Source organism: Cnephaeus nilssonii (genome assembly GCF_951640355.1).
Source record: "Cnephaeus nilssonii genome assembly, chromosome: 6".
In the NCBI taxonomy this organism is placed as follows: Eukaryota; Metazoa; Chordata; class Mammalia; order Chiroptera; family Vespertilionidae; genus Cnephaeus; species Cnephaeus nilssonii.
The window spans coordinates 83601927-83674015 of NC_137077.1; the positions used below are offsets into that span (position 1 = coordinate 83601927).

General features: G+C 37.1%; 1 protein-coding gene across 1 annotated transcript; it reads right to left on the minus strand.

The window, feature by feature from the left end:
* Positions 1-9465: 9465 nt before the first annotated feature.
* On the minus strand, positions 9466-48915 carry EPYC (epiphycan; the record flags this gene model as incomplete). The annotated part of the gene is made up of 6 exons (XM_079775462.1): positions 9466-9636; positions 14641-14736; positions 16002-16204; positions 17812-17970; positions 24585-24753; positions 48751-48915. 6 exons carry the CDS (start codon positions 48913-48915, stop codon positions 9466-9468), a joined length of 963 nt encoding a protein of 320 aa, XP_079631588.1.
* Between the last annotated feature and the right edge of the window lie 23174 nt (positions 48916-72089).

Below are 72089 nucleotides of genomic sequence, written 5' to 3' on the forward strand. Positions count from 1 at the left end.
TTCCTTATATATTTTGGATATTAACCCTTTATCAGATGTATCACTGCCAAATATGTTCTCCCATACGTGGGCTCCCTTTTCATTTTGTTGATGGTTTCTTTTGCTGTGCAAGAACTTTTTATTTTGAGGTAGTCCCATTTGTTTATTTTCTCCTTAGTTTCCTTTGCCTTAGGAGACATATCTGTAAACATATTGCTACAAGAGATGCCTGAGATTTTGCTGCCTATGGATTCTTCTAGGATTTTTATGGTTTCACAACTTACATTTAAGTCTTTTATCCATTATGAGTTTATTCTTATGTATGGTGTAAGTTGAAGGTCTAGTTTCATTTTTTTGCATGTACCTGTCCAATTTGCCCAACACCATTTATTGAGGAGACTGTATTGACTCCATTGTATGCTCTTGCCTCCTTTGTCAAATATTAATTGAGTGTAATGGCTTGAGTCCATTTCTGGGGTCTCTATTCTGTTTCATTGGTCTACTAGTATATGCCTGTTCGTGTGCCAGTAACAGGCTGTTTTGATTATGATGGCTTTGTAATATAACTTGAAATCTGGAATTGTGATTCCTCCAACTTTATTATTCTTTCTCAAGATTGCTGCAGCTATTTGGGGTCTTTTTTTGATTCCATATAAATTGTTGAAGTATTTGTTCTAGATCTGTGAAATATGTCGTTGGTATTTTAATATGGATTGCATTGGATCTGTAGATTGCCTTGGATAGTATGGACATTTTAATGATGTTGATTCTACTGATCCATGAACACAGTATATTCTTCCACTTGTTACATGTAGTTTTCTGAGTACAGATTGTTTGCCTCCTTGGTTAAGTTTATTCCTAGGTATCTTAATTTTTTTGTTGCAATGGCAAATGGGATTTTTTTGTTCAGTTTCTTTTTCTGAGAATTCATTATTGGTGTATAAAAAAGCAATTGTTTTTTGGGTGTTGATTTTGTATCCCTCTACATTGCCAAATTCATTTATTAAATATAGTAGATTTTTGGTGGAGTCCTTAGGGTTTTCTATGAACAATATCATGTCATCTGCAAATTATGAGTGTTTACTTCCTCCTTTCCAATTTGGATGCCTTTTATTTCTTCTTGTCTAACTGCTGTGGCTAGGACTTCCAGTACTATGTTGAGTAAGAGTGGTGAAAGCAGACATCCTTGTCTTGTGCTTGTTCTTAAGGGAAATGGTTTTAGTTTTTGCCCATTGAGCATCATATTCACTGTAGGTTTGTCATATATGACCTTTGTCATGTTGAGATATGCTCCCTCTATTCCTGCTTTGCTGAGAACTTTTATCAAAAATGGGTGATGGATTTTGTCGAATGTTTTTTCTGCATCTATTGATATGATCATGTGACTTTTGTCTTTGAATTTGTGGATGTGATGTATCATGTTTATTGATTTGTGAATATTGTATCAGCTTTGCATCCTTGGAATAAATTCCACTTGGTTATGGTGTATGATCTTTTTAATATATTGCTGGATTTAATTTGCTAAGATTTTGTTGAGGATTTTAGCATCTATGTTCATCAAGGATATTGGCCTGTAATTCTCTTTCTTTGTAGTGTCTTTATCTGGTTTTGGAATTAGGGTAATGCTGACCTCATAAAAAGAGTTTGGAAGTGTTCCTTTCTCTTGGATTATTTGGAGTAGTTTGAGGAGTTAATTCTTTGAATGTTTGGTAAAACTCCCCTGTGAAGCCTTCCAGAACCAGGCTTTTATTTGCTGGGAGTTTTTTGATTACTGCTCCTAGTTCATCAGTTTTTATTGGCCTATTCAGGTTTTCTGATTCAATTTTGGGAGATTGTATTTTTTTTTTTTAGGAATTTGTCCATTTCCTCCACATTGTCCAGCTTGTTGGCATATAGTTGTTTATAGTATTTTCTTACAATTCTTTAAGTTTTCTGTGGTGTAAGTGGTTACTTTTTCTCTTTCGTTTCTGATTTTATTTATTTGGGTCCTCTCTGTTTCTTGATGAGTCTGGCTAATGGTTAATCAATCTTGTTTATTCTTTCAAAGAACCAGCTCTTGGTTTCATTGATATTTTGTATCATTTTTTTTTTTAGTCTCTTTGTCATTTACTTCTGCTCTAAACTTTATTATTTCCTTCCTTCTACTTAGTCCTGGCTTTTCTTTTTGTTCTCTTTCTAGTTCCTTAAGTTGTAAGGTTAAAGAGTTTATTATTGATTTTTCTTGTTTTTGAGGTAGGCCTGTAGTGCTATGAACTTCCCCCTCAGGACTGCTTTCGCTGTGTCCTATAGATTTTAAGTGTTGTGTGTTCATTTTCATTTGTTTCCAGAAAGTTTTTTATTTTTTATTTTTATCTTGATCTTGTTGGTAACCCATTCATTTTTTAATAACATGCTCTTTAGCCTCCATGGTGTTTGAATGCTTTTGGGTGTTTTTACTGTAGTTGATTTCTAATTTTATTCCACTGTGATCTGAGAAGATGCTTGATATGATTTCAAACTTCTGCAACTTGTAGAGACTTGTTTTGTGTCCTAATATGTGGTCTTTGTGAATGATCCATGTGTACTTGAGAAGATTGTATATTCTTCAGTTTCGTGGTGAAATGTTCTATAAATGTAATTTCTTGTTTTTTGTTTGTTTGTTTTGTCTGGAAGATCTATCCAGTAAAGTCAGCAGGGTATTAAAGTCCCCTACTATGACTGTATTTTTGTAGATTTCTCCCTTAAAGTCCTCTAGAAGTTTTTTTGTTTTGTTTGTTTTTGTTATATTTAAATGCTCCTATATTGGGTGCATGTATATTTACCAGCATTATATGCTCTTGTTGGATTGATCTCTTTAGTATTATATAGTGACCTTGGCTTTCTCTTGTAATGGCTTTCATTTTGAAATCTATTTTGTCAGATATGAGTATTGCTCCTCCAGGTTTTTTTTTCTTTCCATTTGCATCAAAAAAACGTTTTCACCCCTCCACTCTCATCCTGTGTGTCTTTTGTTCTGAGGTGGGTCTCTTGTAGACAGCATATAGTTGGGTGATGTTTTTGTTTCCATTCAGCTACCCTATGTCTTTTGATTGGAACATTTAATCCATTTACATTTAAGGTTAATATTGATAGTTATTTATTGGCATTTTAATTCTCTATGTCTAGGTTTCTGTCTCTATTTCTTCTCATTATAGCAGTCCCTTTAGCATTTATGTAATGCTGGTTTGGTGGTGATGTACTCTTTTAGCATTTTTTTGTCTGGGAATCTTTTTATTTCACCACCTATTTTGAATGATATCCTTGCTGGATATAGTAATCTTGGTTTCAGATCCTTGCTTTCCATTACCTTGAGGACTTCATGCCATTTCCTTCTGGACTGTAGAGTTTATGATGAGTAATCATGTGTCAGTCTTATGGGAGCTCCTTTGTAGGTAACAGTTGGCTTTTTCTTGCTGCCTTTAAGATTCTCTCTTTGTCTTTAATTTTTGGCATCTTAATTATGATGTGTCTGGGTGTGGTCCTGTTTGGGTTCTTCTTGCTTGAGGTTGTCTCTGCTTCCTGGACTTGTATGACTTTCCCTTTACCAAGTTAGAGAAGTTTTCTGCCATTATTTCTTCAAACACGTTCTCTATTCCTTTCTCCCTTTATGCCTCTTCTGGAACACCTGCTATTCAAATATAGTTATATTTCACATTGTCCCACAGATCACTTAATCTGTCCTCCTGTTTTTTAATTGTTTTTTTTTTTTTCTTTTTGGTTCTCTGATTGAGTGATTTTTTTTAACCCTGTCTTCTAATTCACCGATTCAATCCTTAGCTTCCCCTAACCTGCTGTGTATTCCTTCCAATGTGTTCTTTATTTGTGTTATGTCATTCTTTATTTCTGTTTTCATAGTTACTATATCTTTTATCATGCTGTTGAGCATTTTTACCATTATCATTATTCTGAACTCTATATGAGATAAATTTCTTATCTCCATTTCATTTATCTCTTCTTCTGGAGGATTATCTTGTTATTTCATTTAGGGGTTCTTTGTCTCCTCATTTAGGCTGCCTGCTTGGATTTGTGACAATGTATTAGGTCAGTGATGGCGAACCTATGACGCGTGTCAGCACTGACACGCGTAGCCATTTCTGATGACATGCGGCCGCATGCCGAGGATGAAACATTTGCTGCTCCTGAGGATGAAACATTTGCTGCTCCTGAGGATGAAACATTTGCGACTAGAGTCTTGGAGTTAGTTTTTTCCTCAAAGTGACACACTACCCGAGTTCTGCTCAGTTTTTTGGCGAAGTTTGACACACCAAGCTCAAGAGGTTGCCCATCACTGTATTAGGTAGATATGCTACACCTCTCAATCTTTATGCTATTTCTGTCTAATTAGACCTAGCAAAGACTCAAAACTTCCAGAGACTGCCTCTGCCTACCGAATGATAGGATTCCATCTTGAATTGCCTTTAGGCAATCATTCACAGGTGTGGGAGAGTTTTTTTCAAAATGGTGGAGTAATAGCTTTTGCCTGGAGGCTAATTGTTATTCTCAGTGTCTTATTGGGCCTCAGAAACTCCACACCCTGGGGCAAGGTGTTTTCCAATAGGGGTGGGTCAGCTGTCTCCCCTCCCCTCCCCCAGGCAAAGCTGCCTATATAGTAAATGTCTATGTGAGAAAGATGACCTCTGCAGCATGAGGAGATGACTCAGCACAGGAAACCAGAGTGTCTGCCTTATGAGCTCTAACCATTGAACTCCCAATCCTGGCGTCTGCTCACACAACTCTAGTCCATTCTGCCCTCCCTCTGCTGGAGAACAAAGTGAGTGGCTCCTCAGGGAATTTTGTGCATTGGCCCTTTAAGAGGGTGCCTGTATTTGCAGCCCTCTATCCCTCACAGGAGCAACCCCCCTGCTTTTCACAGCCAGATGTTATGTGGGTACCCTTCTTAGTTCTGGCTCTCTGCTGGGGGTACAGCTTGGGGATAGACCCCAGTGCTCCCAGTGGAAACCCCCAACAGCTGAGGTATCCATCTGTAACTTCAGCTGCTATCTGTGGGAGCCCAGCCAGCCCTTTTATGCCTCCGCTCTTCCTACCAGTCTTTATGCAGTCTCCACTTTCCATCCTCAGTCATCAGGGTTCTCTCCAGTGAGTCCTCCATTGATTATTCAGGAAGTTTTTCTGTATTTTAGTTGTAATTCCATTTTGACCCTAGGATCATGTCCATGCAGTGTCCACTTACTCTGCTGCCATTTTTATCCCTCAGGATGTGAATTTTACACTCATAATAGTATTATGTGTAGATTTTACTTACTATTATTCTTTGAAAATATAATTAATCCTACAACAAACTCAGGATTTTCAGAGGATGCACACAACATATTGTAGTCATGTCACCTGAAAAATATGTTCACAGTAATAATTACTTAGGGATTTTAGCATGGAAATGTTTGCTTATAAACAGTTTTAAAGTACACAACATTTTGTAGTAAGAATGAAGTGTCCTCTTCCTTGGAAATATAATATTTAGAGAAAATAAATGTTTGTAACAAATAAATAGGGAAAAAAAGCTATGTTATTAAAAAACACACAACTGCATTTAATCAGGGGTCAGTTTTAGAATTACAGATTTCAGTTAAGAATGTGAGGCATTTGAAATGGTCCATTAAGTAAGATACATTTAGAAGGAATGCTAAATTGTTTTCATCACATTTTCCGGGTTTTAATAGCCACTTTGTCCTTATAGAATTCATGGTGAATTACATCTGCAAAGTAGACTAGTTAGTAGGCAGTCATAATGCCTGTGAGAATGTCAATTGGACCTATACATTTCCATAATAATGCTCCCAGTATTTTCATAATTTCTTATTTTTTTTGCTATAACTTTCTGACCCCCATAATTTTATAATAATGGGGTACTGAGAAAGCTGTGAGAACAAAGAGGTATTCTTTGTTATTTTCTGGGAAAACCTGAGAAAATCAATAATGTTCCTGTGGGCAGGGCATTCTGACTTTCATAGGCCCTTTCCTCCATCTATCAATCAATCAATCAATCAATCAATCAAAATTATAGTATATGTCTTGTTGCTATAAAGATTAATATATTCCAACCTACATTCTTTATTGCATGTACATTATTATTGTCATGTGTCCTTTTCATCTAAAAAAGAGAATATATTTGCATAGGTCCCTAAAATTATTATGGGCCCCAAACACTGTGCTAACTGTGCCTAATGAGTAAGGCATCCTTCCTGCTGGGATTCTCCCTTTACCCTTATGGTCCTAAGCATCTCATTTCATCCTCTAATCTTCCAAAGGCCCGGTATCTGCAGGACTACTCTTAACGGCAGAGACATTTCCATTTAGAAGGCCCTGTGATATGCAAAAAGACTATATATAGATATATACTAGAGGCCCGGTGCACAAAATTCATGCACGGTGGGGGGGGTGTCCCTCAGCCTAGCCTGCACCCTCTCCAATCTGGGACCCCTTGGGGGATGTCTGACTGCCGGTTTAAGCCCGATTCCACAGGCAGTCAGGTAGTCAGGCGTCCCTCTCACAATTCAGGACTGCTGGCTCCTAACCACTCACCTGCCTGCCTGCCTGATTGCCCCTAACCACTCCCCTGCCAGCATGATTGACGCTTAACTGCTCCCCTGCCAGCATGATCGTCCCCAACTGCCCTCCCCCACTGGCCCAATCGCCTCCAACTGCCCTCCCCTGCTGGCCCGATTGCTCCCAACTGCCTTCCCCTGCAGGGTTGAGTGGGCTGAGGGACTCTAGCTGGATGAGGCTGTATGCTGTGGGGACTGGGTGAGGTGGGGCTGAGGGGACTGGGGGACTCTGGCTGGATGAGGCAGGGCTGAAGGGACTGGGTGCCGCCATCTTGTGAGGGCATGACAGTCAATTAGCATATTCTCTCTTTATTGGCTACGAGTGCTGCCATCTTTGTGAGGGTGTGATGGTCAATTAGCATATTCCCTCTTTATTAAATAGGATATATATATATATATATATATATATATATATATATATATATGACTATTTGAGCTGCCATAACAAAATATCATAGACTGGTGGCTTAAACAATAGCATTTTATTTCTCAGAGTTCTATTTTGTTTCTCAGAGATCAAGGTCATAGCTGATTTAATTCCTGGTAGGAGCTCTCTTCCCAGCTGGCAGATGCTGACTTCTCATTATTACCTCATATGACCTTTCTTTAGTATACACATGTGTGTGTGCATGTACATACACACATACAACTGATTTTTCTTTCTCTTCTTCTGAGTCCACTAATCTCATCATGAAAACCCATCCTTATCTCCTCATCTAACCGTAATTGAACTCCCAAAGGCTTCATCTCGAATTACCATCACTTTGGGGTATAGGGTTTCAAAATATGAACTTTGGGGAGACACAAACAACTTCTCTGTCCAGTCTGTACACCATTTTCTTATGTCATAAAACAGGGAAAATTCGTATCTGTGGTATTTGAGGCAGAGCAGAGGAGTGGAATAAAATAGGATTTTGTCATTAGCCCTTAACGCAGGGCAACTTACTTAAGCTCTCTCTCTGACCTGTGACTTGAAATAGTCATTTGTATCCCCAAATCCTAGGATGTTGTGAATAAATGCATGCAGAACACCTTAATAGATACCAAGTACACAGTTGGAGTCCAAATGTTGGTTGCTATTATAACAATGTGTATATATTTGTGGACTAACTTTAAAACAACATTTAGTATGCTTCAAATTTATACTCTAGGCCTAAAAGTGACTTTTGATACTACTGGCTGAGGTATACTCTCTTGTAGCTCCTTTTATTTTACTGTTTTCTTTTTAGCAATGGTGTTCTGTAGCTCTTAATCCTATATAATAAAATGCTAATATACAAATCAACCAAATGTCAAAACGACAGGTCGCTGTGATGCACATTCAACACCATGGGGCAGATGCTCAATGCAGGAACTAGCCCCTGGTAGTCAGTGCGCTCCCACAGGGGGAGCGCCGCCTAATCAGAAGCCAGGTTCATGGCTGGTGAGCACAGCAGTGGTTCCTGCCTCCAAGGGCAGTTGGACATCCCCTGAAGGCTCTGGGACTGCAAGAGGGCACAGGCTGGGCTGAGGGACCCCCCTGAGTGAATGAATTTCGTGCACCAGGGCTCTAGTCCTACATAATAAAAGGCTAATATGCATATCGACTGAACGGCTGATAAGGAAAGAAATTGCTAAGAAATATTTTTTTAAGTAAAACAAGCAAGGTCAGAATAGTGATTATCTTTCATACTTAAATCCATGCTTACATGGATAGATACATACATAATGGTGATATATACATACATGTAGTACATGAATATGTATATTTGTGTAGAAAAGGGAAAATTATTTACATGCAAGTTTTTATTTCTCATGGAAAACCTATAAAGATATGCGGGAAACTATTGACTAGTTATTTCTAGGAAATGGAACTTGGGGTTTGCAGCTGGAAGTAAACTCACCTTTCATTGTATATTCTTTTTTTTCTTTCTTCTTTTAAACATATGCCCACATTATGGTCATACATTTCAAAAAGATCAACTTTTCTCAGAAGGCATTCCTAACTTCTTCCCTAACATGGTTATTATGTCATCACCTATATTTTCCATTTTTATATTTCATTTTTCCCACAGGCACAGAAATACACTAAATAAGTAGTTAATTTAGCAAAGGCCTAAAATGAGTTGACAGGTCTGAAAGATGATAACTATCATTATTCAAAAACTGAAGCTCTGTGTATTATTATGGTTATTTGCATGTTGTAATTATAATGAATATTTTAAAACAAGACCATTATAATTTTTAAATACTTTTATTATTTTATTCAATAAATTTAGAAATAGAAACATGCACTATTGAAAAAAAGAAATGGAAAAGTTTAATTAAAAACATCTAAATCTTGGTAATAAACCTAAAGTGTTCATATTTTAAAAATATGTTTTTATTATTGATCTCAGAGAAGAAGGAAGAGGTTGAGAGAGATAGAAACATCAGTGATGAGAGAGAATCATGGATCGGCAGCCTCCTGCATGCCTCCACATCTGGGTTTGAGCCAGCAACCCGGGCATGTGCCCCAACAGGGAATCAAACCATGACCTCCTGGTTCATTGGTCAACGCTTAACCACTGAGCCATGCTGTCCAGGCTACAGTGTTCATTTTTAATTTTTATTTCTTATGTGCTTAATTTGAAATTACAGAGACTATGAATACCTAAAACTTGCAAATTACATGTGATTTATATCTATGAACTATTTTCTATCATTTAGTTTTGCACTTTCTGTACATCTTTTGGTTTATTCTTGATTTATGGTGTTTTTTTTAAGATTACCTAACTGCAATCATATCTTAATACTTTAAGTTGTATTTTATATGGTGACACCTTTCAGAACACAATGTAAAAGTATTGTCATGCTGAGTTTTGTGAAGAGAGCAGTAAGAGTTGTTTTGTTATAGTAGGCATCATAATGCTAATCATTGTCTAATTTAGACAAGACTCCCAATAGGCAAACGAGGTAGGCACATGTAAGCTTGAGGAGTTTTGCTGAGATTGATAGGGTTTCCGTCCAATCGGATATCTTCTAGTGCCTTACGAATATAAGTCAAATTTTTAACATCACAGAAGGTATCTTCATGCATCTCCAGAATGTTGTTATTCTAAAAGAGATGAAAATAAATTATATAACAAGATATAACATATTATTAGTACTGATTAAAGTGCATTTTGCTTTACCTTATGTTTATGTTTTTTGTTTCTTCTGTATCCAAAATCCACGTTATGTGATTATTATACATTAAACACTTTCTAGGCAATAGGGATAATCAATTAACACAAAGACATGTGCTTTCTCTTATAGAGACTATACTTCTGGCCACTCAGTGTATATCCTATATAATAAAAGGCTAATATGCAAATTGTCCCCTTGACCAGGAGTTCAACCAGCAGGCAGGCCGGCCAACTGCCCATGTCCCCTCCCCCTGGCCAGGCTGGCCGGACCCCACCCATGCATGAATTCATGCACTGGGCCTCTAATATATATACTGTATATATACACTGAGTGGCCAGATTATTATGTGTTCAGAGATCATAATAATCTGACCACTTAGTGTATATCTCTTTTCGATTTAGTGTTGTGTGTGTTTAAATACCCCAAAATAGAATTGCTGGTCCTTCTTTGTCTTTTGTTATAGCCTTTGTTTTCAAGGCTATTTGGTCTAGTATAAATAGTGCTACTCCAGCTTTTGTGGGTTTGTTTTTCTATCCCTTTACTTTCAGTCTGTGTATGTCTTTCAATATGAAGACAGTCTCATGTAGACAGCATATCTTAGGGTCTTGTTTTGTTATTCATTCAGCCACACTATGCCTTTTGATTGGAGCATTTAATCCATTTGCATTTAAAATAATTGTTCATAGATATGTATTTATTGCCATTTTGTTATTTATATTCTTATCTTTTCCCCTTCTCCTTCTCCTCCTCCTCCTCCTCCCCCTTCCCCTTCCTCTTCCCCTTCCCCTTCCCCTTCCCCTTCCCCTTCCCCTTCCCCTTCTCCTTTCCCTTCTCCTTCTCCTTCTCCTTCTCCTTCTCCTTCTCCTTCTCCTTCTCCTTCTCCTTCTCCTTCTCCTTCTCCTTCTCCTTCTCCTTCTCCTTCTCCTTCTCCTTCTCCTTCTGGAAGACCCTTCAACATTTCATGTAATACTGGTTTGATGGTGATGAACTGCTTTAGCTTTTTCTCATCTGTGAAGACCTTCAATTCTAAATGAAAGCTTTTCTGGGTTGAGTAATCTTGGTTGTAAGGTCCTTGCTTTTCATCACTTTGAATATTTCATGCCAATCCCTTTTGGTCTGCAAAGTTTCTGTTGAGAAATCAGCTGACAGTTTTATGGGAGCTCTTTTGTAGGTAACTAACTGCTTTCTCTAGTTGCTCTCTCTTTGTCTTTCACCTTTGGCAATTTATGATGTGTCTTGGAGTGGGCCTCTTAGGATTTATCTTTTTGGGGACACTCTTCTCAGGCTTGTATGTCTATTTCCTTTGCCAGGGTAGGGAAGTTTTCTGTTATTATTTCTTCAAGTAGGTTTTTAATTCCTTGATCTTCTTCTTACAGTATCCCTATGATAAAAATGCTGGTATGCTTGAAGTTGTTTCAGAGTTCCCGTAAGCTATCCTCATTTTTCTGGATTCTTTTTTCTTTTTGCTGTTATAATTGGGTGTTTTCTGCTACCTTACTTTCCAATTCACTGATTTGATCCTCTGCTTGATCTAATCTACTATTGATTCCCTCTAATGCATTTTTCACTTTAGTTATTATAGTTTTTATTTCTGACTGTTTTTTTTTAATGGATTCTATCTCCATTTTTATGTTTCCTATCTCTTTGTTGAAGTATGCACTGTGATCAGTGAGCATTTTTAAAATCAGTGTTTTGAACTCTGCATCTGGTAGATTGTTTGTCTCCATTTTATTTAGTTCTCTTTCTGGAGTTTTGTTCTTTTTATTATTATTATTATTATTATTATTATTATTATTATTATTATTTGGAACATATATGCTGCCTCCCTGTATTTGTTTTTATATGGTAGGTAGAGCTGCTACACTTTCTGGTCTTATAAAGTAGCCTTATGTAGTAGGTGTTCCCCACTGATTTTTATATCCAGGAGATTCAGAGACTTCCCAGCACTGGACCAGTATCCCCAGTCATGCAAGCTGGGAGCTCCAGCTGTGCCCTCTGTGGGACTGTATGAGTTCTCCTTTTGTATTTGACTTGGTTGCTGCCGACATACAATGGGAGGGATTTATCCCAAGGTCAATTGGCTGTGAGAATTGGCCAGAAACAGTGGAGGACTTATTGTGCAAGAGACAACTCCATGGAGCAGGATACACCCAGGGAGACTCTGGTGCCTGCCCCTTGAGTGTGTTGTTGTGGAGGTGGTTGGGTTGTGCTTCAGCTTGGTCTGAAGCTGTCCACCTGGGGTACTGGCTCTGAGGTCTCCTGGGAGGTGCCTCCTGTGCCCTGCGTGGGGCCATCAACATGATCTACAAAGCTGGCAGCAGATGGCTGCTACTTGGAGGTGCCCAGGAGAGGCAAAGTTGCGAATTAAAGCTGGCTGCCACTAGTGCCAGACCTGGAGCCACTTAGCAAGAGGTATGGGAAACACTAGGCCAGATGCTCTTTGAAAGATTTTAAGGAAGTCCGCAATATGAGCCAAGACAGGCTATTTGTATGGAAAAGCCACTGGAAATAGCCTGGGTGGACCTGTAACTTGCATGGGGTGGAATATTGATGAATCACCGAGGTGGAACAAACAGTGTTAGCAAAGTTCATGGAGACTCAGACACGCACCTGCCTGCTGGCTCTGTAGGGGCGGACTCAGCAAAGGAACAACTTCTGTCTGGGAGAAAGCTGCCCCTCCAGCTCTCACCCTGAACCAGACAATTCAGTTGCTCTCCTGTGTCACTGGTACCTTTTTGAGCTGCTGTCCCAGTGCTGGAGCTCAGAGTGAGTGAGTGAGTCAGTGAGCCAGTTGGTGCATAGGCCCTTTAAAAAGAATGCCTGGGACTCCAGCAGCCCTCTGTCTCATAATCCCCACTGATTTTCACCTCCAGGAGATTCAGAGACTTCCCAGCCCTGGAACATTGTCAGGCCTGGTGTGGGGCTGGGACCGCTTCCTCCTCTGGGGGAAAACCTCCACAGCCAAGATACCCCTCCCAATTTTTAACCATCACATGTGGGTGTGATACCAGCTCATTCTGAATCTCTGCCCCTCCTACCAGTCTTGATGTGGCTTCCTTTGTGTAGCCTTAGTTATAGGACTTCTGTTCAGCTAGATTTCAGGTGGTTCTGAATGATGGTGGTTCTATATTTAAGTTGTAATTTTGATGTAGTTATGGGAGAATGAGAGAATTGCATTTATCTACTCAGTCATCTTGGCTGGAAACTCCAAAGGCAATTACTTTTATTTCATTTTTTAAATTAAAAAATGTATTGATTTTGAGATAGAGATAGGAAGGGGGAGAGAGAGGAACATTAACCTGTTGTTCCACTCATTGGTTGATTCTTGTATGTGCCTTGACCAAGGATTGAACCCACAGTCTTGGTATATAGGGACAACACTCCAACCAACATAGCTACACAGCCAGGGCAAGCAATTATTTTGAAAGAAATCTCAGATTGCATACACAAGCACATTGTGTTTAACTATAACATTACAGACCAGGTCATTTTTTAGAGTCACTATCATCACAGACAATAGTAATACATTTAACTCATAATTAGAAAACATATTATAAAATTTCCTTGAGGATGTCCTTGAAAATCCTCCATACAGTCATATATATTAAAAATCACTCTCAGAAAAAGAGATACCAAGACAGAGCCATCCAAACCCAGGATGGGGACTAGAAAGGGAGTAAGGAAGTAAACACTACCAGGAAAATTCTCAAAAGAGACAAGTGTCCAAGCCTCAGAGATAGGTATACATAAAAGGACATCAAAAAGTATGGAAAATGTATATTAATAGAATAAAAGAAACAACACAGGGGTAAATATTTACAGAATCCACAGAGAAAAACATAGAAATCAGAGACCTGCTTTCACATAGCAAAATCATCTTCTCAAAAGATTGCAATTTTACACTATGATATTATGCTATGAACACATAATAGATGCATTATCTACAGATTTATTCCACAAAACATGAAGTTATTACATATAGTTGATTATAGCTGAACACCAAAAGTTATATATGAAATAATAATTTATCTTTTTTGCTTTAGCAACAAAAATGTTTATTTTAATTGAGCATACTTTTGGTATATTTAAGTGAAATATATTTAGAAAATATTAGATCATAACATTTTTGAAAATGTGTTTTCACTCAGTTTAGTGACATTTTAAATAAAGCAGGTTTTCAAATATGTTGGTTTAGGAAAATCTGCATTTTCTTAATCCAGAAAGATGGAAGTCTCTCATTGCTCAGCAGATAGAATGCCCTAGGATTGAATTTAATTCAACACATAAAACCTAAAGCTAAAATGAAAAGACTAGCCCAACCAGTGTGGCTCAGTAGTTGAGTATTGACCTATGAACCAAGAGGTCACAGTTTGATTCCCGGTCAGGGCATATGCCCAATTGCAGGCTCAATCCCCAATGTGGAGTGTACAGGAGGCAGCTGATCAATGATTCTCTCTCATCACTGATGTTCCTACTTCTCTATCCCTCTCCCTTCCTCTGAAATAGATAAAAAATATATTAAAAATAAATAAACAAAATCAAAAGGCTAAAATTGACATTTTCTCCCTGAAAACTAGAAATCAAATTAGACTTTTTTCTTACTGTTCCTCTCTTTTCTAATCCTTACACACTTTTCAGCAGAAAAACAAAACAAAATAAAACTTCCATTCTTTTTTCAAAAGATGCATTATTATTTGGCAAAGAATGAAAATAAAAACTAACATTATTAGAAATAAATCAGTGTTAGGGTCATTAATGTGCAAATACCTTGTAGTCAAACTGAGTGAATGACTGAGAGAAAGGAGGAAAAAAAAGAAAAATTGTCCCAGTGTGTCAACATGCCGTTATAAAGAGCTTCCTGTGTCCCAGCTTCCTCCCTTCTGCTTTTGTTTTCCATGGAGCTATTGGGCATACCTTACTAGTAGAAGCTTACCTGGAGATGAAGTGCTCGTAGGTTTTCTGGGAGAGGCAGAGGGATGTGATCCAAGTTGTTATCTGTGAGGTAGAGGTGATGGAGATCATACATATCCTGGAAACATTCCAAATGTAGGGACTTAATAGAAATTAGTGGTGCCACAGTTACATTTTCCATTCCCTGTCCATGCAATTATTTGTAAAATACCGCATGCCTGACCAGGTCTTGTTTAGTAAAGTTTTGGCAGATTAGTTTTCTAAGTTACATACTAGACAATTCAAATGAATTTTGGAAGAAACGAGGACAAGTAGATATCTCTTGATGAAAATGAAACATGTTTCTGAATCTCTAGGAAGAAACGTGCTTTGTCCACTTTCACTTTGTCAGTTTAAGTAAGGCACTGACTTCTCATTCTCTATTCTGCAATAGAACTTTGGAGATTTTGGTGAGGCATAGCAATAATTTCTTTCATGTAATTGGGATGGAGAAATGAGAATTTTCTCCAACAAAAGACTTCTCTTCCTAGCCTGAGTTTCAGGGAAAAAACAGACTAGCAAGACAGAAAAAGTTTAGACAATAACAGGTCCACTCTAGCCAAATACCACAGGGCAAATTGTGACTCACCACCACCCATGCCAACAAAAGATGAGTGGAGAGACCAGACTTCTACCCTTGCCAGGCTCTACTGAAGTGCCCTAACTCTCTTACCCAACAGAATGGCCGGTAGAGAGAGAGGACTTCCGCTATTGCCCGGTGCTAATGGGTCCACAAGACACCTTCTAGCTACCAAGGAAGTGATGTGATGTCCCTTCAAACAGCATTTTTTGTTTATTTTGTTCAACATATATTTAGAGGAGCAGCTTGAACGGGGTAAAAATTAGTAAGATAGCCAGTGGGTTACTGTTCTCAGACTCTACACTGTTATTCCAAGCAAGTTACTCTAGCCCTGAGCTTGCTTCCTTTACTTAGAAAACAAAATTCATAAGATTAACTGAATCCAGTCTTCTTTAAAGTAATATGGAAGGCTTTTATCCCCAAGGCACCAACCACATCCTGTAAATGTAGTTTACCTTTTTAACCACATTAAATGCTCCCCATCAATGGTGTTTTTGGTAAATACAAATCATCTGCTTAATACTATTTCCAGTTAGCCACCCACTTCTTATTCCATTTCTGGTGTCTGTTCTTGGTGCTAGACCAACCTCAAAATGTACCAGAGCACAGTATTTCCCAAAAGCATGATAAGTAGTGTTGTAAAGTTTACTTTTGGAGTTAAAATCTCATCCAAGTGAATTCCTTTATAGAAATAAAAAGGCTAGTCATTGACCACAAATGGGATGGGAAGATGAAAGTCTTTTATATCCAAACTTAAAACTTACTTTAAATGCTTCTTGCTTTATTCCTTTCCTTCCAAGTCTATTGTTGCTAATATCAATGAATGTCAAAGTGGTTGGCAAATCTGGAAGTTGCCTTATTTTGTTGTCACGTAGGATAAGCTCTCTGAGTTCAGGCAGCTTTCTGAATGCATCTTCATCAATTTCAGATATTAAATTTGATGTCAGATCAATCTTCCTTAAATCATCTAGGAGAAAAAGTGAGGAAGTAGTTAATATTCTTGAAATGTTCTGTTCACATAAAAATATGAATATAAATTTCTTATATACAAAAAAGCATAAGCATGAATTTAAGTGGCAATATCAGTTAATTAAAGAATTATTTCTAAATACTTTAGAAAATGTGTTCCCTGTGAATACTGTTCATGTTTATGAAATTATAAGAAATTATAACTTCAGCAAAGAAAGGGGCACATTATATTTAAAATAACTAGTCTTTCCCCAATAGTCTAAATAAACTATGTCTGGATTTTACTACTTAAAACATTTTCCACAGGGATAACAGATTGTTGTATTTTTCTAGTGGTCAAAGATATATTAGTATAAAATACAAAGATATTACAAATACATTTTTAGTAATTAAAACACTTTATGAAGACAAGTACAAAAATTCTTCTATGTTGGCAACAATTATAATGTCAGAATTTAGGCTTAGATTCTTTGATCATAAAATAATTGAGCTTTAATTGAAATCCCTTCAAACAAAAAAATTCTCATAAATAAATGATCATGACACCTTACTCTTATTGCCATAAAATGATAATAAGTTCTAGGCTATAAAATAGTTACTTATGATTTTTATTTAGTTACAAATAGTTTGTTGAAAATATCAATAGCTATATAGTTTCTTGCTGACCTTTAATTATTCAGCATTTTTTTCTTATAAATAAAACAAATCTTCAAATGGTTACATGAGAAAAAAAATAATTGATTTATGAGACATCTATTCTAATAAAAGGGTAATATGCTAATTAGACTGGATCGACCGGATGTCTTCTAGCGTCCAATGTCCTTTCAGACAAAGCCACAGTAGCGGGGGCTGAGGCAGAGGTCGTTAGGGATGATCAGTCCAGCAGGGGAGCAAGCAGTTAGGGGCAAGATCAGGCCAGCAGGGGAGCAGTTAGGGGAGAGATCAAGCAGGCAGGGAGAGGAAGTTAGGGACATCAGGCCAGCAGGCAGAGTGGTTAGGCGCTACCAGGCAGGCAGGCAGGCAGGCGAGCGGTTAGGAGCCAACGGTCCCGGATTGCGAGAGAAATGTCTGACTGCCAGTTTAGGCCCGACCCCTGCAGGGTCCCAGATTGGAGAGGGTGCATGCTGGGCTGAGGGACCTCCCCCCTCCCCCCATGCACGAATTTTGTACATGGGGCCTCTAGTCTATATATATAAAAGCCTAAGCGACCGGCTGATCAGCTGGTAGCTATGATGTGCACTGTTCACCAGGGGGCAGACACTCAATGCAGGAGCTGTCCCCTGGTGGTCAGTGTGTGTCATAGTTTAGTAGCTATGACACGCACTGACCACCAGGGGACAGATGCTCAACGCAAGAGCTGCTGAGTGACAGCAACTTTGCAGAGTGCCCTCTCGCACTCCAGGACCCCTCGGTGGAGATGTCAGACTGCTGGTTTCTGCCCGATCTCTGCAGGCCAGGCCAAGGGACCCCACTGGTGCACAAATCTGTGCACCAGGCCTCTAGTATTTAATATTCAGCTATCATTTCCAGAACCACTATTTTACAGTGCATAAATTTTAATAAATTCTGTAAAGAAAAGAAGGCCATTAGTGCTATCATCCATACTTAGGCTTGCGAAGTCATTTCTGTTGATCTTTTTAATTCTGTTAAAGCGGGAATAGAAATAAGCAGTGTTCTTGGGCAGTGGAGGAATAGCATCAAGTTCATGGTCATCACAGTATACAGTGGTACTTATACAGGTACACAGAAGGCAGGTTGGAAAATCTAAAAGATAGATGCAAATAATTAAAATTAAGTAACAAAAGCAATTTCTAACAATGTGACTAGTAATGTTTGTTAAACAAGATTACAGTCTCATGCAGACAATTCTGATATATTTCATCTTTTCTTATATAGTTTTCTGTAAATGGAATACTAGTCAAATATACCAAATAAAGCTGACCCAATAATTAGTATATTTTTGTAATGTTAAAAAATTATTATGTGGACACTGCACAGTTGTTGCTTTTATATTTAGAAATTCTATCTTCAAATGTGAACATTAATATTGCCATTTTTATAAATTTAAAGCATCACATACAATGTTTGTATTAGGTCATTGATTCAGTAATTAAACACCCCACTGAAACAAAATCTGCTTCAAGAAAAATATAGGGTAATAATCACTAGTATTCATTCACTCAGTATGTATTTTTTAATCTTTTCTATGTAAATGGCACTATGCTAGCTAGTGAAACAGTGGTGAGCATAGACAGAGATCTATTTTATGATCTGATATGTAAGAAGAATGATAATCACACAAATAAATGAAATGATGACTGTGGTAATATTATGAAATATCATATGAACATAAAATAGAAAAATTTGACCCAATTTGAGAATCGTGGTTCTCTGAGAAGGTAGTAATTGAGTTGAAATCTGCAAGAAGAAAAGGAGTCGATTGTGCTTGTGTGAGGGAAGCATATGCAGACCGAGGAAGCAGCATGTGCCCTGGTCCTTCAGTTTGGAGGAAATGAAAGATGGTCCATGTTGCTGTAGCGTAGAGAGTACTGGAATGTGTAGGACATAATATGTATGTCCTAATACGCTGTGTTACAGATTTTGTTCCTTATCCAAAGTATTATCAGATTTGCATGCTAATATATCACTCTGCTTGAAGGTGTGGTGGAAGTCTGAGGGAGGGCCAGTGGGCAGAGTGGAGATGAGTTGTTGTAGTCTCTAGGGTAATCATGATAGAAAAGACAACAGAGCCAAAAGATATTTGTTAGGCTGGATTATATATCAATTTATTAATCTATTTTTCTCCATCTATCACACACACACATGCTCACACACACACACACTCACACGCACACACACAGACACACCTATCCCTCCTTCATTCCCTGTTTAGTACTCATGTAGAGGACAGCAGTCTTCTAAGGGAGACAGAAGTAATGTTCATAAGGAAAGGAGGGAAGGAAGATAAGGCAATATTATGGAGACCAAGTGGAGAAAGGGTTGGAAAGAAAAGGAAATAGAAAACAATCAAGGCTGCTGAGATGCCAGGCAAATTAAAATATCTCTTGGGTTGAAAATGTCTCTTGGGTTAGTTGTGATGGTTATAGGAGGCTTTAGCAAGAGCTGTGGAGTGATGAGGCTGGAAGCCAGATTACAGTCAACTAAGGAGAAAGTTGGATGTGAGGAAATAGTTACAGCAAATATAGACAATGTTATTGAGATATTTGTAAAAAAGGAAGAAAAACGTTGGTGATTACTTTTAAAAAGTATTATTTGTGTTGTGTTTAATGAGGGATATTGACTAAGCTAGAAGGTTTGCAAGAATCCAAAGGAGCAGAGGTTAAAGATAAAAAGGGTCCCTAGAGGGCAATAAGAAATTAAGTTTAAAGCCCAGTGAGAGAATGCAAAGCCACTTGCTGGAGGACACGTTCCTCTGTGGTAATAGGAGGGGTGTAGTTGTAGGTAATTATATGTCTGAAAACAGAAAGACCAAAGAACTTCTGACCGGAAGATTGCATTTTCTTTGTGACGTATATGACTAAGCTTCCTAAAGAGTTTGAGGAGTAAAGGAAGGAGGAGAGGAAGGTTGAAAGAGGTGAGATGAATGAAGAAAGTGAAATAAGCCATGATAATTACAGAAGAAGAATGTGATGGAAGAACTTCCTTGAGATTGCTCAGTGATCAATTCATCCGATTTAGCTGAACTTTCCTGGTTTTAGCATTGAAAGTCCCCTATCTTGGAAACCCCTCACTCACAGAGACACATTGTTGCCTTAGTTCAAAGATCAAGAACTAGTAAAGCAACTAAGATATTTAATTAATCATCCCCTATAGTTTTTGTACAAATATACTTCCTGCTCAGCCTTTTTTGAATTTTTGTTCAAGCAATGATAAGTTTCCCATATTCTTTATAAATTTTACAATGTCAGCAGAGGTGAAAGAAAAACACTTCGGCTGTTTAATCTCAACACAGTCAATAGGATGAAGGAAATTATACCATAATTTATGTGACTATATGCCTCTGATTCTGAATTTCTAGGAAACACTGGATTGCAGAAGATCTGGGACAACATTCACTCAAAGATCTTACATACTTTATTGATGCCATACTCAGCAGTGAGCTGTTATATGCATTTTTCCCCCATAATTTTCAACCTGTAAACTTTTTAAGACCTTCCTGCATTTCACATGTGTGTGATTTGAGTGGTGTTATCAATGTTTTGGTAAATATTTATTATGTTTTTTCTACTTAGCTTAATTATAACAATTTGTATAAAACATTCTAAGCATTGCAACTCCCCTCACAAAAAAGAACTAGTAAGGCACTTACTAAAGTTGTATTGCTTTCATTAAATATAAAAATCCTATATCCTATCTAATAAAAGAGTAATATGCAAATTGACCATCACTCCAAGACACAAGATGGCCACCCCCATGTGGTCAAAGATGGCTGCTCCCATGTGCACACAAGATGGCTGCCACCAGTTGGCCTGCAGGGGAGGACAGTTGTGGGCAGTTAGGGGGTGACCAGGCCAGCAGAGGAGGGCAGTTGTGGGTGATCAGGCCAGCAGAGGAGGGCAATTGTGGGCGATCAGGCATGCAGGGAGGGCAGTTAGGGGTGACTGGGGCAGCAGAGGAGGGCAGTTGGGGGAGACCAGGTCAGCAGGGGAGGGCAGTTGGGGGGCACAAGGCCAGCAGGGGAGGACAGTTGGGGGGACCAGGCCTGCAGGGGAGGGCAGTTGCGGGGGACCAGGCCTGCAGCAGAGGGCAGTTGGGGGGGGGCAGGCCTGCAGGGGAGGTCAGTTGGGGGGGCAGGCCTTCAGGGGATGGCAGTTAGGGGTGACCAGGCCAGCAGGGGAAGGCAGTTAGGGGTGACCCGACCAGCAGGGGATGGCAGTTGTGTGAGATCAGGACTGCAGGGGAGGACAGTTAGGGGCAATCGGGCCAGCCGGGAGCAGTTAGGCATCAATCAGGATGGCAGGGGAGTGGTTAGGGGGTGATCAGGCTTGCAGGCAGAAGCAGTTAGGGGCAATCAGGCAGAGGCAGGTGAGCGATTGGGAGCCAGCAGTCCTGGATTTTGAGAGGTATGTCCAACTGCCTTTTTAGGGGATCTGGCCTAAACGGGCAGTCGGACATCTCTCAAGGGGTCCCAGATTGGAGAGGGAGCAGGTTGGGCTGAGGGACAGCCCCCCCCCTCCATGCATGAATTTCGTGCACTGGGCCTCTAGTTCTAGTAATAAAAGGGTAATATGCAAATTGACGCTATGGGCGGAAAGACCAGGAATGACTGGTCGCTATGATGCGCACTGACCACCAGGGAACAGATGCTCAATGCAGAAGCTGCCCCCTGGTGGTCAGTGTGCTCCCACAGGGGGAGCTCTGCTCAGCCAAAAGCCAGACTGATGGCTGCGAGCTCAGCATCAGTGGCAATAGCCTCTCCTGCCTCATTGGCAGCACTAAGGATGTTTGACTGATGGCTTAGGCCCGCTCCCCATGGTTTAAGCCACAGTCGGATATCCCCTGAGGGCTCCCGGGCTGCCAGAGGGATGTCTGACTGCCAGCTTAGGCCCGATCCCCTGGGGAGTCAGGGAGTGGGCCTAAGCCATCAGGTGGACATCCTCCGAGGGGGCCCGGACTGTGCGAGGGTGCAGGCTGGGCTGAGGAACCCCTGAGTGCAAGAATTTTCATATAACGGGCCTCTAGTTATTTATAATAACAACTTCAGAAGTAAAAACTATGTTATGAATGGATATCTAGAGAAAACATTTAAGAGGGAGCTGCAAAATATTTAATGCATACTGATTTCTCCAATCAATATAAATTAATATTTGTCAGTTATTATATTTTTTTAAAGTAAGGAATTTTATTCTTCTATATATTCATGGTCATGCTAATCTAGCAATAAATTTTCAGAGTAATTATATATTCACACCAGTTAATAATTTAATTCTACTTTTTCCATTTATAAGTCAACAAACCTACTTTATATGGTTTACGAATATTATTTTAAGAAATTTGTATTAATAGTTAAAATATTATATTTTTATATTTAATGTTATAAATGTTTCCAAATTATTTAACTGATGAATTTATAATATGTAAATTTAATTTTAAATTTAGAATTTTTGGTGATGCTTTTTCTTTTGAAATTAAAATGTGAATTAAAATTTTCACTTTATTACACTCAAACTACTTTAGAGACAACATTTTTTGAAAAGTCATAGATTGTTTTTAATATTTTCTCAAAGCTGACATTATGGAGCCATAATTTTGACTAAAAAATTGGGCATTATGCTTTTGTGCTGTTCCTGGCTCAGCTAAAATACCTAACTATAGCTAATGATGCCAGATCTATCAACTTTTGAAGAATGTGAAATTACTTAAAAGTATGTAACATTCTAGGGCTATTTAAATTCCCTACTCTGAGGGCTTTCTGCTGGGTATTCACATTTCCTGGTAATTGTGTGTGCATTTCCCTGGTTCTGTTTGTAGAGTATTGTGTTCCTTAGAGGGCTAACTATGTGGAAAGAATATGAGGTATTCCTTAAAGACTTATTTTGGTCACCTCTGTTTGCATCCCAGCATCTGTATGTACCACCTGCATACATTGGACAACTTTAATAGCATTTTGGAATGTTAGTTTTCCTACTTATAAATCAGAAATATTAATACCTACTGCATGGCATTGTTGTGTCTCTTCTCTTCAAAGAGTCAATGTACATAGAACACTTTAGTGGCTGGCATCTAGGCAGCATGTCACAAAGACAACTTTTAGTTAAAAACTTAGAGAATCAGAGAGTAGATTGGTGGTTACAGGGGTGGGGAGAAGGGGAATGGATATTTGTTGTTCAACAGGCATAAAGTTTCCTTTATGCAAATGAATAACTTTTAGATATCTGCCTGTAGTTAATGATATTTTATTGTACCCTGAAAAATTTGTTGAAAGTGAAAAAAAAGATAAGCTCTTTTATCAAAAATAAAATAATGAGAATTAACATTTACTATGTTTACTATGGACCAGGTACTAAATTCATTCACTTAATCCTTACAAAACTCTATGAGGTAAGATTTATTATTTATTATCCCACTTTTTAGATGAGGAAATTGAGCCAAAAAAACCACCAAACATTGAATGCCTTGCTCAAGATTATAGTATATCTAGCAGGTTGCAAAGCTGATTTGAATGCTCTCTTCTCTTTGCTTGCTCAGTATATTCTTTACAGACTTTTTTCTCATATCACCAGTAACGCCTTACAGTCTCTAAATTTGTTTCCATGTCTCTCTCCCTGTTCTAGACAGAAGTATCTGTGAAGAAGTATTCATTTCAAGGTAAGTTTTGTATCTTTAGATCTTAGAGTACAAAGATACTCAATAGTAACTAAACCTTTGTAATGGAAATTCTACTCACTTTTCTATACCCCTTCCCTTATGCCATTCTCTCTCTCTCTCTCTCTCTCTCTCTCTCTCTCTCTCTCTCTCTCTCTTTCTCTCTCTCTCTCTCTCTCTCTCTCTCTCTCTCTCTCTCTCTCGTGTGTGTGTGTGTGTGTGTGTGTGTGTGTGTGTGTGTATTTTGGAGTGAGTCCACTCGAATAACCCCAAGGATGACACTGACAAATTCTAACAACAAATATAAAGAAATTATAGAATCACATCTAGCACCTTCTTGTTAACAAAATGCTCTGGTTTAGATCACCTTTAAACCAAACAAGATGGAAGTCAGTGTAATGGACCACTTTCCTCTCTTTTCCTCTCTCTACTCCTTTCTAGGAGAAGAACTATAGAGATAAAAATCAGAACAGACTAGCTTCAAACCCAGCATGTGAAACTAATGGATATGTGATCTCTTTTAAAGCTAGTTACCTCAGTAATAATGAAAAGATTAATGCTGACACCTTCACAGGGAGTTTATAATACACAAATGAGATAAGGTGAAGTGTTGAGCATTATTGCCCACAGATATTTTGTGCTCAATCAATGTAAATATTATTGCTACTACTATCATCATTTCATTTATCATAAAAAAACCTTATCACCTTGAACTGCTGTGGCCTGACCTCTCAGACATAGATTCGGATTTTGCGAAGAGGGTATCCTTTATTCTAGAAATGAATTCCATCTACCACAGAGGTTTTGAGTAATGATGTTAGACAAATATTTTCATTCCAAATCTTTGGTTATTTGAAAATGTTCATCATGCCTGAGCTAAATTATTCAAACTACTTTATATTTGAATACAAAATACATGTGCACCCCCTGGTTCAAACCTAGCCTATAAATTGCAAAACTTTCTCCTTGGGTGATGTGGGTTCCCTGTAGACTTGGCGCTCAGCAATTTAAAGGGATGACCAAATGGACTTAGTTGCATTGATGGACCTGACCTTCACTGGCGTGTGGACCCAGAACCCTGGTGAATTCAGGTTCCTGTGGGGAAAAACCGTCAATCAGCCTGGGGGTGGACTCCTCTTCTTCCTCTTCAGCCTCCTCTGGCTGTGGGGGCGGGGTGAGGAGCTCTCTGTTCCCTGAAGGCATCATTGTTGCTATTTCAATCTGAAAAAGAACAGAATTTGATCACAATCTCAATTACCCTGTGTCAGTAAAACAAATTTCAGATGTATTCATGTTTGCCACAAGAGGGGACTCATGTTCTGGAGTTCAACACTGTGACCGGCCTGCTTGCCTGGGAGAGCACAAGTGGTTCCAGTTACTGCTGTTGTTTTTAATTAGTTTTGCTTCTTAAATCTTAGTAATAGTTTCCAATGTCTTCTTTGGGGGATGGTTCTTGCACTTTTAAACATCTTTACATAGTTTTTTATTCCATAAGTTAAAAAAACACACACCAAATTTATTGTTTTCTAAATACATAGCATTGCAAGAATGCATAATTGTGCAAGATTCAGATTCACCCAGAAGTGTGCAAAGTCCCCTTCACCCTGCCACCCTAATTCTGTTTCCCTTGAGGATAATAACCAATAAAAAATTGCGGCATATATTTCAGTCCTTTCAATCTTCAGTCCCTGGATTCAAATATTCTGTTTCTTTGCAACAACTTATACTTCTTCCAATTGTATTTTACTGAGAAGTATTCTTCCTACTAAACTACAATATATGGAGACTATATGATTTGATGATATGCCATTTCTTATATATTTTCAAGATTACTTTGAATAACAAGTGTTATCAATGATATTTGGGAATGTTAAAATTGACAGTTTTGAGAGTTTTGACAATAAAAGGCATTTAAAAAACACTCTAATTTTTCAGGGATTGTATTTTAGATTAAACTTGCTTTTCTCTTCTTACATGCATATTATAAGTAATGCTATTGTGTCTAAGACCACTGTTTGCATTTAGAATAACCCCTTACTCACAACTCCCTTTCCTTGTCTCAATGTCATTTGTATTAATAAATATCTACCTTCCTGATGACCTTGTGACCTTGGGCAGGAATTTTGTTCAAACAATTTTTTGGCAACATGTCAGATCCACCCACAGGGCCTAGTTTCCCCATGGCATCCCCAGAAAAGAACAGATTTTTTCTTTACCAGGCTGACATGGGCTCTTGATCCTTTCCATCCTTCCTTATTTGCTTTCATTAAATAAGCAAAAACAAACAAAAACAAAAACCCCACACAAATTACTTTCTAATTTATTTAATGTCAAAATGATATGCAAGCTATTACTTCCCATGTAAAATATGTACATAATTAGGGCAGATATTTTATGAATATTTTAGATAACAATTAACATTTTATTTTTATTAATCTTCACCTGAGGATATTTTTTTGCATTGCTTTTTTTTTTTTTTTAAGAGAGAGTGTGGAAGGTAGGCAAGTGCCTTGGCCAGTGCTGGGTATTGAACCAGCAACCCAAGTATGTTCCCTTGTCAAGGAATCAAACCCATGACCCCTCAGTTTGTGGATTAATGCTCCAACCACTCAGAAACACAGGCCAGGGCAACAATAACATTTTAAAGATACACTTATTCAATGTTATTTTTGATAAATTTGAATATATTACTCCACAAAAGAAAATTAATTTTTAAAAACCCATCACCTAAACTTTCTTTTATCAATGCACATTTCTGAAGTGTGTCTCCCTCTGGGCTTCTGCAGAGTCTCTTCCTTTCAGCCCTTCCTAAACTGTGCTACAGTGGCTCCATTCTTCCTCTGCCTCTCCAAGCTTACTAGAATGGTACATTCTCAGTTAGGGCATAGATCGTTATACCTCAAGGCATAATATACAACCAACAAGTACTTATTGAATATAAAAAGTTTGCTTGTCCAGAATATATCTAATCCACAGCTCTGCGCTTAATTCTAGAGATCTTGCTGAGAAGAATCAATGACTGTATTAATGCTTACTTTAATATATTTAGAGCATGAAATCAAACCAAAAGCAAATTCTACTGCATTTGGTGCATTAGGAAGCCATGCATGAAGATATAATGGCCATAAATCTCCACTTGAGAAGACTGGGTACATTTCTTTAAGCAGCGAGACAGACGGGCTGCATCTGCAGGGCCAGAATGAGGCAGACGCAGAAGGAATGGATATGCAGAGAGTCCAACAGGAGGCTCCAAGGAGAGCGGAAATTGAGGCAGATGTTTCATGGGATGGAGGCAGCCTAAGGGGAGAGACACATTCCAGACACGCTGCCGTGAATCCTTGGCTTTATAGGAAAAACGTTCGCACGTATTTTTAATGGATAATGGTTTTTCCACTGACTTGATGTGAAGCTGTAAGATCTCACTTGTCATCCACTATCATGAGGCGAAACAGCTTTTGTGTTTATCAGAAACTGTTTTGTTCATGCTTACTTGCTGTTAAAGTGGGAATGTTGAACAACCTTTTAAGAGCAAAGAAAAGGAATGCCTCTTTGGTTCAGCAAAATAGCAGAACTATACATGCAAAGTACTGTGCCTGGAGAACATTATTGTCACTACTGCATAGAAGTGATTCAGCCATTCTGTCTTTGTTGCCTCTCTCACCAATTTTCATAAGGTGACATGAGTGTGAGGCAAAGAAATGAGGCATTAATACAAAAAGCTCTCCCTGTGGCAGACTTTTATGCTTATGCTGCAGAACCTTAAATTTGGGAATAAACACAAATGTCCAGAATACACCCCTGCCTTTTTTTCTCAAGCTACAATCGGTAACACACAAATGCAAACATTTATAACTGAGCATCTAATATAAGTATCCATTTTTTCTTAGATTTTCTCCATTCCTTTTTATACTTCCTATTTTACCCTGATTTGCTTCCTACTGAATTGACTTTTTTATTTTTTCATTATATTTCCCTACAGTTTAAAAGCAGAATATAAAGGGTCACTCCTACATATGATGTTGAGCTTAGTCATTACTGTACTTGTATATCTTAGATCTGTAGATAATTTATGTTCTGATAGACTATGCTTAGGAGTACATTTCATGTTCATGAAAGAATCTACCTATACTAGAGAGATGACAAATGCTTAGTCCACAGAGATTGACATGGGTAGAGTGAGGTCTAACCTCTTGAATGAGGTCCATGTCAGTCTGAAAAGATAATAGTGCCAAGAAGCATCCTTAGGCCTGCCTCAGTCTCCATACCATGCGCAGCCTTGACTCTATGTAAGCAAGCCAGCACCTCAATATTTCTTAGGGTAAAGAGGACTGAAATGACCCTGAAGTGTCTCAAAGTTTCTGCTACCTGAGAGATAAAGGATTTTTATAATATTTGCATTGCTGTTAATAATACTGCAGAAAAGTTGAAACTTTCATTCTCCCACAATCAGCAGAGTTTTCCATAGAAGAATCTTCCTGTAAAAGTACTCAGCACCATTTTAAGTGATAATACCATTTGGTTAAAAATAATCTTAACCAAATCCATTTGTTCATTATCAAAAAGCACACCTAAATGATTTATATAACTACATTGTTACCATTAAGTTTACTAAATTTATTTGCCTTCATTTCAGAGTAAAAATATGAAAAAACTAGAGGCCCAGTGCACAATTTCGTGCACTGGGGGGGGGGGGGGGTTGTCCCTCAGCCCGGCCTGCACCCTTCTGCAGTCTGGGAACCCTTGGGGGATGTCCACCTTCCGGCTTAAGCCCGCTCCCCAGGGGATCGGGTCTAAGCTGGCAGTCAGACATCCCTCTGGCAGCCCGGGTGCCCTGGGGGGATGTCTGACTGCGGCTTAGGCATGCTCCCCATCAGTCAGACATCCTCCTTAGCACTGCCGAGTGCAGCAGTCAGCCCAGCTGGTGGCTAAGCGGTGCTCCCCCTGTGGGAGTTCAATGGCCACCAGGGGGCAGCTCCTGCATTGAGCATCTGCTCCCTGGTGGTCAGTGCGCATCATAGCAACCAATCTTTCCGCTGTTGGGGTCCATTTGCATATTACCCTTTTATTACATAGGATGGTGTTCAGAAATAGCGGTCACATTTCCTCCTGATTGCCTCATTTGCCAAGGAATGCCTTCAAGACAGACTTCTTGTTGAACATGCTGACCACTCCTGTTTAAGATGATCACAAACCATCTGCTACCATTAGGCCTTGTGTTGGAACTAATAAAACTTAATGTATTTTATTTTGGGGTATTTTGATATTTTTTAATTTTAGCACTTAATCTACAGTTAAGTTTCCAATGCAGAACTTAATAAAAATGTAATATATGTGTGATGGAAAGAATGCTATGAGAGGGTTCAAGTTACTCAGATTCAGTTCCTACCTTCATGTATGAAGGAAAACATCAGTGAAGGAAAAACTGAATTTGTAAATGATGGAAGGATTGCTTCTCTTTATAATTATTTAATCAAACAAGTCTATGGCAAGTGTTACACTTAAGTTATGATCAACTGTCCATTTTACCTGTCATTCAGTCAATATCATTCTTTCTGTCTACTACCACCACTATAATCTATGTTATGCTCTCTTGCAGAGAATACAACAACGATCCCCTTACAGGAAGTTGGGATATCCTTCAGTATACATTCACACTGAAGTGAGAATAAACTCTGAAAAAGACAAAATTAGTGTCAACCCATGCTTAAAACCCCCCTTTTTAAAATATTTTAAATCTTTATTGTTGAGAGTATTACAGATATCCTCCAACCCCTCATTGTCCCCTTCCACTTGGTTCCATATATGCCCATAGGTAATGCCTATATGCATACAAGTTCTTTGGTTAATCTCTTTTCGACCCCCTTTCTGTTCCCTGCAAGATTTGTCATTCTGTTCCATGTTTCCATGCCTCTGGTTCTATTTTATTCATCAGTTTATTTTGTTCACTTGATTCCTTGTTCATTCATTTACTTAGACTTTTAGATTCAATTGTTGATAGATATAAATTTATTGCCATTTTATTTTTCATATTTTTCTTCTTCTTTTGTTACATAACAAAAGATAAGTGATATAGATTTTGATGTTGTATATGGGAATACAGGGTAAATATATATATATTTTACCATTACATTCCCAGCTCCTATCCCAGTGTGTCTAGCAATTAGTAGGCTGAGTCAGTAAAGGTAAACAATGACAATTTTTGATACTTTAAAGGGTGTTTTGGATATCAGAGTACAAAATATTTTAACTTTGCATGGGAGAGCAGGTATGAAAAGAGATTGGTTATAGCTCAGACATCTTCATGTCTGCCAATAGGATTTCATTGTAGGTACAAACATGTTGTGAATGGAAACTAAAGGAGATGTGCTTTGACTTCATTAGGTTAAATTGGTTTGAAACCTACTGCTGATCCAAAAATATTGGTTGGGTGTGGTCTATATTTGAGGGAAAGGTGAAATTATGTACCTAGAGTCAGAGCTACTCCGTTGCACAATTCTGAGAGGCACAATTCCTTTGTTATTCTGTGTTTGGTGCTCCCTAGATTTATAGAATGTAATGATCCTGCTGAGTACTTGTTAACTATAAGAGATCAGCTAGTCCTGATACTAAGGTTACCCTTATCATTTTTCCTATGCTCTTTACCTCAGCTACACTTCCTATAATTTTGACTTAACATGCCAATGTAGGCAGAGGTGGGGGAATTTTTATTAATCTTTTCTTTGCTTGTATATAATTTGGAAATAAAGACAGCATGGCAAATCTTTACGGAAAAAGAAAGTGAAAGCATATATACACCGAGATCCTAGTTGACTTATTGATATTCATTGAAAAATAAAGATATAATTGCTTTTATTAGAATAGGAAAAATGCAGATTTTAGCATATGAAACAGGGTCAAGGACAGAGTCATGGTAAGGTTCTCACACTCCAAATTAAAGTAATTTGAGGTTGTTCTAATGATGCAAAACTGATCTTTAAAATGTACAATGAGAAGAGACCATTACTCCCAAGCCCTTGGGCAAGCTTCTTGACTCCGATTCTTAGTGATGATAATGCAGCTAAAGAAAGAAAAAGGAAATTGAAGAAGATGGAAGCCTATGAAAATTCAGTTTAGGGAAAGAGTTTGTTGTTGTGGTTAACATGCTAGAGAGAAATATTAAATATGTTGAACATAAACAATATAATCACTAAAGAGGTCATATCTGACATGGAGAAAAGAGATTTCACTTGCTGTTATCATGAGTTAGCTAAAAATAATTGTCATGGATTAAATATTCACTGTATATGAAAAACTATGCTCTTTCCATTTATTCTAATGTCTCTCTCAGAACAACTCTATGTAGAGGTGCAATAACTGTGCATGTTTGATATATTTGTAAGTGGAAGATGAGAGATGGAAGAACTAAAGAAATTGCCTGAGGTCACACAGCTTCTAAGCAGTTAAGATTACAGTTTGAATCTAATCAATCCTGCCACAGGACTACTTCACTTCCTTAATTTTGCTTCTGTACTCAGCCAAATAAAATTCCTCTGAATAATTTAGCTTTTAATTATGAGAAAGAAGCTCTGGATAAGGGAAGTGAGCATTACCCTTAATGGGAAATGACTACTCACATTATAAACTCATTAATGGGATATATTTTCATATTTTAAGCCTCATGGGGTTTTTTGCCAGATATAATTTATCAACCTACAGTCTGATCTGATCATCGCTGATCATGGATAAACCTGACGGCTGACCCTTCAGTTGCTGAACCCGAAGGCTGAAGACTGTACCAGGGCCATGTAGCCCCGTGGGAGCACCTGGCAGTCAATCAACCTTCCCCTGAAATTGACAAGTATGAAAACATCACATAACATTAATGGAGGTGGGTTGTAGAATTCAAGCAGCATTTATTATAATTTTCTCTCGCTTTTGTGAGAAATATTATGTCAGAATGAAACTTCAGCCTGTTGAAACATGATGGCTGAGACAATTCCATGCATTCACTCACCAAAACTGTTTCATTTTCCTCCTGGGGATTCAGCTAACATATATTTTCCACTTTCTTTGAGTCTAGATTGGGTCATGTGGTTAGTTCTGGCCAATGGAACAGGAGAGGAAGTAACGTGCCCCATATGGTCCTAATCAGAAAGGAGCAAATATACTTTCCTTACATTCTTTCCCTCCCCTCAGTCTGTCAACAAAAGGTACCACTGTGAACCTACAATCTTAAAGTGAAGATGGGGAAGCTGTAGCATGAAAGAAGTTTGAATTCCTGCATAACCACTGGGAGGACAGTAAACCTATTGACCTGCAGTGGACAGTCCTGTCAGCGAGATGTCCATTTTTATTGTGTCAAGCCATTGGGATTTTGGAGTTGTTTGTTACAGCTGCTAATGTAATTTGCCCTAATATAGACCTTCTCAAATTTTGTTTTCTTATCCATTTTCTAATTATACTGAGAGAATAATTTTTACTATTTACCTAGCAGATGCCATTAACATTAGAAAAAAAATAAATGTACTTTTTTTGTGTGTCTCTCATATTCTCTCTGATTTCTCCTTTGCAAGCAATTGTTCTTTTATCTTGGTTTCTTGGTGTAGTACTTCCTGAAATATTGTACCACCAAATTTGAGTAAATTCACCATATTTGAATTTCTTTACTTTTGAATACCAGTATTTTATTAAATTAAGTCAAAATTAATAAATCTATATAATTAATAAATGTCTCAGGCCAAATACCAAAATTTGTGATTTTCTGTTTAAATCAAAATAAAATAAAATCATAACATTTGATATTGACTTGCTAGAATATTATATATAGATTTATGAAAAAATATAAATGCTCTTTTAGTTTTTGTAAATACATATCCTAATGTATGGTTATTCTTCATGAATTCATAACTTTAGATGGTAATGTTTCATTGTATTTAATGCAATGTTTAAGTAAAAAATTCAATGCAGAAGTAACAATAGCTGATAATCTGAAGGTTTCATGTAGTCATACCCTCTCTAGGCTGTTTCTTCTGCAACCTCAGCACATTTTTATTGTTGTTCACATATTTATTTTCTCTATTTTTGTTGCCAGAACGATTCTTAGTTCTCCGAAAGATTTTCCATGTCAGTTTTATCCCAGTTTATGCAGGACTCCATTCATCATCATCCCCTTAGTCTCCAGAAACTTAATAGGTTTTCACTATCCAATTTTCACAAATGTATCATCTAGTTCTAATTGAATTTCCCCAAATAATATTGTGAGAAACTTTGGCAAAGGCTGTAGCAACATTATCTAAAAGCTGAGTCAGTTCATGTTCCCTTTACCCTTACTGCCCTTGTTCCCCACGTAAGGATGCCAGAAGGACAATTTAGTGTAGGCTGAAATCAGCAATCTCATGAGAAGGGGATAAGGGTGGGGAGTCCATCACAGTAATTGAAACAAAGCAGCTGTACTGAAAACCAAAAATTTGATCCTTCCAAACTCTAGCTCTTTATTTTATGATGGAGTAATTTTGTATTACTTTTTTAAAAGTTTTTATCTTTTTTATCCTAACACAAACTAAATTGTTCCTTCTAACACAGCCTTTATTGAGTCACAAAATATAATAAACCATGCCTTTTAATATGCAGAAATTCTCTGCATAAAACTGCTATTCACTGATGATAAAGATGATGATGATGATGTGTATATTATCATAGAAAAACGTGCATTTAGCTGAAACCGGTTTGGCTCAGTGGATAGGGCGTTGGCCTGCGGACTGAAGGGTCCCAGGTTCGATTCTGGTCAAGGGCATGTACCTTGGTTGTGGGCACATCCCCAGTAGGGGGTGGGCAGGAGGCAGCTGATCGATGTTTCTAACTCTCTATCTCTCTCCCTTCCTCTCTGTAAAAAATCAATAAAATATATTTTAAAAAAAGACTTAAAAAAAAGAAAAGAAAAAGAAAAATGTGCATTTATAGAGGTTATCCCAGGGAGGATCAACTTATAGCCAATTGCCTTTGAAAGAGATAATTATTGCATTAGCATTAAATTTTTTTCTACTGCTCAGTATCAGCGGTAAAGCCTTGCAAAATTTTACAACTTTAGAAGCCTGACTTGATCTCTCAGAGGCAGATTATTTTAAACAAATTAAAAGAGTGTATTAAGCTAGAGTGCCTACCTGAACCCTCTCATTGCCACCGATATATTCTCTATAGTCTCTGCGCTTTCTTGGGAACCTAACTAAAAGAAGGATCTCTTTCCCTTTGTGACAGCATGGATGGGCCTGGAGAGTATTATGTCAGACAGAGAAAGACAATTACCTTACCGTATGATCGTATTTATACATGGAATCTAATGAACATAAAAAGCTGATGCACAAATGGAACAAGAGGCATGGAACACACTGATAGATGTCAGAGGGGAGGGGGTGGGGGGACTGGATGAAGGAAGGTGAAGAGATTAGCCAAACAATGTATATGCATAACCCATAGACACAGACAACAGTGTGGTGATAGCTGGGGAGTGGGGGCTGGGGCTGGAGGGGCTGGGTGGAGGTGGGTAAAGATAGGGGGGGATTGGGAGATATCTGTATTAGTGTCAACAATAAATTTACAAACAAAAGATTGTTGATGATATAGAGCCAGGGCAAATTACTCTAGGCAAATCAGCTCTATAATAGCATAAGGCAAAGGAAGGGCTGATTTCTAAGGATCAAAATCTTTAAATTTGCCCTGGCCAGTGTGACTTTGTTGGTTAGGCATTGTCCCGTGCACCGAAGGTTTCAATTCTTGGTGAAGGCACGTGGCAAGGTTGTGAGCTGAATCCCCAGTAGGGGGGATGCAGGAGGCAGCCCATAAATGTTGCACTTTCACATGGATGTTTCTCTCTCTCCCTCTCCCTTCTTCTCTCTCTAAAAATCAATAAACTATTCTTTAAAAATATCCAAATTTGTTGCCTATCATCTATTTTTGCACTCATTAGCATGATAGGAATCATTCTGCCAATAGGAGAAGAATTATTAGACTCTATGATATTCCTTTCTTCTTTAAATACCAAAAGGAATTTATCCCCCTGAATGTCCATTCTATATATGTTTTAAATTCCATATAGTTATAGTAGAGGATTTTTATCTAATCGTCCTGGATTTTATTTCTTTTTCATATGTATGTCTTTAATCAGAGTTTTGATAACTCCAAAAAAAGAAAACACACTTACAAAAATATTTGACCTAGCTGCAACATCTTTTAGACATATTTTCTTTGTTCTTCTCATATGTGTTATATGTGAAAAATGTATATTTGCTTTTATACTATTTACCTCTTTAAAGACCACATTGAGTGTGAGGTTGGCATGACGTCACTGTGATTAACCTTTAGGACCACCTATCTTTATCTTATATTGTACAATCCGATGGTTAGCGACATTACCAAGCAATTATTTTTTAATGATCTCAATGTTTGTGTGTGTGGACCTTAACAAACACAGTGTAAGCCTCTCTGTTCCTAGCAAACTCGATAACTTGCCTTAGGAGTGTCAGAATAAGAAATCTGTGGAATTCGGAAAGATCCAGGGAAAATTAGGCATATTATAGAAGGGCTAGGCAGGACAATGACAGGTCAAGTCCAATCCTGGGTTGAAAATTAGTATAATAGAAGATTATATAACTCAGAAAAAATGAACATTTTCTAAAATTTCCTTGAACAATGTTACTTTTGGCAAATTTATAATTTATTAATTTTTTTATCTGACTCCGTAAAACATGCTACAAGACAAAATCTAGAGGACTATGTTAGAAAAACAAAAGTCCGGACCAGAAAGAGAAGAGAAGGCACTCATTCAGCACACAGTACTAGAGAAGTAAATGGAACACATTGAAAAGCCCAAGGGCACAGACAATAGTGTAGGGAAGGCTTGGGAGGGGGGGGTAGGAGCTGGACAAATGGGGGACATCTGTTATGCTACCAACAATAAAAATATTTTTCAAAAGAAAAGCATATTAAACTGGTTAAACAAAAATAGTAAATGACTCACACTGAAAGAACAGCTGAGCAAAGTCAAACAGTAAAACTGGGGCTCAGCCCCAGAGATTCTGATTTCAATAGTCTGGGTGTGGCCCAGACATTAGGATTTTTAAAAACTCTAGAAGTGATTCAAATATATGGCCAAGGTTGAGAACCACCACACTAGAGGGGAAATTTATTCTGCAGACTAGGATGTCAGAGACAAATGCTAATTAAGTTTTGGAGCGGTGAAATGTTAAGTCTTGGTGGGAATATGGAAGAAGGATTGTTTTTCATTAAGATCCCAAGGGCCACAGGCTTCAGAAACATCAACATCAGTGTCAGTTCAGGAATCTGCTGAGGTTGATTCTTCAGCTGAAAAATACCACGGGGAAGCTTAGAAACTCCCTGGGAGGTGAATTTTGTGAATTCCATAGCAGGAAGCAAAGGTGGAAGCCAGAGGGGCACATCGCTTCCAGGCTGCAGAACCCCCACCCCCAAACACTGAAAACTCTTGGTCCCAAGAGAGCCTGTCACTTGACAAAGTCCATGCTGCATCAGGTGCCAGAAACCCAGGGCTGCAGAAGAAATGGGTTTTGGGGATGCAGAAAATAAAACCAGAAAGAAGCTTCAAGTGGACCTGGTGACCGGGCCTGCTGCCACTGTATGTTTAAAGACTGTGCTAGAACACAGGAATATCTCCAGTGCTACGCTGCGATGAAAGCCATGTGGTTTCTTAATTCAGTGTTGCTTGTACCCTAAGTGCATCAGAATGAGCAGAGGGTTTGTTAAATCCCCCAAATGCTGGCCCCTCCTCTAGAGTTTCGGATTCATTAGGTCTGGAGTGGGATCTGAGAATTTGCATTCCTGACCATCTCCCAGGTGATGCGGATGTTGCCAGTTCAGGTATCACACTTTGAGAAGGACTCCTCTAACAATGGAAAAACAGTGCCATAATTGAACTGCTGATGGGAAAGTTCTCCAAATTGTGTTTAGGCTCAAAGTTTAAAGACTAGAAACAATGAACATAAGCTGACCAACATCTGGATGAGGTTATAGCCTCAGTTTCCACCAAGTCTCTTCTTGGGTCTCTAGCAGCACTATGTATTGATTTTGGGGCTCTACTTTTGCCTAGAATAACTATTATAGAGATTCAAGTTAATTTGTTCTTTAAATTTGATGGGGGTTAGGGTCAGTGTTGGGATAATAATATATGTGCAATAAATGCTTCATTCTCTTTAAATATCAAGGTCATAGGAGACTTTGCAATGAACTAATAATGTATGTGCCCCTGAAGAAAGTACATTTGTATCTGGAAAAGTCCACTCAGACTGCAGTTATTAAAAAAATCCAGCTTGACCCAAGCACTAAGGATCTGTCTAGCTGAGATGAAGCAAAAGCAAATGGGGAAGTGGTGTTTGGACTGCATATTCTTTGGACTTTTAAATCACAAGGCAAGCAATTCTGAATTTATACTGCAATCTCTTTAGATTTGAACAAGTTTTGACTTTAATTTGCAAGAGATGTTAATCTAGTCTTTTATCTTTCCTCAAAAACTTCATTGAAGTAAGGAAGTTATATATAAATTTGTGTCATCATTATGTTTCTGGAATTGTATTATTGGAGTATAGTTACTTAGCATTCAATTTCCTTGCAGAACTTCTCATAAGCTTTGTTACTAAATAATGCGGCTTGATATAATTTGAGATAAAGCAAAGAACTGAGAGTGAAAGGTTAATCTCAGGAACTGAGAGGTTTTTGAGATAAATTCATTGATGCTCTCAGATCCATATCAGAGACTTCTGCAATCAAAATCTACGGACTGCCAGAGGATATGTAAGAGTGGTAGTTGGCATGGGGGTAGATCTCAGGAAGGTATGAGCATGACTGTCCAATAAACAGGTTGATTTTCTCTCTTGAAGGTGAGAGCTGTATTGAATGTCATGGTTAAGCCTGATGGCTTAAAAGGAGACCCTCCTGAGAGGTGGGTGCATCTTCTGTTGGCTCCTTTACTCACCCTTCCTGGAAAAGGAAGAATGACTGGGTGAGTGAAAGAATAGGCCTAGGTAGTTCATCCTCTCTATTGCGGGTAGTTGCCTGCCGGTTGAGAGCATGCTTTCTGTTTGCCCCTCTAGTCATGCACTAACATTTACTGAATCAGGCGCTGTTCTGAGGCCTGTGACTGAGTGACCTTTTCTGTGACCAGTTACCTAGTCTATTTCTGGAGTTTTGTATTAGGAATCTCATAGTTGCTTCAGACCTAAGTCATACATTTCAGTCTAGATTTTATCAGTAATATAAGGAGGATACTTTGAACTCATTTGTCTGAGCCCCATTTCTGTCTCTCAACTGATTCTGAATTTAATTAGGGTTTAGGAGGAGCATGTATCTGGTCCCTTAAAACCTAATACTTATTTCTTAGAAAAACTTTAATAGCACACATATTTATATGTGTCATAACACAAAATAGTATATGTTACTGACTCTTGGTTTCATATTACGGTATATTCCCAACTCTTATTTTTAACTTGCCTCATTTTCTTAATTTATATTTTTATATCATAATCTAGTATAAGAAATAATTAATAATAAATAATATAAGATATATTATTATGGAGAATATAATGCAATAAAATCTATATTATATATTTTATACAATGCAGTATTATTGTATGTAGATATGTTATCTATATTTATTCAGATTTATATTTATTTTATATGTTTATATATTTATTTTATATGTTTATATTTATTTTATATGTTTATATATTTTTGTACACATTGTAGCATTTATTTCTATAAGTAGCTTTAAATATTGATCAAAAAAGGTGGTGGATAAACACATGAGTAAATGGACGTAGTAAATTATATCTCAGATTTGCCGTAAGAACTGTGACTGATGACAAATTTGAGGACATACTTTCTCAGCATATGTATGTGTATTTTGTAATGGAACTCATAGAAACCTTATGTCCCAATAGGTAACTAAAGATCTTGTTTACATTTTTTACTTCCTCTAATGTATGGGAATAGTGCGTTTATAAGATGACTAGCTAGACTGGGAGGTGCTGAGGGACAAGGAGGAACTTGGTCTTATTTACCTGCCCCTACTCCTCATTCTCAGCAAAAGATTGGCAAGTGGATCTAAAGTGAACCCATGCCCAATGGAGTTAGCCTGCATTCCAGCTCAAATCCTATCCCTTCCATGAAGACTTTCTTGGGCACCAGTGGATTAGCCTCAGTGGCTGTTGATTGAATAAGTGATCTAATGGTAAAGCTACCATTTATTAAATATCTGCTATGTGCCAGGCTATAAGTTAAACAGTGAACCAGTTTCTTATTTCATGTTCACTATATATATATATTATAGATAGGAAGCTGAGGCTCAGGAGGATTATATGACTGCCCGAAGCCACACAGTTGCTGTGACCAACCTAGGACTCACACAAAGGGAATCTGACTCCAGAATCCATGTCACATACTGTGAAAAACTGCCTCCCAAGTATAGAATGGGTACATACATGAGCAAACCCAAAGCCAGTGGTTTCTTTCCCCATCTTTGCAGTGGATGTGCATTAATGGTTTAAGTGCCCAGGCAAAAACAGACTGGAAAGAAATTGTTCTTATCTATTTATTTACTTAGTTTAGGATCCCACTGTGCCAGTAAATTCCTAACCAGTAAGTCCAGTTCTTTAACAGATAATATTTAAATTTTAAGCCTCTCTCTCTCTCTCTCTCTCTCTCTCTCTCTCTCTCTCTCTCTCTCTCTCCTCTCTTTAAAGCATTTTAAATCCAGAATGTTATCTGGATTTTTACTCTAGCATAGACTAAAATTTTTGTTAAACAAGACAGAATTTAAAAGTTCTCTTTCTCCCAAATTGTCCCACCAGTTGAAAATAAATCATGAAGCTATTCTGTGTTGTCACCATTATGTCAATGATTGTTTTCCAAACATATTAAAGGGCTCCAAACTGTTCATCCTGGGTTACTGGAGAATATCCTTATGCGTTTTACACACTAGCATGCAGATATGTTAAGTCCAATGGAATTTTGCTTTAAACGTAAGTCCAGTGCTCAAATTAATTTAAGTGGTCCATATTAATTATCTAAAGGAATGTGACCATGAACACTGGCAATGAAAGCTGTATCTTATTTTCTATTTTATCTTGAAAATGGATGAGGAAGAAATGAGTTTGGCAAAGATTGCTCAGTCCCCATATTTCTGACAAAGCAGCTTTCAGTTCAGAAGGATCATTTTACCTCTCTCTCCCTTAAATACTTTGACAGCTAAGAGAGTTGCTTAGATATTATGTTCATTGTAATCACTAGAAAATTCTTGTTTTTCTGATTCCTAATAATCAAATTACTTAATTTCAAAGAAAAGAAACCTCAATATGAGACACAGCTAACAAAATTAAAGATTAAAGAGAAGAAGCAGAAAAATAACGGAGGTGTTTAGTGCCAAAGTCTCTCTGGTCTGGCATTAAAAGAATCTGGTTTAAATTTTGCTCTGAAACTTACTAGCTGAATAACCTTGGGCAAAATTCTGATCCTCGGTTGCTCATAAAAATAATAACAGTAATAATAATAATCATGTCTTATTTTAAGGGATAGTTATGAGATTTAACTTAGGTTTGTGGCCTCATAAATAATGTGTTATACAACTTCAAACACAAACATGTCACTGGCAAATTCTATCAGTGTTCTTTTTTTCTGATCTTACATAATTGTATATTCTGTGCTTCCCTTTTTTTAAGGTTCTCTTTCTTTTTTTAAGCTTTTCAAATAGCTTAAACTAAGAATCAAATGGTTTATCACTGGTTTTAACAGAAACATATGGAAAATCAATCAGACAACATATTGAAAGCTCATCAGTAAAATTCTTCCCTCCCATTCTCTAGAGCCTCTTTCATGAAGAAGGATGAGGAGAAAGATTAGCTTTTTTTTCACAATATCCTAAAAATCATATTTAATTCAGGTTGATTAAAACTTTAACAAATTACTTCTTCCAGTAAGAGATGTTTTATATGCAAACCACATGTTTAAAACTTTGAAACATATTGTGTAAATTATCCAAAATGAATCCTTTTTATTTATTTATTTTTCAAAATGTTAAGATTTTCTTTACAAAGCTTCTTTGTTGTACAGAAAGTAAAAATGCTGTTACAGTCTTGGTGTAACTGGTAGACGCAGATGGTTAACTCACCAATCACAGCTATCCACGCTACAACAAGAGTCTTACACGAAAACCTAACAATACTTACAGTTTTGTTGAAGTGCAATCCCCAAGCTTGCTGGTGAATTTCCAAAAGGGATTAAATGAAGGAAACAGATGTCACAGGAACTATTCTTTGGCTCTTTGGGTGGGTGGGTGTCCTGGAGTTTGTATCATAACTACCTTGATGTTTTTTATATGTCATTATCTAAACTAGACATTGATTTCTATAAGTAGTCCAAAATTAATTTGAGCCTACCTTAGTAATTTCTGGTGTTACAGGGTATCAACATATATCATGAAATTATTTTGCATGGCACCATATTATCTTGATGACAAGAGGAAAGAAATCAATGCATTTGTTAATTGATGCAGCTGCCTTCACTGAGCTCTCTCTGATTCCTACAACTCTATTAAATTTGCTTTTAATTCTTTTGATGAAGCCTATAACCTCTTCATCTATAAATGATATTTTCAAGCTGAATTTATTTCAACAGAAGGTTTCTTTATAAGGATGATTTTAAACTATCTACTTATTTTCTCTAAGAGAGAAAAATTGGTCAATTATTACTAACTAGAGGCCCGGTGCATGAAATTCGTGCATGGGAGTGTGTGTCCCTCAGCCCAGCCTGCACCCTCTCCAATCTGGGACCTCTTGAGGGATGTCCGACTGCCTGTTTAGGCCCAGTCCCGGTAGGATCCAGCCTAAACGGGCAGTTGGACATCCCTCTCAGAATCCAGGACTGCTGGCTCCCAACTGCTCACCTGCCTGCCTTCCTGATTGACCCTAACCATTTCTACCTGCCAGCCTGATCACCCCCTAACCACTCCCCTGCAAGCCTGATTGATGCTTACCTACTCCCCTGCCAGCCTGTTTGCCCCTAACTGCCCTCCCCTGTAGGCCTGGTCATCCCTAACAGCCTTCCCCTGCAGGCCTGGTCACCCCCAAGTTCCCTCCTCGGCTGGCCTGGTCACCCCTAACTGCCCTCCCCTGCAGACTTGATCGCCCCCAACTGCCCTCCCTTGCAGGCCTGGTCCCTCCCAACTGCCCTCCCCTGCTGGCCATCTTGTGTCCACATGGGGCCAGTCATCTTGTGTGTTGGAATGATGGTCAATTTGCATATTACTCTTTTATTAGATAGGATAGAGGTATGGTGCATGGGTGGAGGCCAGCTGGTTTGCCCTGAAGGGTGTCCCGGATCAGGGTGGGGGTTCCTTTGGGGCATGGGGCAGCCTGGGCGAGGGACCTGTGGTGGTTTGCAGGCTTGCCATGCCCCCCGGCGACCCAAGCTGAGGCCCTGGTACCTGGGATTTATTTATCTTCTATAATTGAAACTTTTTAGCATTGAGTGGAGGCCTGAGCTGGCCAGGGTGTGCGGAAAGCTTGGCTTCCTCCATCACCAGGGGCAACCCAAGCCTCCTGTTTGCTCCGTGGCTGCAGCCATCTTGGTTGGGTTAATTTGCATACTCGCTCCTGATTGGCTGGTGGGCATGGCTTGTGGGTATAGCAGAGTGATGGTTAATTTGCATATTACTCTTTTATTAGATAGGATGTGTTATATTAACTATGTTTGTTGATTTATGAATGCATATCTTATCTCATTCCATATCTACCTCCAAAATTTATATGTGGAGATAAGGATCACAGGAGAAGAAAGTTGGGGGGAAGTAATATGAAGTCAGGGAAGAATGAGGCCAAAATCAAGCTCCAGGATTCTGAGCAAAATGACAACAACACTAAGTTACAAGATGTAGAGCACAGAAAAGAAAAAGAAAAATTCCTTAAAGTTGCAGCTCCTCTTACACTGAGGCCTGAGAGAAATTTGTCCTCCACATCCTCATGAAGAGCACTGTGTGGTGTCATTGACAATGCCCTCTGCACACTTACAACAAATGCTATCAAGTGTGCTCCATGGACTCCATAACATTCTCTCTGTGTTTTTTTTTTGTTTGTTTGTTTGTTTTAAATCCTCACCTGAGAATATTTTTTCCATTGATTTTTAGAGAGAGTGGAAGGGAGAGGGAAAGAGAGAGACAAACACCCACGTGAGATAGACACATTGATTGGTTACTTCCCGCGTGCCCCCAATCAGGACCTGGAGCCTGCAATTGAGGTACGTTCCTTTGACCAGAATCGAACCTGGGACCCTTCAGTCTGCAGGCTGAATTTCTAACCACTGAGCCAAACTGGCTAGGGCTGCAGTATAACATTCTTGATGTTTCTTGAAAATTCAGGGACACAATTAAGTAAAAGTAATTATAGAAAACTAAAATAATATAGAATAGGTGAGCAGTATAGGTGAGCAGAAGTCCAATTGTCTGAATGGAGCCAAGGAAATTTTACTGCAGGAATGGAAGTTTAATTGCTTCATCAGAGTCACTGAGACCTTTTCTGGGTAAAATAAGTTATTAATGGACAGGAATAATGTTTTTCTTATACTTCAGCGGCATGAACAATCTATAACCCCCAAAATATACATGAACATGGAAATGCCAAATACCTACCTTGGTCAAAAACACAATCTCAATTTAAACCACTCAAAGAATACTAAATCTTAAACTATATAGTTTTCTGATGAACTCCTTAAGGCTAATAACAAAATTTTCCTTGGATCCTAGACCACCAAATATGTAATATATACAGGGTAGGGCAAAAGTAGGTTTGCAGTTGTGAGTACATGAACACAGAATTTATCCTTGTGTTATTATTTATTAATTCTTGTACTATTTTCCATATGAACAAATGTAAACCTGTTTTTGCCCTACCCTGTATATATGCTATTATATATGTAAGTATAATAAAATAATATACATTGAACTTAGATATATGTTGGAGATTAGCTATTCACAATTATTCTTTGAAGTAGTGAATTGTAAGCCATTCTTTCTTATAGTAATTAGATAATAGTGAGTTAAATAATTATTAGAAGTAAAGGTTACTTCTAGTTCACATTACTCACCCATAAAAGACTGGTTTTCTTTTTCTTTTAAGAGTGTTGGAGCACTTGACATTCAATTAAACTAAAACCAATATCAAGTCAAAAGAACAATTTGGAAAATGGTAGAAAATGGAGGGTGGTAATACAATCCTTTATTAATCTGCTAAAGATTATTTTCTGATATGAGAAGATAACATCATTGTGATTGTATACCTGTACAATCTTATTCAAGTTACTTTCTTGCTCTTTGTCTCTATATCTTTATCTATTCATTGGAAATAATAATAGTGCTTCATAGTTTTGTTGTGAGAAGTTAAGGAGATAATGCATGTGAAATGCCTAGAACAGTACCTGACACATTATAAGAGTTCAATCAGGATTAATTATTATTTATCAGAAAGCAAAAAATAATCTATATTTCATCTTATGGCTTATAACTACATCTTATTTATAACATTAATTAAGATAAAAGCTCAGGTTTGGCTTATTGACCAGTTAAACCATTGGACTCACAAACTCAACCCTTGAAGCAGTAAATTCAAATTTGGTTTTCAGAAGAAATTAATTATTGCATCTTTATTAGTTTTCTATTGCTGCATAAATAAATTATACAAACTGAGCAGCTTAAAACTATACCCATTTTTTAATTCTCTGGGTCAGAAATCCAGAGCTGGCTTGACTGGATTCTCTCTTCAGGGTTTCACAAGGTCAAAATTAAGGTGGTGGCCAGGTCTGTGACTTCATGTGGAGCTCGGGGTTTCATGCATCTATAGGACTAAGGTCCCTCTAAGCTTGCTGGCTATCAGCTTCTCTCAGCATCTAGAGACTTCTGCATTCCATGCTGTGTGGACCCATCTATCTTTAAAGCCTGCAATAGTTTCCCTTGTACTGAATTTCTCTCATGCTTCAAATTTTGTTCTTAACTTTAAGACACTGATTTAAAGGACTCATGAGTTTAGGTCTGGCTGACCAAGATAATCACCTTTTTAAAGGATATTATAAACATAACCTAATTACCAGAGTGATCTACAAATAAATTCACAATGTTAAAAATTATAGAGGGTGTGGACACACCAGGGGATGGGCCATTTAAGGGACATCATAGAATTCTGCTTATCACATATGTCAAAAGCCTTAAGGATTAATCATTTAAAACCTGGAACAAAAGGTCTATTTTATTGGCCTAAGGAGCCAAGTCTCAGAATGTATAAGAAAGAAACTGGCATTGGAAGCATTTGGTCAGTTGTCTCATAAATTTAGTTTTAGAATATAACTTGTCCTTTCTACAGGTAAAATTAATGTTAGGCTAAAATAGGTAGAACCATAGTCTTGGCATTGAGGACAAAGTGTGAAGAATCTGATACCACCATTTCACAGGTGCTTTATTTACCATCAATTTTTCCATCAACCGTATCACATTTGGGTATATTACCAGTGTTTATTCAAAAAGTGTTACATAGGATCAAGAACATGGGGAACAACTGCCCTTAATTTTAAAGATGAGATAAATAATCTTACCAGGAGTCACCAGAGTATGAATTTCAAAGACTACATTCAAGAAGTTAATGTCATGAGTACCCATAGTTTAGAATCCATTCACACGACTGGGCCTATTGACTTTTTTCATATCTTCTGATGACGAATTATATACCAGTTCTTTGTTTGTTTGTAAAGCAATGTATATTTATAATTTGTTAATATATAAGCTAAAGTTCTTTGGAATTTTGTTCCTCATGTTATCTTATTTGTTATATTTTTTTGGACTTTTTACCATAGCTGGTGGATGAATGGTTTGATTGATTTTTTTAATATATTTTATTGATTTTTCACAGAGAGGAAAGGAAAGGGATAGAGAGTTGGAAACATTGATGAGGGAGAAACATCGATCAGCTGCCTCCTGCACACCCCCTACTGAGGATGTGCCCACAACCAAGAGTATTTTGATAGAATTGCCCTTGACCGGAATCGAACCTGGGACCCTTCAGTCCACAGGCCGACGCTCTATCCACTGAGCCAAACTGCTTAGGGCATGATTGATTTTTGTTACTGGACAAACCTTGTATTTAAAAAAAAATTATGTATAGCTTATATCTTTAAATGTGTTATATTATCATAACATATATATATATATATATATATATATATATATATATATATATATACTAGAGGCCCAGTGCATGATTTAATCATGCACCTGGTGCACCAGCGGGCTGGCTGTCCGCCGGTGCCCCAGGCCTTCCGAAAGCCTCCGGCGCAGCCATGGCACAGACGCTGAGCTCGCGGCGCCACTGGCGCCGCGAGCTCAGCGTCCTGCTGGCCCAATCAGCTACCCCGGCCACCCTGAGTCCCGCCCCCTGCGCCTCCTGCTGGCCCAATCGTGGGCGTAGCGGAGTGATGGTAATTTACATATTACCATTTTATTATGTAGGATATATATATATATATATATATATATATATATGTATAGATATAGATATAGATATAGATATAGATATAGATATAGATATAGATATAGATGTATATCTATATATATATCAACTATCTACAAATTGGTTTTCTAATGTGACTTTACCACAAAAATTGTTAAATCAGGGATAATTATATATTTCAATCAACTACAGGGATTACTAATGGCTCTCTGGAGCCCTCAGTGGTTAGGATTCTGAGTTTAGAGAGGCCTGTGTGAAAATCAGGGATGCTTGCATGAGGTAAGGACTGGAGTATATAAGGATACAAAGTCACATTTTTGGTACCTTGAAGGAAGGTTGTTGTTCCAGAATAAAAGATTCCTGAGGAAAGGTTGTATACTAAATCATCTATACTAATAAAAGGGTAATATTCTAATTAGACCAGGTGACCAGCCATCTTCCAGACGTCTGACTTCCTTCCAGACAAAGTCACGGTGGTGGGGGCTGAGGAAGAGCAAGCCAGCAGGGGAGGGCAGTTGGGGCCATTAGGCCAGCAGGGCAGGGCAGTTGGGGGCCATCAGGCTGGCAGAGGTGGTTAGGGGCAATCAGGCAGGCAGGCAGGCAGGCAAGTAGTTAGGAGCCAGCGGTCCCGGATTGTGAGAGGGATGTCCCAGATGGGAGAGGGTGCAGGCAGGGCTAAGGGACACCACCCCCTGTGCATGAACTTCATGCACTGGGCCTCTAGTTTTTAATAGCTATATTTATTAGCTTATTTTATTTGGTAGCAGGAACAATTTGAGAATCTCATGAGAATGTGTAGGGCCACCTAAGCAGCAAAATGCATCCTGACAGCAAGAAATGGCTTAAAAGAAGTCTGCAGATAAAGCTCATTGATGCCACATTTTGCCCAAAGCAGCCTTGGTTTCAAGTAACACTTTTTTATTATTATTATTGGGCATTTGGTCTGAAAGGAATAAGCTGTCCCTTGAATCCACTCCCCAGCCCTACTCAGAATAGAGGATTCACTTATGATATTCACCAAAGCTCTTTGATCTTATAAAAACCACTTTTTGGATAAATGTCAAATAAGTTTACATTGAAATATTTAATTTGTTAGACAGTTGCAGATATGCACTGATATATGTACATTTTTAATATTTATGGAAGATGGGAAAAAGGAGCAGAGTAGATGAATTAAGAACTAGAAAAATTTCTTATACTCTACACTGATGCATTAAGTTAGAGATATAGAGGGATCACAGACAGTAAGATTGGTTATTAATGACCATAAATTCTCAACAGAAAATTTCCTTAACATAACAAAGCCATACAGAAAAATGAATCAAACAGTGAATATTAACACTTAGAGCCCAGAAGGTGTGGCTCAGTAGGTGAGTTTCAATTCATGAACCAGGATATCACAGGTTGATTCCAGGTCAGAGCACATGACCAGGTTGCAGCTCAATCCCTAGTAGGGGGCATGCGGGAGGCAGCCAATAGATGATTATTTCTCATTATTGATGTTGTTTTTTTTCTCTCTGTCTCCCTCTCCCTTCCTCTCTGAAATCAATAAAAACATATTAAAAAAATAAAGACTTAGAAAATAGTCATGTGCAATGTGCAGAAGAAAAGTGATCTGCTGTTAAGCCTAAAACTTTTCTGAAAAGTAAGGAAGTGAGAGAGAGAGCGTAGGGGTGGTACAAAAAAAAAGAAAATAAAAAGAAAATAAAAGAAGAAGAACACAAAAGAGAAAATGATAGGGAGAGAAAAATAGGGTAAGGGGAGAAGACATGAAAACTATTGTACTGCTATTGTATGGTGAAATTCTGATTCTTGTATTTCATAAGTCAACATAAATAATAATGAGAATGTTTATATCTTAATAAAAATGTATCTAATTAAGTTCCATACAATATAAATATATGCTTTTGTCTAAATATTTAATTTTCCTTAGTTATTCTAAATCATTATTGTAAGAAAGATTTACATTTGAACAATTGCCCAAAATACCTTATGATCTTGTAATGATGATGTAATTTCCCTTTTGGTTTATTTATATGTAATCAGTTTTTGTCAATGTAGTGCATTAATTACACTCCAGCATTTCAAGGTCTGTTTGTTTTTTGACTCAGAAAAATTAATCTGTATTCTTTAGTTCGTAAAAAGCCTAACATTTAATTAGGAACATATCATATAAAATTTATAAAATGTGGGCTGTAACCTTGCCAATGCCTACATTACTGCTGAGAGATAATCAGTCATTTAGGAAAGCACATTTGCTCTTGGAATACTGTCCTGTCCCAAACTATTGTCTTTTATATTCTTTTTACTTCCAAATTTACTACAATCTAACATTTTCTTTCCTTTACAGAAAACACCTTCAAGTTCTTTATCATTGCATATGTATTATTTTTACTTTTCCTAACTGCCTATGGCTTTTTCCCCTACTTTTTTTTCTGTTCTAACTTAATAACTCTTTTTTTTTTGCCCAATTTTGTGAGAAGATATAGAGGAAATAAAGTGAACTGTAATAAAACAAAAGAGTATTTCAATGTTAATCTCTAACATTGAACATGTTCTGGAGAAAAAGTTCATATGAAATTATTAAGACAGAACATCTCATTTATAAATAAACTAAAATCTATTTGAAGAAAACAATCCCCAATATTTCCTAATACAGTGCTTTTAAAAGTACCTCAGCTTGGCCAATAGGTATGTTTTCATAGTTGTATAAATCATCCAGGTCTTCCAAGGTGGCATCGTAAGTTTCTGAGTCATAGTTGATGGGCTCTAACGTTGGAGCAGTCACAGCAGCATCAAAGATGACAAGTCCCAGAACAAGTCTTGCTAATGCTTTCATTTTTCAAACTTTCCTAATCATAAAATATTAACATGCATAAATATTTAATTGATAATAACTTATGAATAGTTTGCATTAAACAGGAGTGATAGATAAATCAATGTCAACACTGAGGAACTCAAGCTGGTAGCTTTCTTTACATGAGTAATTTATAAACATAACACAATAATTTGTATGCTTTATGATGACAATTGATACCAGATGTTCAAATTAAGATGCAAACCTATCCATATTTTTATAGTAGATACTGTAAATTCAGTGAAATTGATTTTATTTTATAAAGAAACATGGTGCAAACAAGATGCAGCAAGATTGTAATATACTTATTTCCAAAAGTCTTTACATCACCTAAGTATTAAGATTGTTTCATCAACTCTGGAATATAGGAATGATGATGACGAGGATGATGATGATCAGTATAACTGTCACGCTGTTTTACACATGAGAAAACCAAGACAGAGTTGGCTAATCCTACAAGTAGGACTTATATCTGTTTATTGTATATTCAAGCCAAGGGTCTTTTCAGACAAAATAATAAGGATCTTTTTTCTTTTTACTTCTTTTTGCTCTGGGTGTTATTAAAATACAGATCATTTAAAATGTACATGTGTTAATATTTCATGCCATATTTTTCAAAACTTATTCTTAACTAAATGGAGCATAACAGAAAGTTATTTTTTCTTTACCCCTTAGTGTTTTATTTCAATTCTTAATACCTAAGGTATCTAGGGATTAAACTCAGAATCAATAGGGATATACACTGAGTGGCCAGATTATTATGATCTCTGAACGCATAATAATCTGGCCACTCAGTGTATATTCTATATAATAAAAGGCTAATATGCAAATTGTCCTCTCAACCAGGAGTTCGACCAGCAGGCAGGCCGGCCAACTGCCAATGTCCCCTCCCCCAGGTCAGGCTGGCCGGACCCCACCCATACATGAATTCATGCACCGGGCCTCTAATATATATATGCTGAGTGGCCAGATTATTATGCGTTCAGAGATCATAATAATCTGGCCACTCAGTGTATGTCTAAAAGGCACTATTTGGAAAGATCCCTTAAAGGAGAATCTGTACATATCTAGGACTAAAGAAATATTTTGTTTTGTAATTCTTTAATAAGCACAATTCTTATTTCATGATAACATCATGTTTGTTAATTTAATCAAAATCTTATAATGTTGATTTTTAGTTCTATATCTACTTCTTTAAATATATTTTAGTTAATTTAAACAATCCTCATTTTAATTTTAACCATTTAAGTTGGGCCTATCAAAAATTTTACCTAATGATTATTTATTGGGAACCAAAGTCTTTATAAAACTTTTTTATCAAACATGTCTAATTTTAAAGGCTTTGTGTTTTGGATATACTTCTTGGGTTTACTTTAAAACAGTATCTATGATGTTTGTACCTATGCAAACATATAAAAGGGAATTCATGGTAAACATTACTTTTAAACTTGAATGCACTGGCAGACACACTGACCTTCAGTTATTTGAAAGAAAGTCTTTATGAAGCAGGTTTAGGCAGAAGTATATGAAATTCCTCTGAGAATCAGAAGCAGTACAAGGAGCTCCTTTTTATCCCTTTCTATGCTTTCTTCAAATAATTTTTTAAATTCAAACTGGCTAAACTAAGCCTCTGTTTTACCTGCCTTTGAAGAGATCTTTGCAGGATTGCAGATTTGGAACTGTTTTATGCAATTACTAACAAAGTTCTACTTAATAAAACTGTGATTTGAAAATCTTCCAGGATCCATTCTCCCATATTCAAATGAGAAACATTAACAGTGGCCACCCTAACCTAAAAACAATTTTTTTTCTTGTACATTTCTGGCAACTTGCATTGTTCAAAGAAATATGTGCTTCCTGGTACTTTTTCTCACTTTATACTCTACATTTGATTATAACTGTCTGTATATTAGAGTTTACCTGCATTTGGCATATCTCCTAAAGCTACCAGCAACTAGGCAATAGTGTGAATCTTAGAAATATGAAGAACATGCATCTGTGCTTGGTTAAAAATATGTTTCTTCCTTCAAGTAATTTTATCAATATTTAATATAGTCTCTGTTGAAACTTTGGAATTGTTGTTTACTTCACTCTATTTCATGATACTTTGAAAATTCATGCTTATATAAAACTTTAAAATATATTACTCAAAAAGACATTATAAATGCACAATTCTAGTATAATTATTACATTTTTTTAAACATCTGAAATCTCATCATTTTCTTCTTTTGCTTAATAGTTCAATCAATAACAATCAATAGTGCCTGACTATACTGGCAAAGAATGTGGTCTGTCAGGGCACTTCATTTAAGAAATGTATTGGAAACTGCTGTAATTTTATTGTCATCTGTCATGACTATTAAGATCAACTATTTTGCTGTATGTTATTAATTCCTAAGCTAATTCAGAATTTTGGATTTTTCAATAATAATATAAATATAGAAAAACTAAACCCAATCCACTGAGTCAAAGTTCACCATGAGATTTTAAAGCAAGTTGAATTATTTTTTTAAAGGTTGTTATAGTAGGAAAAAGGTTCTCTAACCCAAGAAGAAAGCAAGTGTAAACACTTACCTTGGCTCCTAGTTGGCGAAATGGCACGAAGTGACTGAGGACACAGAGCCAGTGGTATTTGCCCCTGACCAATGGTTTTGAATTCTGGTCTGTGGGAGGTGGAATTTGTAACACTCAATTTTCTGTTTGAAAAAGCTAACCTTGAGAAATGCTTCTCAGTCTTTAAAAACCCCAAACTCCTTTATCGTCACTCAAATGAAGCAGTAGAATCCAAATTACACAGTATGTAAACTTCTTGAAATAATGTTAAACGAGTTGTAATTGCCAATATGTCACCTTAAGCATTTTAAATGGAAAAAGTTGGTTTTGACATATCTCATCTATAACAAATTCACCAATTAAATAGGTAATGTATGCAGTGATTCTATACATGCATACTTCAGAAATATTCTAATAAGAAATAATTTTCCTAAACCTTGCTTTCTTCAGTTTTTATTAATGTTAACTGAAATTCAGTAAAAGTTGTTTAAAGTTGGGTACGTAAAAATATATATATCCAAATTATTTTGATTGCTTGGAATGCTTTGAGAGCAATGAAACAATGAACCTTTTGCATGGATATTTTTTTAAATGTTCAGAAATAATCACAAATATGATATGAGGGTTTTTTGGGGGGAGGGGGGGAGGGAACAGGGGGAAGTCTCCTTTTCTTCTCTTTTATCTATTAGAGCCAAACTAATCAAATTACATTAAAAACTTTCTTTCAGAATATGAAATTTATTTTAGGTTCTTGGAACCTGACATGGTTTGTGAAACTAAGTTTAATTACAGGTGTGAAGATAAAATATATTTATATTAAATTTCTATTCTTCGCTTCCATTCACACTGCAAATGTTCTAGAGAAGAATGAAACTTGAGTTTTTTATTCTGGTATGCTTTCCATAAATCTAGGTGTCTGGTTCTCACCTATGCATCAGGAATCCCCTCTATGACCAGAAGTGAATACTGTATTAAATTTTGAAAGCAGGCTTGGTCCTGGAAAAACTGCTAGAGAACTCTCACTCTCTTTTTTGCTTCCCTTCCATCTCTTCTTCCCCCAAACTTCTTTGCCCATCAATGCAGGGCACTCTCAGTCATTATCCCCACCACCCACACCTGCTGCCAAAGGATTTGTTTTCAGTATGCATTCTTTTTCTCTGGACCAATTTAATCTGTAACAGAAGCTGCGGTAGTAGGTAAAGTATGAAGTCTACCAAGACTTCTCATGTAGGAGGAGGCCATCTTGGAGGCATGGACCTCTTCCTGACATCTGACCACATTATATAGCGGCCACTTTCAGGAACATTTCTGAAAAGGGACCTGAATCTGAGTTCCTTTGCTTGATCTGTTTAGCAGCAATGTCCCCACTATGGCAATAGATGATTTTATAGGTTGTTAATTCTCTCAACAATATTTAAACTGACACTCAAATGTTAAATTACATGTTACACAAAGAGAAAACCAAATCAGGTCAAGTTCCCAGATGTTACTGAGCCCCTCTGAGGGCTATTGGTAAAGGTAAAGGGACAGTGGTATCTCTCAGTTTCTTAGATTCTAAGGCTGTTTACCTGTCACTAGTTTTTAGGCTCTTTCAGATGCTTCAGAATAAAAATAGATGAATACATATCTGTGAAAATACCCAATATCTCTTCCTCTTCCTGCATAATTTAATCAAGTGCTCTGCACATTGTCAGAGAGGTGGATCTACCTAGTCACTTGCTTTCTGGAGGGTTCTGGCTGAACCTGTAAGACTATATTCAGAAATAACTCTTTCACACTGTTCTTTGAATTATTGGTATGTAACTGACATCTTCCTTAGGCTTCAGAACACTCTCTACTAATGCAGTTGTGTTGTGACTTTCAATATAGGATTGAAAGCAGAAATGATCATTCCTGAGTTTTCTTTCAGATAAATAAGGCTTTCATCTTCCTTTATAACAATGGGCAATTTTAAACTTCATTTTTTTCTATTTTATTTGGACCCTCTCCAAAATTTCAAAATCTATTTTGAAATGTAGGAGCTCAAATTTGTAACAATCTCATGAGGACCTAATCTCTATTGAATAATAAGGAAGGATTAATTACAAGTTCCAGACTTTCTTATCCCTGGTAAATATCTTCTAGTTTCATGATAATTTTTTAAATAGTGAACTTGGTTATCGGATACCCTCAAGGGATCTGTTATTAAGACTAGTTGCATTATCTAGTAAATTAGGCCTGTGGCTTTATTCCTTAAGCCCCAATCCTTTTATAAATCCTTTTGGCTACCCCTCTTTAAAAAAATTAATTAAATGCAATCCTGTTTGCCTAAACAGAATTAATTTTAAACAGAATAGTCTTATCTTAATGATTGTCTTCTCTCTGTTCTGTAGCAGTGGTAAGCAGAAAAGAGTAGTCACTCTGATAGTTCACTGCTGTCTGTCCTTGTCCCCAACCCCAAAAGCCCACATCTGTAAGAGCTGCAAGAGGGTATAGATTGCCCAACCAACTCATTATAAGAAATAAAACTATTGCCTGAAATGATTAGCTCAGTTCCTATGAAGAATTCCCATGTTGCCCATATACATCATGAACCCATATACACCATATGGTCTGTACCTTCTAACTTTATCAAGTTTCCTCCTCTAGAATCTTTTAATCTCACTCTGCAAGCTAAAAACTCTCCTTTGTCCTTAGTTTCTTTCAAAAAGTTTGCCTTTGCTTTCTTTACAAGAATCTGGCTGTCTCCTGACAGAGGTATTCTACTAAAGTTCTTTAATGTAGTAGCTGTTTTTCCTTCTTCCTTCACATAACACATAGATGGAGGGATTTCTTTTTCTTTTGCTCTACATATTCTCTTCCAAATAATTTCTTCTCTTTACTATTTCAAAAACTTCATCCATTCTGAAACTCCTCACATTTGACTTAATTATCTACAAATTCTTCCCTATCATCAACTGCTTGACTCTTGTTGTTGGAAACTTTCACTCCTGACTCACTCATACCCTCTACTTATACCCCAGTCATCATTTCCAATGATGCCAACCTCCATTCACATGATCCATCTGTCATGCTGACCTGGTAGTTGCTTTAATTTTTTATGTAAAGTTTCCACCTTTCTACCCACCCACCATTATTGGCATATCCTTTAGCTTGTAATTAATTACCAGGTATAACAACCCTACTAGTGGGGTATTGTTATAATTTTTTTTAATCTCATGAGACCTTTATTGTATAGACTCCATCACTTTTTTACTATTCATTAAATCTCCTATCTTCAAATCCCTCCTTAACTTTTAATTTGACAGACCATTACCATCTTTTCAAGCATGTTCTGCTCTATTTTTCCTTCTATCATGGCTAGAAAAACCTCAACTTTTGTTGAACTTAACTTCCAACTCACTCCTCTCCTGCATCTGAGAAGTCTTTGTATTACTAGTGAAATCACACACAATGATGACTGGTGTCACTTTAAATTATTAAAGAGCAGTTTCAACCCTAGCCAGAAGATCTACTATAGTTCTTAGTTCAATTCCCTTCTCAACACTCTAAGATGACTACTTTATAACATTTCTGTCTTCAAACCTCCTATATTCTTCTCCTCACTGAAAGTCTTCAGAGTGATGGTAGAAGTCATCAGATAAACATTCAATTAACTTTCCACTATCAAATCCACCTGCACTTATATGCATCTTGTTTTCACTTCTGTGACCATGCAAGAAGTTTAAGTTCCCCAAATGATGCCTAGAGTCATATTTTCTCTTCTCAAGGTCTGTGGTTCTTTAATAATGTTTTCTCTCTCAGTATCTCTCTACTAGGTCAACTCTATGTGCAAACACATATGCTCTGGAAAAAGGTCATACCGGTATTCTATAAGTAAACTGAAAGTCAATAAGATGACATTTCATCTTATTGTGCTCCATGAGAGCACACAAATGTATGCTCTCATTCTAAGTTTCAATTTGCCCATCTGTAAAACAAGGTCAATAATATTTACTTTATAAATTTGTTATAAGATTAAAAGAGATGTTGACTGTAAAGCCACACAGTAAGTGCTCAGTAAATGATGAAATTATGCCTCATCTTTAAAAAATAATTGCCCTTGGACTCCACATTTTCATCATCTTACTATCTTATTTCTACATACCCTTTTCAGAAAAAAATTCCCAAATTAATGGTGTACATTGACTGTTTCCTCTTCTTCTGTTCCCATTTGCTTGTCATTCCACTGCAATTTGGGCTATGAATAGGTAATTTTCTGGCTTTGCCTTAATTGTTATACTAGCAGACTATCTTTGGTTCAGTGTGATCTTTTCCCTGCCTCGTTGCTGTGCCTTCTCTATGTTTGTCAGTCTTCTCTTCCTCTACCCAGGCTCTATATTCTGGAGTGACTCACGTTTTAATTCTAATTTTTTAATTTTTATCTTTCTGTTTCCTTTCTTATTCAGTGACCTCAACTGTTTCCATGATAAACTTACAGTAAAATCAATAATAATTTTAATAATTAACATTTTGAATGCTCATTATGGGCCTGGCATTATTTATGATCCTCACTTTTGGAAGAGGAAACTAAGGTCCAGGAAATTAAGTGACTTCAACTCATAAGAGGCAAAGTCAAAGTCAAAGCTGAAGCCATCTTCCAGCTTTACCTCTCCAGTTGGCTGTGTTCACTCTGAGCTGCTGATTCTTAAATGATATTAACTACTTAGAAACTGGACATCTTCACTTGGGCATGTAGTTGGAAAAATCACAATATGCCTGAAATAATGCCCTTTGAGCCCGCCCTATACATTGTTTTTCCACTTGCTTTTTATCAAGTGGTATCACATTTCTCTAGCCCAATATCTTACAACTCAACTAGAAGCCTGGTGCAAAAAATTCATGCACGGGGGCGGCGGGTGTTCCTCAACCCAGCCTGCACCCTCTCCAATCTGGGATCCCTCTCACAATCCAGGACTGCTGGCTCCCATCTGCTCATCTGCCTGCCTTCCTGATTGCCCCTAACCACTTCTGCCTGCCAGCCTGATCACCCCCTAACCACTGCCATGCCAGCCTGATTGATGCCTAACTGCTCCCCTGCCAGCCTGATTGCCCCTAACTGCCCTCCCCTGCAGGCTTGATAACTCCCAACTGCCCTCCCCTGCTGGCCATCTAGTGGTGGCCATCTTGTGTCCACATGGGGGCAGCCATCTTTGACCACAAGGGGGCAGCCATCTTGTGTGTTAGAATGATGGTAAATTTGAATATTACTCTTTTATTAGATAGGATTATTGAAAATTTCTTCCGTTTCCCTAATGTTTTTCCTCCATCCCATCTATCAATAGAAGTGATTTCTACTTTAACTATATCTCATTCCACCATCCTCTCTCACCTGAAATACTAAAGAAAGCATACTACTGGGTTCTGGCTTCCTCTTTCAAGTTTCTATTATTCACTCTCAAACAACAGATGTTATTTAAATTGTATATACTAAAACTTCAAAAGTTTTCACTGAAAACATCAAGTAACTTCATATCTGTCTTTGAATAAAATTAAAACATGGAAGCCATATCCTGGAAAGTTCCCTATCAGCTAGAGCCTGCTTACTTCTCCAACCTTAGATCAATCACCTCTCCTTCAGTTACTGTGCTACAGTCATGCACATGACTTTTCTGCTCTTGAATCTCACCAAGCATTGTTTTTTCAAACTGTTACACTTAATAATATCACCCCTTGTTTTAGAAAGGCTGGCTCACTTTTTAAACTGTTTAAAATCTGCATAAATACCACCTCAAAGGGGCTTTCCCTTGATCCCTTCCTAGCAACGTAGACCCTCTTTCTTCCTATTACACTCTAATGCCCTACCATATTTTTAAATAGAATTTTCTATAATCTATTATTATATTTTCTTATATATGTCTCTCCTGGATGAGTATAAAATCCATGATGCGTAAATTTTACTGGTCATATTCAATGTTGCATCCTTAGTGTCCTAAAAGAATCCTTGGCCCATAGTTCATGCAATATTTTTTGAATGAATAAATTAATGATTGACTATAAATCCAAGCAAAGTAATAATTACTTAATAAATTATGATTTGCTTGGGTTATTCTAAGATACATAGGATTACTTGCACTTGTAATAACTGGTTCTTGGTTAACCAGCTAAATTAATTCTTTTTTTTTCCTGTTCTAGCTAACTGCCAATCATTCCAGGGACATTTTCAAGCCATTGCACATGGGTCTCTTACAACAAAATTTTACATTTATTTGTTCCTAAGTCTTTCTCGTGTCTTGTTCCAAAATATATGGTATGGACTTTGAAGAGAAACTGAGCATTCATACCATTCAGGACTTCTTCCAGATGGAAGTATAGGAAAGAAAATATCAAACTGCCTTAGAAAAAAGGGAGTTATTTGGCCCAAGTAGCTAAAAAGTTCATGTTTCTCTCTTTCCAGAGAACTTCCTTGTGGGAGACACCATTCTCAATGTGCTTCCACAAAGACGAGGTGGCTATATTTGCTCCATATCTTACATCTGTTCGCTTTAAAATCCAGAGGGGAGTTATTTCTTCTGGAAATCAAAGAAAATATTTCCCTTTGTGTTGTTAATTCTGATCAAAGCACATGTTCATTACCAAAAAAAGAAAAATGGAGTTGGGACAATGCAGTGTCTATTTGGCTGAATCCTGATCTCAGTCAAGGATCTGCTCAAATGTTACCTCTTCAGTTCCTCTTTCCTTGACCACTCCACAAAAGAGGACCAGCTTCATCATAATACTTATAACTATCTGACATCACTTTCTAAAATTTTAGTCTATTAATTTCCTTCACTAAAATGTTATCTCTATGAAAATATGGTTTCTCTGTTTGATTTATTGATGCATTTTCAGTCCTTAGCACATAGTAAGCATCTGATAAATCTTTGTTGAATAAATTAATAGACTGACTTAGACCTTAGGCCTAATGCCCACAGTGGACTGAAAAAGTAGTGTAGAGGGGTTCCCAGGAGAGACTAGCAAAAGAATAGAGAATGATCATGAATACCAGAAGTCTTTGATGTTAATGCATGGCTTTCTGAAAACTAGTTTGGATAAACTAAAGTTTCTTTTGCCAAATTTCTGATTCTTAGCTGTCTTCCAAATGAATCTAATGTAAAACAATAATTTATAAACAACATACTATGGTAGAATTATTAAATTTCTGCTTCAAGTATAGCTTATGATACACTATGTTTTCTATATCATTTTCATATTATCCATCATTGGCCAATTATAATTAAAATAATAATTATAGACACCATTAATGCTTATTTTATCATTATAATCTAGAGTCTGAATTGTTGTGTTTTACATGACATTTTTATGTTGCATCTTTTAAAAAACTTTTTATTGTATAAGTTATACTTGTTCACCTTTATAATAATTCAAGGACTATAATTGTTTTGAGAAAAAAGAAAAATAATTCCCCAAATGCTTACCATCCAAAATATTACTGCATATCTATGTATAAAAAAGAGATGATATAGATATATTTAAATAATATTATAAAATATTATAATGTGATATATTTTATTTAAAATATTTAACTCTACTTACATTTACTAGGAGAAAAATTGACTGAACTTTAGATAAAGGAATTTGTGAAAGTCAGATATTTCATCACAAAAATATTATTTCAAAATTATCCAATTAAAGATTAATAATTGCAAAAGACATTAAGTCAAATCAATTTAAAACATTTCTGATTTATATGTACTATTAATATTTGCATTTCTTACCACTTTCCAATTTTGTTATGTTTTTATTTTGTACAGATTAGTAATTTTTTCTTTCATCTGAATGTACACTGTTTACTTTAGCAATATATTTTAAGGGTTTCTAATATCTCCTGCACTTTAATTTAGATTTCATCACACATTTAGTAATCTTCACAACAACCTTATGAAGTAGTATATTAATAATTTTACCAAGATCATACACCAAAGAAGTGTCAAAACAGAAATTATAACATAAAAATTTAGATTCAGGCCATTCTCTTTGTCTGATTACATAAAAATGTTGTTACTAATATTTGACCTTATATATACACACTATGGTATTTAACACTAATGAGCTATTCTTTTGTCCCACATCTGCCTCATTTTTTGAATACACCAATTTGATACAACTCTATTTTTTGGCTCTATTCATTTTCAAACCCTTCCTCCCCCAGCAATTACATGTGTGTTATATTGCCTGAGTCTTTGCATGTTTGAAAATGTCTGTGAACTTTTTACTCTTAAAACAAATAGTTTGTTAGGATATTCTTGGGTCATTTTTTTTTTTTTTTTTTTTTTTTTAGAACATTGAGACATTGCTTCATTGTCTTCTGGCACTGAAGTTACAGTGGAAAAGTCTGAAGCCAGTTAATTATTTTCCACTCTTTAGTTCACTTGTTTTTCCTCTCTGGAGGCTCATAAGATGTTTTCTAGACCTTGAACATTGGTAACACCAAGAAATGATGAGTTGGCTTTTATAGTTCTCTATCAATATTTCCTGGAGAGGAAGGTGCATTTTACTTGCAGATTAATTGCTATTCTTAATTGCAGCACAAACATTTTCTAATTAATTTTATTATTTTCTGCATATTTTCATAATCCTGACAATTTTCTATTTTTAATAAATATTTTGAAATATGTCCAAAGGAAAATTAATAAAAGTCTACTGTCCAAGGTGTACAAGAGCTTTCACTGAGCTAAAGGAAGGGCAGTCAGACAAAGACAATTCCAGGCCCCTCTAGCCTTTTGTCTCACAAACGGGAAATTTAAAAAAAGGGAGTGAGACTAAGAAATGCTTCTGAAGATCACATCCCAGGAACTGCAGTCTACTAAAAATCTAAGATTTCATCATAAAAGTATAGAGTGCTTACCTCCCCCAACACTTTAGCACCACATCAATAGGACATCAATATACAAACAACAGATTACAACTGAGAGAGCTTAAGACACAGAATCTACTTAAGAAAGTTTTTAGAGAAATCCAAAGAGAACACGAAACAAAAAGTCTAACAAGGAAAGTAGAGAAAACTGAAGCTTTTCTGGCACAGCTTTGCTAAACATCAAATCCAACCCAACTCCTAGGCAGATTAACATAAAATCTCACACTAAAAATACAACTATCTACAAACCTCAGAGGGAAGGTAGGGGAGGGTGGGGGTAAGGAGGAGATATCAACCAAAGGACTTGTATGCATGCATATAAGCCTAAACAATGGACACAGACACCAGGGGGGTGAGGGCATGAGTGGGGGAGGGGGCAATGGGGGGGATAAGGACACATTAATCAATAAAGAAAAAATAAATAAAATAAATAAAAAATAAAAAACAACTATCTTGGTGTCTGTTACCCAATACATGACACCCAGAATTCAATAAAAAATTAGAAAGCATGTTAAAAGGCAAGATAATCTCAGCCTGAAAAGACAAAGCAAGCATCAGAATATGACTCAGGATGCATTTTAGAATTACCAGATAGAGAATTTAAAACTATTATGATTGCTATGTTAAGGACACTAATGGGAAAAGTAGACCATTTGCTAGAACAGATAAGCAATGGAGGCAGAGATAAAGAAACTCTAAGAAAGAACCAAAATAATCTTATAGAAATCAAAGACACTATTATAGAAATGAAGAATGCTTTTGATGGGCTCATCAATAGGCTGGACATAGCCATGAAATGAATCCATGAGCCAGAAGATATGTCAATAGCAATAGCCATAAGTGAAATGCAGAGTGAAAAAATGTTTAAAGAAACAGAATATTCAAGAATTGTGGGACAATTATAAGAGGTGCATTATATATGTAATGGAAACACTCGAAGGAGAAGAAAGACAGAAAGGAACAGAATGTTTGAAGTAATAATTACAGAATTTTCCAAAATCACTGACAGATAACAAATTACACATCCAGGAAAATTAAAGAACACCAAGCAAGCTAGATACCAAAAAAAATCTACCTTAGACATATCATTTAAAAAATGCAGAATAGCAAAGACAAAGACAAATTCTTGAAATAATCCCTATATAATGGAGGAAACTTCCCTTTAGAGGAACAAAAATAAGAATTACATTGAAATTCTTGTCAGAAACCATGCAAGCAACAAGAAGGTGGAGTGATATATTTAAAATATAGGGGGTGGGGGATAACAAATCCTAGAATTATGTATCCATTGAAGGTATCTGTTAGGATGAAAGAGAAATAAAGACTTTTTCAGACAAACAAACTATAGAAATTTGCCACCAGTAGATCTATCTTGCAAATACATTAAAATAATTTTTTAAAGAGAAATATATATATATACTGAGTGGCCAGATTATTATGATCTCTGAATGCATGAAGATCCCTAGGTGAAATATAATTATATATATATATATTAGAGTCCGGGTACATGAATTTGTGCATGGGTGGGGTCCTGCCTGCTGGTTGAACTCCTGGCCGAGGGGACAATTTGCATATTAGCCTTTTATTATATAGGATATACACTGAGTGGACAGATTATTATGCATTCAGAGATCATAATAATCTGGCCACTCAGTGTATGTGTGTGTGTGTATGTGTGTGTGTGTGTGTGTGTATATATATATATATATATATATATATATATATATATGTATATATATATGTATATATATATGTATATATATACATGAAACATATATATATATATATATATATATATATATATATGAAACTTAAATCTTCATGAAGAAAGAAAGAGCATAAGAGAAGGTATAAATGAAGATAAAATATAATATTTATTTCTCTTATTTTTAATTTATTTAATAGACAATGATTTGTTCAAAATAATTACAGCAAAAATGTATTAGGTACTCACATTACCTAATACAGCTCAATATAGCACATGGACAAATAAAATGAATGACAGCAATCCTAGAAGGAATGAGAAGGAGAAGTTGGGAATATTCTATAGCAGTTTTATTCATAATTGCCAAAAACTGGGAGCAATTAAGATATCCTTCAATGATGAACTGATCAACATACAGAGGATGTTTACAATGGATCATTATTCATAAAAATTAAAAAAAAATACACACTGAGCTATGAAACCACAAAAAGACTTGGAGAAAAATTGAATATAAGTTGCTAAGTTAAAGAAGACAATCTTAAGAGTCTCCATTATCTGATTCGAACCATATGACATTTGAGAAAAGACAAAACTATAGCGACAGTAAAAAGATCAGTAGTTACCTGGTGTTTAAATTAGTTGGTAAGGGTGAATAGGTCAAGTACAGGGATATTCAGGACAGGGAAACCACCTGACACTATAGTGATAGATACATGTCATTGTGCACTTAGTCAAAATCCATAGAATGAACAACAAAAACAGTAAATCTAAAGTACAGACTTCAGTTAACAATAGTGTATTAATATTAGTTATTAATTACAATAAACATTTCACACTAATGCAAGATATTAAGAAATAAAATATGTCCAAGGAGGGGAGAGGGTAATATGGAAATAACTGTACTATCTGCTCAATTTTTCTATAAATTTAAAACTGTTCTTAGAAAATAATATTCAGTCTTTTCATTTCACACCAATAAAAAAGGTTAACATATTTATTGACTTGCCAATTTGACTATTTTATTTTTTACTAGAAGCCCGGTGCATGAAATTCATGCACGGAGGGGGGTTGTCCCTCAGCCCAGCCTGTACCCTCTCCAATCTGGGACTCCTGGAGGGATGTTCGACTGCCCGTTTAGGCCCAATCCTGGGATCGGGCCTAAACGGGCAGTCGGACATCCCTCTCACAATCTAGGATTGCTGGCTCCCAACTGCTTGCCTGCCTTCCTTCCTTCCTGATTGCCCCTAAAATGCTTCTGCCTGCCAGCCTGATCACCCCCTAACCACTTTGCTGCCAGCCTGGTTGATGCTTAACTGCTCCGCTGCTAACCTGTTTGCCCCCAACTTCCCTCCTCTGCTGGCCTGGTCACCCCTAACTGCCCTCTCCTGCAGGGTTGATCACCTCCAACTGCCCTCCCTTGCAAGCCTGGTCCCTCACAACTGCCCTCCCTTGCAGGCAGGGTGCCTCCCAACTGCCCTCTCCTGCTGGCCATCTTGTAGTGGCCATCTTGTGTCCACATGGGGGCAGGACCTTTGACCACATGGGGGCAGACATATTGTGTGTTGGAGTGATGGTCAATCTGCATACTACTCTTTTATTAGAAAGGATAAAGGCCTGGTGCAGGAGTGGGGGCCAGCTGGTTTGCCCTGAAGGGTGTCCCAGATCAGGATGGGGTTCCCTTGGGGCGTGGAGCGGCCTGAGCGAGGGGCCTGTGGTGGTTTGCAGGCAGGCCACGCCCCCTGTCAACCCAAGCAGAGGCCCTGGTATCTGGAATTTATTTTCCTTCTACAATTGAAACTTTGTAGCCTGGAGCAGCGCCAAGCCTACTGCTCCCTCCGGGGTGGCAGCCATTTCTGTGGCAGTTAATTCACCTTCTACAATTGAAACTTTGTTGCCTTAAGCGGGTGAGCCCGGCCAGGGTGTGCGGAAAGCTTTGCTTCCCCTGTTGCCGCCGGCAACCCTGGCTTGCTCTCTCAAGCTCTGTTCTGCCCCCATTTCTGTTTGAATTTGTTTACCTTCTATAATTGAAACTTTGTAGCTTGAGTGGAGGCTTAGGACTGCAACGGCTATCGGAAAGCTTGGCTTGCTCTGTTACCTGGGAAACCTTGCTCTCTGTGGCTGTAGCAATCTTGGCTGGGGTTAATTTGCATACTCACCCTGATTGGCTGGTGGGCGTGGCTTGGCTGGTGGGCGTGGCTTATGTAGCGGAGTGATGGTTAATTTGCATATTACCATTTTACAGGATGTACCTACTATATCCCAAGCACTGTACTTGGGTTGTATGCCTTTCTGGAATTCTGTTGTGGTGTGAACCCGGACTAAATATGCAACATACAGCAAAAGAGGGTTTTATCAGAGCAGAAACTTTATCACACAGTGCATCTGTGGTATTCTTAATACAGAATTGCCAGGGTTCTTTTCCCAGCCTTACAAAGGGTTCAGCATTCTGGATAAAGGGGCTGCGCGTAGATGATTAAGAAGGAGTCCAAGGACGAAAGATAATTTTGAAAGGCATTGGGGGTCAGAGGAGCTTCAGCTAAAGGGAGCTGAAGACTCCTTGAATCAGGACCCCGTGCTTTTATTAAACACAATTTGAAATATACACTTCAAAGGGTGAGGTATCAAAGGGTAGAATACAGAAGCATTATCAGTTTGGGGAATGGCCTATAGCTGTTCAGGTGTTTGGCCAACAGGAGGCAATAAAATGCCCTGAGCTGTCTGGCATTTAACAATCCTATTCAGGTTTGTGGGAAGTGCCGTTTAGCCATTTCCAACAGGTAAACTACATATGTGGCTCACCCTTGTTGAGCCGCCCAAGTCCCATCAACCTTTTGATGGAACTCTTGTAATTATTACATGCTGGAATTGGTTCTCGGCACAGAATATTTTCTGACTTTTAATTTTACAGTCTACACATGCATATAAATGCCAGCAATCTTAATGCTTTGCTCTCAAGTTTTCTAATTCTGATGTTTGTTGGCTCTGTTACAATTAATATCTAGTTGTCTCTTGGCTCAAGTTACTTTACGTTGTCTAACTTGGTTAAATCACTTGTTCTGAATTGAATAAGTTAATTCATGTACTTGTTTACAAGATGATGTGTTTTTCACCTTGGCTTTCACAGCTGGTGTAGGTGAATAGGCTTTTTGCTCTAAGTTTGATACTGATCCCAAAACATCATCCAACTTTCACTCTTTCTATGCCTCACTTCTATTCTGCAGTTTGCTGCTCAAGAAGCATTCAATACAGTTTTTGTAAGTTACTGCTAAGTTTTCCTCTCCTTGTCAAATAAGTGTCTCCAGCTGTAGTCAATTTTTGACTTGAGTTTTTAAAATAAATAATTGCCAAAATCATTAACAAATAATTAAAAGGAAAACAAATATACCTAAAACAGAGAGCTAAAATGCAATTTTAGTAAGTTTATTAATAGTTAATGAACTATTTGTGAAAACAACTATATGGTATATTATGTATTATGGACACCAAACCTAGAGATTTAATTCTATTTAGTCTTTTTATTACAATTTAAAACACCAAGCAAATATCTCAGAAAATCAGAAAGGCTTCTTTTGTATACAAGAAAAGACAGAAGATATGTTTGACAACCAGGAAACTTTTCCATTTAAAAGACTATAGAATTTATATTTCTACTTAGTGCACTAGGTCTGAATTTTTTAAAAAGATGTTTACAGTTGCTATTTAAAAATTCCCTTATAATGTTGTTATGTGCAATAAAGCAAAGACTTTCTTGAACTTAGAATTAAGTAAAACATCATTAATGTAGTCAAAATGTCTTTTCCAATCTCATCTTATCCTGTCGTGTTTCTTGCTCACCAAAGATTCAATCACATTAGTCTTTCACTGACTCCAACAAACCAAGTCCTTTCTCACTTCAGGTTCTTCAACTCTGTTGTTTCCTTTTGTCTTGTATGTACTTCCTTCACTCTCACGAAATACCACCAATCATTTACATCTCAGAGAGAGAGGCCTTCATGACTCCTCCAAACTAAAATTTCTACTATTTTTATCCTCCTTAGCTTCCTGCTTTATTTTTCCACGTTTCTTATTTTATATTTAGTATTTATTTATTACTGAAATTAATTTCCATAAAACTGGAATTCCATACAGGCAAAAATCAAGTTTTCACTTTTCCACATTTGGATAACCACTGACTAGCTCTGTCCCTAGAATAAAGAAGGGCTCCAACCAATGTTTGTTATATAAAGAAAATATAGTTTCAAAATTTATATTATATGGCCCTTTAGGCCATTCAGTTTCATTGATTCTAATTAGTATAGAAATAAATAAGATCCAATTAAAATGCTGGAAGACCACCAGGGTCATTGTTTCCTTATATGGTCAAAGTGTTTCTTGGTGGAAACAGTACTGGGTACTGGTGATTATTCAGTACATTTTGTGTCAGACTTGAGCTGGTACCACTTCCTGAACATTTGGTTATGTGAAACACTACTCTAGCTACTCAGTTGAGATTATTGCTCATTTCCTAACTTTTATCCTACTTAATCCTATATGATAAAAGCCCAGAGACTGAACGGCAGAATGACCAAAATGACCGGTCAACCAGTCGCTATGATGCGCACTGACCACCAGGGGCAGACCACGCAGGAGCTGCCCCCTGGTGGTCAGTGTGTTCCCACAGTGGGAGCACCACTCAGCTGACTGGTATGAGTGGAGCTCCCACAGCGGGCCCATCCTTACAGGCCATGCCCCCACACCAGTGCACGAATCCCATGGACCGGGCCTCTAGTATTTCATAAGAGCCCACCCTTCTTCAAGAAGTCTTTATTCATAGGTACTAGGTAATAAAAATTAAGAAATATGATAAACTTTAACGATGGAGAGGTTGATGGAAAACAGTAGAATATAATGCCAGTTCTTTGCTCTGTGTGTATCTATATCCCATTCTTTATGCATGTATGTACATACACACATGCACTTGTGTATACCAGGCTGGAGGGAAATACGCTGAGATTTTAATAATGTTAATCTATGTGTGTTAAAATTACAGGTGATAGCACTTTTTTGTTTTATTAAATTTCTTTTTCAAAATTATTGCTTTGTAAGTTTAAAAAGTGTTATCTGTCTAATCTTTACCAGCTCTGGGTAAAATATCTGTTGAACTATGCTACCTCTAAAAGACAAAGCTCTTAAATAATTTTTTTGTGATTACAACTTATAGTATGCCTATCAAATTAGAGTAAAAACTGACAGTTATTAATTATTTTATCAATATTGTTGATTATTATATTAATAGCAAATGTGATATTTTACTTTCATGTTTGATTTACTTTATCATTATATCTCTCAATTACTAATTAGTGTCTCTCGACTTAACAATTAAAATACAGAATATAATTATACTAAAAGAATTACTCATTGTTTACCTGAAATCAAATTGAGTGTTTTGTGTTTTACTGTCAAGCCTAATTAGTTCAGAACTTGAGCAGGAAAAGGAAGAGTGGATCTCTTCAAACCTCAACAAATCATTAAAAAGTTCCCCAAAGAATCTTCAAATCTCTAGAATGGCAGGGAATGTAAAGGTCATCTAGGAAAGTGAAATATACAATACTTAAATACCTCTCATGGGATATTGTGTGAGGTTTCATCCAAGGGAACTGAATCTAACCCAATCAAGTAGAATTGGGAGCATGTGTGTAGAGCAGTGATGGCGAACCTATGACATGCGTGTCAGTACTGACATGAATAGCCATTTCTGATGACATGTGGCCGCATGCCGAGGATGAAACATTTGCTGCTCTTGAGGATGAAACATTTGCGACTAGAGTCTTGGAGTTAGACTCTAACTCGAAGACTCTAGTCGCAAATGTTTCATCCTCCCCTATTAGACACTCAGTGCCGGAGGTCTGTAGGCCAAAACAACAGAAGTCTGGCACAGAGCGTCTAGTTCTGGGACTTTTGGTTAAGCCGGGATCTTTGCCCTCACTTCCGCTGGCAGAGCAGGGAGCAGCGGAACGCAGTGGGGGATGCATCTCTGGGGGCCCTGCCATTACCAGTAACCAAATAACAGTTAACCACAGCAACCATTATCTACTGTTCTGGGGTGTCATGGATTTCTAATCCATCATTACTGAGATAAGTGAGGGGGCAGCTGGGAGAGGCGAGGGTTTGTGGTGTGCTATGGGTGCCGTTTCCCGCCATTAGAAATAGCAGCAGCCATTTTAATTCACATAAGGAACACCATCTTGCTCCATAGTGCAGACTCCATTTCACCACTATTACTGTTTTGCATCCTTATTAACCCCTATTTCTGCTTATTAACCCTGCCCTTTCCTAAAAGACAGTTATATGCACCATTTTGTGGTTAGTTAGGCTAGTTAACCCCTAATTGCCTGCAGGCCTAACAAGCTATCTATAATTCTGTCTTCTGTCACTGACCCCCTGATGGAGAACCCAAAAAATAAAAAAAACTAAGGTTAAGTAAAGGAAGTGGTAGTAGAAGTGGCCGACCCTTTCAAGAGACATGGACCGAGATGTATGGCTTTATAGAAAAAAATGGCAGATCATTTTGCGTTCTATGTACTGAAACGGTAGTAAGGAGAACGTGGAATATAAGTAGACATTTTGAAACTAATCATTCCCAGCTCTTGGAAAAAAGTGAGGATGAAATGAAGGAATACATTTCCAGGAAGTTACACCTTTATAAGAGCCAATCTAATTCCATCCTTAAATTTATGAAAGGCTCTACAAATTTAGCATCTGTAAGTTTAAGCATTGCTCACTCTATAGCTCAGCATGGAAAAGCGCTCAGTGAGGGAGAATTTATTAAAGAAACTCTCCTAAGATGTGCACCAGTTCTATTTCATGATATGCAGAATAAAGATGCAATTATTAAGAGAATATCTGAGTTACCACTCAGTAGAAATATCATAAAAGATCGAATAATGAGACTGAACACAAACGTACACCATCAATTAAAGAAAGACATAAGGAAGTGTAAATATTTTTTGATCTCTCTTGATGAAACTACTGATGTCACATCACATGCTCAGTTGGCCATTATTGGTCGATATTCTGATGGTCTCACAATGAGAGAAGAATTGATAAAGTTAGTATCAGTGTCAACAAGTAAATCAGGAAACGAAATATGTAAGGTTGTTATACAAACATTTTGTGACCTAAGCATTGATATCTCTAAAGTTGTGTCAGTGATGACAGATGGGGCACCAAATATGGCGGAGAAAAAAGTCGGATTTGTCAAATTGTTTACAGAAGCTATTGGACATCCGACTGTGCCTTTTCATTGTATTATCCATCAGGAGGCTTTATGTGCCAAGGCAGGATTCACCGACTTAAACGACTTAATGTCAGTTGTTACAAAAATAGTTAATTTAATAGCTGATTGCCCCCTTCACAAGCAAGAATTTTCGGCACTTTTACTGGAGGTTGATTCCACCTACAGTGGACTGCTGATGTACAATAATGTAAGATGGCTGCGCCGAGGCAAAGTTCTTGAGTGCTTTGTGGAGTGCTTTGAAGAAATTAAGGTATTTCTTGATGATAAGGATCTGGGAAACTTTCCTCAGCTTAATGATGATAAGTGGGTCAACACTCTGATGTTTTTTACAGATCTCTCTGTTCATATTAATGAACTGAACTTAAAGTTACAAGGTTTTGACAAAAGTATTGACGTTATGTTTGGATACATAAAAGCTTTTGAAAGTAAAGTTAAAATTTTCAAGTGAGATGTAGAAACTTAAACTTATAAGTATTTTCCTTGAGTAACAAAGTATTTTGAGAAGGCTAGTGCAGCTGTACAAAATGAAATGGAACTCTTGCATATGAAGTACCAGCATGTTTTAGACTCATTACTTGTGATAGATTTAGTCATAGAAGTCTAGAACATACCATGAAAATAATTAAGTATCCTGATGTAGTAGTCTACAGTAGTTTGGAATTAAATGGTTTCCAATGGATGCAAATTGATGATTTGGAGATGCAACTTGCAGAATTTCAAGACAGTATCTGGGCTCAGGTGTTTGTCAACTTGAGGTCAAAGCTTGAGAAGCTGCTGCTTGGAGAATCAAGAGGAGTGCCACTATGAACAGGAAATTTGGAGTGCCTGAAACTGACTACCAGACACTTTTAGCACCCTGAAAAATATAGCAATGGCTTTACTCACAATTTTTACCTCTACATACTTTTGTGAGGCCTTATTTTCAGCGTTAAATAATATCAAAACCAACAAAAGAAACAGATTGACAGATGAAGTTAGTAGCGCTTGCTTGGGCCTGAAGTGTACAAAATACCAACCTTCAATTGAAGATTTAGCCAATGAAATTCAGCAACAAAAAAGTCACTAATAGGAAGGTTAGTTAAAGAATTCCCCCTCCCCCTCACTTATCTTAGTTCACAGCACCCCACACAAGCTAAATAATATCAAGACCAACAAAAGAAACCGACTGATGGATGAACAAAGAAGTCACTAAGCAGGTAAGTTAAATATTTAGTTTTTGGTTTTTTTAAATTCAATTATATATAACAATTATACATTTATGTTATTTAAACTATAAATATTGCAAAATAATGTTTTTTCCTCAAAGTGACACACTACCCGAGTTATGCTCAGTTTTTTGGCGAAGTTTGACACACCAAGCTCAAAAGGTTGCTCATCACTGGTGTAGAGCCTGGGACAGGGGGTGTGGGCCAGGTGAGGTTTATTCATCCTTTAAAATCTAAGGTGATATTCTTGAAGTTGTCTGAAATATTAAAGGCATGTGCAGTTTCAAGGCATGTGGAAGACTAGGATTTCTGAAACTATGAATGAAGAAATGTCTGGTTTACAATGACCAGAATGAGTCAGCACGTAACATAAGAAGCTGCCATTTAAGGTTTCTTTTAAAGCAGTCTATTTTGTGACCAACACCTTGCCATAAGTGTTAGCTATGCACATGATCTAAGTTAGGGTAGGTGTGAATGCCCCATATATCAGTCAGGATTCTTCAAAGAAACAGAATCCAGAACCAATAATCCTATAGAGATTTATTTTAAGGAATTGACTCATAGAATTGTGGGAGCTGACAAGTCCAAAATTCCTAGGACAGGCTAGCAAACTGGAAATTCAGGCAGTAGATGATGTTGTAGTCTCAGGTCTGAATTTTGTAGGGCAGGAAGATGAGCTGCATACTCAGGCAGGAATTCTCTATTACACTCCTGAGGCAGAATTTCTTTGTTCCTTGGAAAACTCAGTTTTCCTCTAAAGGCCTTCAGATGATTAGGTGAGCCTCACCCACATTATCAATAATAATCTATTTTACTTAAAGTCTACTAATTATAAATTTTATCACATTAGTAAAATACCGTCACAGAAACATCTAGACTAGTGTTTCACAAAATAACTGGATAACACTGCCTAGCCAAGTTGACATATAAAATTAATATCCCATCCCTTTCTGACTGATATTCATTTAGAGGTTTCAAAACATTTCATTACTAATGCAGGGTGAAGAGCCTTGACTTCGGAATTAAGTGGGACTGCAGATGAACAAAAGCAGTGGCAAGGACTCTGCAAGGACTTTTGATATCTATATAAACACATTTTATGACTTAATATTTTTATTCAATCAAATGCAACTCAATTCCTTTAAAAGTTTAGTCTCATACTATCTCATGATTTCATTATATCATGAGTGTTTTTGTTGTGTGTATATATATCACATTAAAAATAAATTTTAAAACTGCATATGTAAACTGCTAAAATCTGTATCTCATACAACCAATTGGAAGTGTATCATGTCTTGGGGAATTTAGTATTATGTAAGTGTAAATATGGGTTTTAAACAGATCATTTCTGACCTACAATTGTTCCAACAAATGTTTTTCAATTGTAATGTCAGGAGCTATTCTATGTAATGCAGAAATAACAGAGATAGTCAAAACTGCTGCTTTCATTGAGTTTACTTTCAAATAACAGTGACAGACTAAAATTTTAAAAAATGATGCATGTTATAAAGAAAATAAAATAGTTTAAGCAGGAAAATGGTT